General features: G+C 39.4%; 5 protein-coding genes and 1 pseudogene across 7 annotated transcripts; 5 read left to right on the plus strand and 1 right to left on the minus strand.

The window, feature by feature from the left end:
- Positions 1–21,410: 21,410 nt before the first annotated feature.
- LOC145557981 (subtilisin-like protease SBT1.5 pseudogene) lies at positions 21,411–23,819 on the plus strand (annotated as a pseudogene).
- Positions 23,820–24,868: 1,049 nt separating this feature from the next.
- Positions 24,869–27,186, plus strand: LOC145560191 (B3 domain-containing protein At5g57720-like). Its single transcript, XM_081621450.1, has 4 exons — positions 24,869–25,533; positions 25,824–26,178; positions 26,290–26,411; positions 26,723–27,186. Exons 1-4 carry the CDS (start codon positions 25,411–25,413, stop codon positions 26,990–26,992), a joined length of 870 nt encoding a protein of 289 aa, XP_081477576.1. The 5' UTR covers positions 24,869–25,410; the 3' UTR covers positions 26,993–27,186.
- A 1,606-nt stretch (positions 27,187–28,792) lies between these two features.
- Positions 28,793–31,415, plus strand: LOC145560193 (B3 domain-containing protein REM20-like). Of its 2 annotated transcripts, XM_081621452.1 has the most exons (4): positions 28,793–28,957; positions 29,268–29,661; positions 30,846–30,955; positions 31,034–31,415. In XM_081621452.1, the coding sequence occupies exons 1-3, from the start codon at positions 28,886–28,888 to the stop codon at positions 30,941–30,943; spliced, it is 564 nt and encodes a 187-aa protein (XP_081477578.1). In that variant the 5' UTR covers positions 28,793–28,885; the 3' UTR covers positions 30,944–30,955; positions 31,034–31,415. The 2 variants fall into 2 exon arrangements, with proteins under 2 accessions (XP_081477578.1, XP_081477577.1); XM_081621451.1 differs by lacking the exons at positions 30,846–30,955; positions 31,034–31,415 and adding an exon at positions 30,111–30,390 and having other exon boundaries at positions 28,816–28,957.
- Positions 31,416–32,029: 614 nt separating this feature from the next.
- On the plus strand, positions 32,030–36,501 carry LOC145558798 (putative membrane protein At3g27390). Of its 2 annotated transcripts, XM_081620135.1 has the most exons (11): positions 32,045–32,116; positions 32,196–32,367; positions 32,507–32,615; positions 33,117–33,318; positions 33,413–33,543; positions 34,285–34,573; positions 34,692–34,798; positions 35,011–35,152; positions 35,237–35,435; positions 35,541–35,784; positions 36,166–36,501. In XM_081620135.1, the coding sequence occupies exons 2-11, from the start codon at positions 32,274–32,276 to the stop codon at positions 36,290–36,292; spliced, it is 1,644 nt and encodes a 547-aa protein (XP_081476261.1). In that variant the 5' UTR covers positions 32,045–32,116; positions 32,196–32,273; the 3' UTR covers positions 36,293–36,501. The 2 variants fall into 2 exon arrangements, with proteins under 2 accessions (XP_081476260.1, XP_081476261.1); XM_081620134.1 differs by having other exon boundaries at positions 32,030–32,367.
- Positions 36,502–36,919: 418 nt separating this feature from the next.
- On the minus strand, positions 36,920–38,021 carry LOC145558800 (uncharacterized). Its single transcript, XM_081620136.1, has one exon. It carries the CDS (start codon positions 37,946–37,948, stop codon positions 37,052–37,054), a length of 897 nt encoding a protein of 298 aa, XP_081476262.1. The 5' UTR covers positions 37,949–38,021; the 3' UTR covers positions 36,920–37,051.
- A 1,680-nt stretch (positions 38,022–39,701) lies between these two features.
- On the plus strand, positions 39,702–42,447 carry LOC145560194 (uncharacterized). The gene has a single exon (XM_081621453.1). It carries the CDS (start codon positions 39,798–39,800, stop codon positions 41,667–41,669), a length of 1,872 nt encoding a protein of 623 aa, XP_081477579.1. The 5' UTR covers positions 39,702–39,797; the 3' UTR covers positions 41,670–42,447.
- The last annotated feature ends 9,206 nt before the right edge of the window (positions 42,448–51,653 follow it).

Raw genomic sequence — 51,653 nt, forward strand, 5'->3', positions numbered from 1 at the left:
TTGTTCAACAAAGTAGGAGTTAAGTTAGTTTTTGATGCTAATAAACTTGTGTTAACCCGTAATGGGGAGTATGTTGGAAAAGGGTTACCTTAGTGGGGGCCTATTTGTTCTTGAGATTGTAACTGTTCCTTCAATGAATAAGATTTCTACTTCTGCTTATATTGTTGAGTCCTTTGAATTATGGCATAGTAGATTGGGTCATGTTGGTGCAACAAAATTCAAACAAATGAAAAGTTTAAATTTGCTCCCAAATATGTCATTAGATGGATTTGAAAAATGTGAAGTGTGTGCGGAGTCTAAATTCGTGAAGAAACCCTGTTTCGGGTGTTTTTTTGGATTTCCTCGGATACTGGTCACGCTCTCCTGGCAACGAGACGGTCCCACCTGCAAAATAACGAATATTTCGGTAGACGAAATATTCGCCTCCGACGATCAAGTTAGTGATCAGAACGGAAAAGGCTAGAGAGAGAAAGTAGAGAGAAGTTGGAGCTATTTAATGTTCTGTTGTGTATTTCAATGTCTTGAAAGAATCCCCCTCCCATCATAAATGATTGGGGTATTTATAGGGGTGGGGCTCGTGCCCCTTTTTAGGGTTTGTACCCTAGATTGGCGTGGCGTGATTGGCTGCGCAATCAGTGAATGCCACGTGTTGCCCTGGGGGCGCCGTTTTACGGCTTTCATTGGTATCTCTCGGGATTTGGGCCTTGACGTTGTAAGGGCTTTTTGGTGTGCTGATTAAAGAGGGAACACATGCCCTAAACACATGGCATCTTCTCATGACGACACGTGTCACCCTCTGACTCGTGTCGCTACAAGATTGGCCTGAGACCTTAAGGGCTCTGAATTGCGTGGCATCTTCCCAAGGTGACACGTGTCACCCTATAACTGGGCCACGTGTCACTATGGGATTGGTCCACGTATACGAGGTATTTTTACCCTCAACATTTGCCCCTCAGAGGGGGTGGCTCGTACGCTTACAGGCCGACTCCTCTGATCTTAAATAGCCTTGGTGCGTACAGGTGTATTGGGGTTGTGTCAGTTTTCTGTCCGCCTGACAACTTCAGACGGAACGTCTATCTATACAGAGGACGCGGACAAAAGTAGGCCGTCTCACTTTTAGGAGATGCGGCCGTCTTGCCATTGCGAAGGGAGCTTTAGCTCTGCTAACTTCCCTTTGGACGCGCCGTTTATTAGGTCGTCATCTTTTCCGCCTAATTTAACGGAGTTGCTCCTTGTCCCTCCAAATTCTAGGTCACATTTTCAAATTATAACCGTTCAGCTTTGTTTAGGCGGGAAAGATGAATTTACTGTCTTACCCCCATAAATTTTGCCTATATATACAAGAGGTTTGGCCTCATTTTGGCACTTTGGAACTTTACATTCTCTAGAGAGAAGTCAGAGCTTCTAGAGAGAGAAAGTGAGTTTTTCTGTAAATCTTCGAGTGCTCCGCCGTGCGTTTGAGTTTTCCGGCCAACTTTCAAGGCTTCCAAGTTTTCAACACGTACAGAGGTAGGCCGCCTGGTTTCTTTTCTTTGTATTTTTATTTCTTTGTTTATTTAAAATCTGGCTCAACACTCGGCTTCGTCCGTTTCTCCTCATGAGGCCGGCCGTTCTTCTGGGACTGAGGAGTCTAGAGTGGACGGAGACGAGTTGTCTCCTTCATGGAGTGGGTCCATTTCTAGTGCGTACCAACTCACATCCACCCATTCTTCTCTGTCCCTGCAGTCGAACATGGCACGGACATGGCAGACGCATGATCTTTATGCGGCCAGAAATCCAGACGGAAGTCTGGTGAACCCTAGGCCTCCATATGACCCAAATAATGCCAACTTGGAGACCCCTTCTTCCACTCCTACGACCGCTTCCACGGGCACTCATTGCTCGGCCGTGGAAGTAACTTCCTCGTTCGAGGAGCGCTAAAGAACTCAAGGCGCTTCTGCTACGGGGGGAACATCCGGGCGAACTCCGGAGTTGAGGTTCCCCCAATATGCCAACTCGGTCATGGATGGGCCGAGTTGCTTCTCTGTGAAGGGCCTCCTTCCTCTTCTCGGGCGGACGCTGATACGTCCGTCCCAACTCCCTCAGAACTCTTTCTCCGATATGGCAGGTCGGACAGACCAAGAACAGGGGTGTCAATTAATGAACCGTCCGACTTGCCCCCTCGCAGAGCCCCTCCTACGGGAATTCAGGCGGCCGGTGCCAAAGATAAAGGCAAAAGGCCCCTTGAGGATATTGTTTCTCCTCGAGGCGGCCATAGTTCTAGGAGCCGCAGCTCAGCGGAGGCAGCCGATCTGGACAGAGTGTTGTCTTCCGAGTTTGGGAGCATTCCTCAGCGAGAAGAGGATGAGGTTGAGAATGCGGCCGAGGGCGAAGCGGCGGCCGCTGGAGGCGAAGAGGCGATCGAAGTGGATGTTGCCAATATTGACAACTTCAAGGATCCGTTCGCCTGTACGGTGGGTAGCACAGCCTTGGGCTACCTGAACTACAAATTCGAGGATTACAAGGCATTTCTCCACCTTGGGGAGGGATTCGAGATCCAGCCTCCAAGGAAATCCCGTGCTCTGGCCGCTTGGGAGGAAGAGAGGTCGCGCCAAAGATCATTTAGCGTCTACAGGGCGGCCTTAGACGTAGGACTCCGCTTCCCCCTCCATCCTTTCGTCCGCACGATTTTGGACGAGTATGACATAGCCCTCTTCCAGCTGATGCCAAACAGCTGGTTGAACATTTTTGGGTACTTGGTGACGTGCATCTGCAAAGGCTTCAAGCAAGACTTTGCAGTTTTCTGTGAGATGCACTCACTGACTAAGCTGGACGCGGATATGGACGGCTGGTTCATCTTGAGCACCACTAGAGACTACATGATGGTGGTGGACCGCGTCTCTAAGTGGCGTGACTGGAAGCACCGATTCTACCGCATCAAGACCAAAGATGTTGAAATTAACTTGCGGATGAATCGGTTCAATGCTGAGCCCATTCAACTTAGACGCGGGGACCTCAAGCCTGATAAGCCACCCGTCCACCCCAGCCAGGAGTACCAGCTTGAATATTTCAAAGTCAAGCGGGTGAGAAGGAACGGCAAAACTGAGCGCGTTCCAAGTAACTGGGTCCCTTTATCCAGCTGGCTGCAGGATCCCACATTTATGTCCGCCTATGGCCTGTACAAGAACCTGCCCCAAGGTGGGCGCACGGACACATATACATATACAGATTATTTCAGTTTGAAGAATTTTCTAACACTTTCCTTTTCTCTTTCAGCTGAGGCGTACAAGATGCTTGACTTAGAGCAGAAAGGGGAGGTTAACATGACGGAGATTGACTTGGCTCTATACAAGGCTCGCCAGAAGCTGTACGAGCAATCTAAAGAAGTAAGTATATCCATCTTGATTTCTTTCTTTTGATCGTGTATGTATTACGGAAGAGATCTTCTTCCTAACTTGGCACGTCCTATCAATTATATTATTTAGCTTCCTTTTTGCTAACCTTTGCCTCTACAGCTGGCCACTCCAACCCCTAGGTCCAAACGGAAGCAGTCCGGCCGGGTCATGTTAGGTCCGAGAAATCCGATGATAGGGGTAAGTCGACCCCGGCATAACCGACCGGGCCAGAATTGATTCCGCCCGTCCAAAGAGTCAATGAATCTGATTGGCTTGAAGCCAGTCAGTCGGCCGGCGATCAGCCTGGCCGGACGGGGGAAGAGGGTGACGAGCCTGCGCCGCCCCCGCCATTCACTTTCAACCTTCCTACCCCTCCAAGCTTCTCTGACGGTCAGTCCGAGTGATTTCGGATTTTATACTTCGTTTCTTCTCTCTTTTTTTTACTGAGCTTAAATTAAACTCTTTGCGTCCGCATACAGACATTGCAGAGGAGCTACAAATGAGGCTGCCCAGCCAGTCCCTTACTGGGGCGGACAGGAAGACTATGCGGGAAGCCATGGCCCGGGCCGTCCCTGCTGAGCAGCGAGATAAGCTGCGGGGGATACATGAGGGCTTCCTCGGCCCCATGATCAATTGCAGCGCTGAGGTAACTTTTACCCTCAAATGCACTTAGTCAATTTTTCACTCTTACTTTGCTAACACATTTACCCTGTACGCAGCTCTTCCTGCTGCTGAATGTCTTCCTGGAATGGAAGGGCAAGGAGAATGAGCGGCTGAAGCATGCCTGGGCCCAGATTCAGAAGACCCAGGATGCCATTACTGGGGAAGCGGTCGTCCAGCGCCGGTATTTCGAAACCCAAATCAACGCCCTGTCCGACAAGGCGGCGCGGCAAGCGGAAGATTTGGTGAAGCTGGGCGAGGCCCTTCAGCAAGAGTCCGTGGCCAGAGATGCCATGAGACAGGAGAGGGATCAGGCCTTGCTGGACGGCCAGCGCCGGAGGGAAGGGTTCGAGGCCTCCGAGAAGCTTCAAAGTGATGTGGACTTGGCCCGAAAACACTTGAAGGAGGCCTTGGACGAGGCGGACGCCCTGAGAGCCGAGGTGGAAAGTTTAAAGAAGTCCGTTGAGGACTTAACTCTCCAATTGCAAACACCTCGGGCCCCCAGTGCGGATGAAGTAGTCCGCATTGAGCAGAATGCTGAAGACAGGCTGAAGAGCCACTTCTTTGAGGCTTTTGAGCTTATGGTGGACGAGGGAGAGGAGGCCAGTTTCTACTCCGGCCGCCCCGTGATTTCAGCTTTTTTCTACCTTTGTTAATTATTTTATTTTTGCTCTATATCCGCCGCCTTTTTGAGCGATTTTTATATAAAGCACTTCGCCGCCCTTTGAGCGGTCTTTTATAAATTCAGCTTTCAGGTTTTGCTTCATACTTTGCAAATTTTACACTTAAGTTTTTTCATTTTCGTACGCATACTTTTTCACGTTTGAGCGATTTTATGTACGCGTATTTTTGTATCTTCGTACAATTGTGGGGTATGCCCCTTTATTCGGCGTTCGCCTAGTCCATATTTTGGGTGGTTTGATTGACTTGGTAGAGTTTATACCCTAGATGGTATGACTTCTAACAAGTTAACCAAATCATAATAATGATTGCCCTTGGACTAGGTGGTACGCCGAATCAACACATTAATTGGCCGTTCAATTGGCTTTATGTGAGTTTGTCCGTTGAAACTATCGCTCGGACGCACTCAGAAAATTCCAAGTATGATCTCAACTTAAAATTTTCATGTTCGGCTGAGCTGGAATGCCTAGGTATGCCCTTGCCCCATTATATGGGTTTCACAAGGTACCTTACCTTTTCCGTCCGCCTTAATTAAGGGCGGACGTATTCAAATGACTCGGGATCAAGTTGCCCGTTCTTATTTTATTTAATTTACTTTTGTTCTGCAACCGAGTTGCTATGTTGCAAGCAACCTACTCGCAAATTTCACGCGGCCTATCCGTATAAGTTATGACTGTGCAAATAAGCATAAATTAAATGGAAAAATAATTATAACAATGTTTGACTTTTCATTAATTTGTCAAAATTACATTGTTGTGGTCGTACGGCTTACATTGCTCGGTCAACAGACCTAGCTGTATACACAACTTTTGGCTAAGTACTTAAACATAATATCTCTTCAGATTGTCAGTGTTCCATGTACGCGGAATGGGTCGGCCGTTCATGGCATCAAGACGGTAAGTCCCATCTCGGACCTCTTCCCTGACTCGATACGGACCTTCCAAATTTGGGGTCAGCTTCCCATCCTCATTTGCTCGTCCCACAACCTCCATCTTCCTTAGGACCAGATCTCCCAACTTTATCGGCCGCATAGACACTCGGCTATTGTACGCCCTTGTCATCCGTAGACGATAGATTTCGTGTCTAAGTGCCGCGTTGCCCCTAGCTTCAGGAAGGAAATCTAGGGCGGTCTTCATGGCTTCCCAATTGGCTGCTTCATCATATAGCATCACCCTAAGGGTGGGCTCATACATTTCAATTGGAAGGACCGCCTCGGCACCATAGACTAAGAAGAAGGGAGTTTCTCCTGTGGAACTCTTGGCCGTGGTTCGTATGGACTACAGCACATTGACTAACTCATCAACCCATAAGCCGCCTGCTCTTTCAAGCTTGCGCTTAATTCCATTGGAGATCAATTTGTTGTATGCCTCTACCTGACCATTTGCTTGTGGTCGGCCGACTGAAGCAAAGCAGTGAGCTATGCCTTGGTCTTCCAACCATTCTTTTAGTTGAGGCGTTTCGAGCTGGGGTCCGTTGTCAAACACCATAGACTGAGGAACGCCAAAGCGTGTAATGATACTCTTCCATATGAAAGCGGAAACATCCGTCCATTTGATGCCCCGGACGGCCTCGGCCTCTACCCATTTTGTGAAGTAGTCTATTGCTACAAACACATACCGCCTTTGGCCGGACGCTGGTGTGTACGGTCCTAAAATGTCCATCCCCCATTTGGCAAAGGGGAGCGGACTACTGATGGCCGAAAGACTGTTGGCGGCTCGGTGAATTAATGTTGCGAACCTCTGGCACTTGTCACACTTCTTTACCATTTCCATTGCGTCCGACTTTAAGCTCGGCCAGTAGTAACCTAGGCGGGCAACCTTTTCAGCCAAAGCTCGTCCTCCAATGTGAGAAGCGCACTGCCCCTGGTGAAGATCATCCAAGACATCATGCCCTCTCTCAGGAGTGATGCATTTCAGGTACGGCTTTACAAATGCCTTTTTGAACAACTCTCCGTGCTTAATTTCAAACCAGGTCGCTCTCTTTTTCATCAGCCAGCTCTCTTTAGGATCGGCCGGGAGTAATCTGTCCTTTAGGTAAGATATGATCCCGTCCATCCAAGTGGAGCTTCTATCAATGGCGTGTACTGGTTCAGCGTCAATACTCCTCTTTTCTTTCACTTCCCAAAACACTGACCTGGGAGTATCACATGATGCTGAGGATGCTAACTTAGAGAGGGCGTCCGCCTGATGATTGGACGAACGAGGGACCTGCTGTAGAGTAAAATGATCTAGGCTCTCAGCCTCCTCTTTTACAATCTTCAAGTACTTTATCATGGCCGGCTCCCTCGCCTCGAAGTCTCCATTCACCTGGCCGACTACAAGTAAGGAGTCCGAGCATACATCAATTTTTGTCGCTCCTGCCGCCTTACACATTCTTAGGCCGGCCAAGAGGGCTTCGTACTCGGCCTCATTATTAGAGGCTTGAAACTGAAATCTCAGGGCGTACTCAAACTTATCTCCCTCAGGAGACAGGCATATAACACCTACACCGAAACCAGTAGCTGTCGCGCTACCATCCACGAACACTTTCCAGATTTGATCTCCGGCCGTCTGAAGATCCGGCCGAGTCATTTCAGCTAAAAAATCAGCAAAGGCTTGCCCCTTGATTGCTTTTCTTGGCTCAAATGTAATATCCAAGCCTCTCATTTCCAAGGCCCATTTAAGCATACGACCGCTTGCCTCTAGAGTTGTAAATGGCTTCTTCAAAGGTTGGTCTGTGTAGACCACAATTGAATGTGCCAAGAAGTATGGCCGCAGCTTTTTCGATGCCATGTATAATGCCAAGCCAAATTTTTCAATGGGGGGATACCTTAGCTCAGCGTTTTGTAGCACGTGGCTAATAAAGTAGACAGGGATCTGGCGGCCGTCCCGTTCAGCAAGTAGGACGGCACTTAAGGAATGTTCAGAGATGGCAAGATAGATGAATAGCTTCTCGCTCTTAAGTAGACTGACAAGCCGAGGCAATGTGTGTAGATGGCCTTTTAGCTGTACGAAGGCTTCCTCGGCCTCCTCTGTCCACTCAAACATGGCTTTCTTCTTTATGGTTTGAAAGAAATAGCAGCACTTATCCCCTGATCTTGACAGAAATCTACCAAGTGCGGCCAAACAACCGGTCAATCTTTGGACTTCTTTAATTGTCCTTGGTGACTTCATGTCCATGACGGCTTGGATTTTTTCAGGGTTGGTCTCAATTCCACGTTGATCAATTAAAAATCCGAGAAATTTACCGGACTCAACACCAAAGACACATTTCTTTGGATTTAACATCATCTTATGCCGCCTGAGTTCGGTGAAAGTTTCTCGTAGATCCTTCAAATGGTCGGCCGGCTCTTTTGACTTGACAATCATGTCATCAATGTACGCCTCCATATTCCGGCCGAGCTGATCTCTGAAGACTGTATTAACAAGTCGTTGAAAGGTAGCTGGGGCATTCTTAAGGCCGAATGACATAACTTTGTAACAATACAACCCCTGCTCAGTCACGAACGTTGTTTTCTTCTGGTCTTCTTCCCATAATGGAATTTGATGGAATCCGGAGTATGCGTCCATAAAACTCATCAGGGCATGCCCGGCCGTCGAATCAACTAGGCGGTCGATTTTGAGCAGGGGAAAGCTATCCTTAGGGCATGCCTTGTTTAGATCGGTGTAATCCACACACATTCTCCAAGTTCCATTCGGCTTCTTCACAAGGACCACATTGGCCACCCATTCTGGGTAATAACATTGCCGAAAGAAACCAGCGTCCAGAAGCTTCTTGACTTCTGAATCAACTAGGCGGTCGATTTTGAGCAGGGGAAAGCTATCCTTAGGGCATGCCTTGTTTAGATCGGTGTAATCCACACACATTCTCCAAGTTCCATTCGGCTTCTTCACAAGGACCACATTGGCCACCCATTCTGGGTAATAACATTGCCGAAAGAAACCAGCGTCCAGAAGCTTCTTGACTTCTGAATCAACTAGGCGGTCGATTTTGAGCAGGGGAAAGCTATCCTTAGGGCATGCCTTGTTTAGATCGGTGTAATCCACACACATTCTCCAAGTTCCATTCGGCTTCTTCACAAGGACCACATTGGCCACCCATTCTGGGTAATAACATTGCCGAAAGAAACCAGCGTCCAGAAGCTTCTTGACTTCTGCTGCGGCCCCCTGATTCCTCTCTTCTCCATTATTCCTTTTCTTCTGGCGGACAGGCTTAACGGCCGGGTTTACAGCCAATTTATGCACGGCCAGGTCAGGGCTTATACCTGGCATCTCGCCGACATCAAATGCAAATACATCCTTGAACTCTCTCAATAATTGAACTAACTCATCCCCAAGCACACCCAAAGCTATAGTGCCCACACTAACCGTCCGACCTGGTTGATCGGGGTCAAGCACTATATCTTGGTGGCTGTCGGCCGGCCGAGGTCAAAAATCCTCTGGCCGACCGACAATCATTAATTGCTATGCTTGCTCTATCTTGGCCTCCTTACGCTTCTGGCCGACCTGCTGTGTTGGGAGTGAGGTTCCTTCTTCTTTTGGCTCGGTTGATTTTGGTCCGCGCGTTGTAGGCTTAACTGCCAACTGATTACATTCTTTTGCCATCTTCTGACTTCCTTGGATTGTGCCTATTTTCCCGTCCGTCCTCTCAAACTTTAGCAGCATTAGGTGAGGCACAATGACTGCTTTTGCTGCATTCAGTGTAGGACGGCCGAGTATGACATTATATCCGGTCAGTTCTTTCACGACCAAGAAGCGGACAACCATATCTCTTCCTTCCCCTTTTTGCCTGAATCGGACAAGTAAGTCTATCCGCCCCACTGGGTGGATGACATTCCCCCCAAATCCAACCAACGGGTGAATGATGTCTTGGAGAGCATCCTCTGGGAAGATTAGATTCTTCAAGGCGGCCAGACTGATGATATCAGTCGCGCTACCCGTGTCGATCAATATTCGTCCAGCCTTTAAGTTGGCTATCTTCATAATGAATACCATGGGATCATTGTGCAAGGCTTTGACCTCCCCCCGATTGGCTTCACTGATGATTACTTCGGGGAAAGGTTCGGCCTTTACTGAGTCCATTTGCATCACCTTACCCAAGTTGCGGGCGTCCTACTTGATCCCTCTCATAGTGGGACCGCCTGAGGCAAATCCTCCTGATATCACAGCCACAAAACCTGAATCAGTGCTGTTGCCGTCATCTTCCTTATCTTTGCTCTTATCATTCTTCTGTCTTTGCTCGGACGTGTTATTTGTCCGTGTGTAAGTGAATTTGGACTTCATCACATACGAATTTAGCATGCCCTTCTCGGCTAGCTTGTCCAGCAGTCTCTTCAAATTGATGCAATCGTTCGTGTCATGTCCCACATCCTTGTGGTAATGACAATACTTGTTCTTGTTCCTATACTGAGCCGGGCCTCTCAGCGGCCGTGGCTTCTCAAATTCAAACTTATCCTTGATTTCCATCAGGATAGAATAGCAATCCTTGTTGAATTCAAACTGAGGCTCGTACGCCTTGACCTTCTTGGACTTTTGCGGCTGGGCATCAGCCACCCAGACTTCCTTTCTCTTTTTTCCTTCTTTCTTTTGGCCGGTCGAGTCTTGCTGAGAAGGTTTTTTCTCAGCCCCCTTGGCCGGCACTTCTGTTTTTGTGAGCGAACAAAAGTCCGTCGCCTCAATATAAGCTTCGGCTTCCCGCTGAACACCTGCATATGTCCGAATCTTTTTCCTTACCAAGTCAAATTTAAAACCATTGTGCCTTAATCCCCGGAGAAATTCAGAGTAAGCCATTTCGTCCGGCAGATTATGAATTTGGGCTTTTTCTTGGTTAAATCGCTGGACGTACGAGCGTAAGCCCTCATTTTTTCCCTGGACGATTGTCGCCAAGTTAAGGCTAGTCTTTCGAGGCGGTATGTTGTATGAAAAGTTTCCCACGAACAACAAACTAAGAGTAGTAAAACAATTGATACATCCGGCCGGCAAACTGTTGAACCAATCCTGCGCCACACCTTTCAGAGTGGCCGGGAAACATTTGCACCAAGTAGCGTCATCTACGCTTTGCAAGTACATCAGATTCCTGTACGAGGTGATGTGCTCTTCTGGGTTGCCCGTGCCATCATAGGCTCCCACAAGTACACTCTTCACCTTTGGTGGCTGAGAGGCATTTAAGATATCTTGCGAAAACGGGGGCGGCTTATCTCCCAGAGTAAGTAGGCGCTTCTGCCAATCGATGGGTTGCGGTTGCACGGACGGTCCAGCCAGATAGGGAGTCTGTCCGTACACCTGCCCGTATGGCCCATATTGTCCGTATGCCTGGGGGTTCGGCTGCATCAAACCATTGAACCCCTGAGGAGGCTGATATTGCAGTGATTGGGCTATAATAGGAGTTGGAGCATGAAATACTGGAATAGGAGTTGGGGTGCGGACCGCCTGACTTCCGCTGGTGATGACCGTGTTGGTATGTTGGGAAAGAGAATGATGTGAGAAATCATCCGGCATAGTTGGGGTTGAGGCCGTGTCTGAGTAGGCGGCGCGCTCCCGCTGCTTATGCCGAAGGTAATCTCTTGCGTCCTTCCATCGTCTGGACGGCTCAAGCTCCTCTCTTCGAGGCTGCCTACCCCTCCCCCCAGCCGACTGCGTTTTCGCTAGCAAGTCAGAGAAATTAGTCCGTGGCACTCTCGGGGACCTTCCAGTCGGCCTTCGAAAAGGTGTGTTTCCAGCGTCCGTTGCATGGACCGCTTTACTGTGCGTCTTCTTTGGAGCCCTCTGCTCCTCTCTCCTGGGCGGCTGCCTAGAGGTAGAGGATCCATTGTTTTCAATCTCTTTTCTGAGTTTGTTAAGCGCGGCCTTAAGAGAGGTTGCGGTAACAGGAGGGTCATCAGCTTCTTGAAATGTGGCTATCAGAGGATCGCTAGTACGGATTGTAGGGATTAAATCCTCTACATGTCCATCCTCGCCTGGATTAAGTGTCTGACCGTCTATCGTCATAGCGTACGAGTATCCCCACAGACGGCGCCAAATGTTTCGGGTGTTTTTTTGGATTTCCTCGGACATTGGTCACGCTCTCCTGGCAACGAGACGGTCCCACCTGCAAAATAACGAATATTCCGGTAGACGGAATATTCGCCTCCGACAATCAAGTTAGTGATCAGAACGGAAAAGGCTAGAGAGAGAAAGTAGAGAGAAGTTGGAGCTATTTAATGCTCTGTTGTGTATTTCAATGTCTTGAAAGAATCCCCCTCCCATCATAAATGATTGGGGTATTTATAGGGGTGGGGCTCGTGCCCCTTTTTAGGGTTTGTACCCTAGATTGGCGTGGCGTGATTGGCTGCGCAATCAGTGAATGCCACGTGTTGCCCTGGGGGCGCCGTTTTACGGCTTTCATTGGTATCTCTCGGGATTTGGGCCCTGACGTTGTAAGGGCTTTTTGGTGTGCTGATTAAAGAGGGAACACATGCCCTAAACACATGGCATCTTCTCATGACGACATGTGTCACCCTCTGACTCGTGTCGCTACAAGATTGGCCTGAGACCTTAAGGGCTCTGAATTGCGTGGCATCTTCCCAAGGTGACACGTGTCACCCTATAACTGGGCCACGTGTCACTATGGGATTGGTCCACGTATACGAGGTATTTTTACCCTCAACATTTGCCCCTCAGAGGGGGTGGCTCGTACGCTTACAGGCCGACTCCTCTGATCTTAAATAGCCTTGGTGCGTACAGGTGTATTGGGGTTGTGTCAGTTGAGGGTAAAAATACCTCGTATACCTCGTATACGTGGACCAATCCCATAGTGACACGTGGCCCAGTTATAAGGTGACACGTGTCGTCATGAAGGTCTATGTTGGAAATGGTTACCTTAGTGGGGGCCTATTTGTTCTTGAGATTGTAATTGTTCCTTCAATGAATAAGATTTCTACTTCTGCTTATATTGTTGAGTCCTTTGAATTATGGCATAGTAGATTGGGTCATGTTGGTGCAACAAAATTGAAACAAATGAAAAGTTTAAATTTGCTCCCAAATATGTCGTTAGATGGATTTGAAAAATGTGAAGTGTGTGCGGAGTCTAAATTCGTGAAGAAACCCTATAAATCTGTCACGAAGAGAGAGACCACACCACTTGAGCTAATTCATTCAGATTTAGCAGACTTTAAGAACTTGGAAAGTAGAGGCGGGAAACGCTACTATATCACCTTCGTTGATGATTGTTCTAGATATAGCAGGGTGTATCTTTTGAGGACGAAGGATGAAGCTGAGTCCAAGTTTCTTGTGTATAAGGCAGAGGTAGAAAATCAGTTGGAGCGGAAAATAAAGAGAGTTCGCTCAGATAGGGGTGGAGAGTATGGCTCCGATTTCCTCAAGGAATTATGTGAAAGTGAGGGTATCATTCACGAAGTTTCGGCCCCATATACTCCGCAACAAAATGGCGTGGCAGAGAGGAAAAATAGGACCTTGAAGGAAATGATGAATGCAATGCTCCTAAGTTTAGGGTTGCCAGACAATTTGTGGGGTGAAGCGGTTCTATCAGCTAATTATGTACAGAACAGAGTAACTCACAAGAAGTTAGACAAGACTCCATATGAAATATGGAAGGGTTATGCTCCAAACTTGAATCACATGAAAGTATGGGGGTGTCTAGCTAAGGTGGGCTATCCATCGTTCAAGCGCTCAACTATAGGTTCTAGGACCTATGATACAGTATTCATTGGCTACACTGAGAATAGTGTCGCATACAGGTTTATGAGTCTGGAAGATCGCTCTATATCTGAATCTCGTGATGCAGAGTTCTTTGAACAGGTATTTCCTTTGAAGAAAAATTTAGTTACTAACGATGTTTCTTCAGTTCCTTCATCTGCAGAGCCAGAAGATACTTCCCCTAGGATTGAAAGTGAGATTCAACCTAGGAGAAGTAAAAGGCAAAGAGTGGAGACAAGCTTTGGACCTGATTTCCTAACAGCCTTTATAGTAGAGTGCGGAAATCTAGGTGAGTTCGAAGATGATCTAGATGAGATCATGCTGTGTCTACAGGTTGTGGATGAAGATCCAAAATCGTTTGAAGAAGCTATGAGTTCAGTGGATGCAACCTTCTGGAAGGAAGCTGTAAACAGTGAGCTTGACTCAATCATGTCGAATGGAACCTGGGAGCTTAAGGACCTACCAAAAGGGAGCAGAGCTATTGGGTGCAAGTGGATTTTCAAGAGAAAAATGAGAACCGATGGCACCGTGGAAAGGTTCAAATCTAGATTGGTGATAAGAGGATTCACTCAAAAATTTGGCCTTGATTATTTTTATACTTATTCTCCGGTGACTAAAATTGCCACTATTCTGTTTTGTTTGCCTTAGCTTCGTCTTACAACTTGATTGTGCATCAGATGGATGTTAAGACAGCTTTTCTGAATGGCGATTTGGAGGAGGAGATCTACATGGAGCAACCTCCGGGTTTTGTAGTTCCTGAGATGGAGAATAAGGTGTGCAGACTAAAGAAATCTTTATATGGCTTGAAACAAGCTCCGAAGCAATGGTATGAAAAATTTCATAAAACTATTCTTAGTTTTGGTTTTGTTGTCAATGGTAGTGATGCATGTGTGTACTCTAAGATGTTTGGTGTGCAATGTGTGATATTATGCCTGTATGTTGACGACATGCTCCTGTTTAGCACAAACATGTATGTCATAAATGAAACTAAGAAATATTTAAATTCAAAGTTCAAGATGAAGGATTTGGGAGAGGTAGATGTGATCCTTGGTGTTAAAGTTACTAAAACCAAGAAAGGGTATTTTCTGTCTCAGTCTCATTATGTGGAGAAAATTCTGAAGAACTTTAATTGTTTTGATTTGCCTCCATTAAGAACTCCTTTTGATCCTTCTGGAACTTTGGTGAAAAATGTGGGGGACGGTGTGTCTCAAACTGAATATGCTAAGGTGCTTGGTAGTCTGATGTTTTTGATGAATTGCACTCGCCCTGATATTGCTTTTGCTGTTAGTAGACTTAGTCGCTATACTCATTGTCCTAGTGAGCAACATTGGGTTGCTTTGAGGCGTGTGCTCAGATATCTATGTGGAACCATGTCTTGGGGATTGAATTTTGTTGGTCATCCTTTGGTTCTTGAAGGGTATTGTGATGCAAATTGGGTAACGGATAGTGATGAAACAAGCTCTACAAGTGGCTATGTGTTTACCCTTAGTGGGGGTGCAGTTTCATGGAAGTCTGGTAAGCAGACATGCATAGCTAGATCAACTATGGAAGCTGAGTTCATTGCATTGGATCTTGCTACACAAGAGGCAGATTGGTTGAGAAATTTGCTGATTGATATTCCTTTGTGGGGGAAGCCGTCACCACCTGTTTCTATGCATTGTGATTCACAAGCCGTTATATGTGTTGCTAAAAATAGTGTTTACAACGGTAAGAAAAGGCACATAAGAGTCAGACACGAGTCTGTGAGGCAGTTTATTGTGAATGGGGTTATTTCGTTAGACTATGTTCGAACAGAGAAAAATCTGGCAGACCCTTTTACTAAGGGTTTGAGTCGTAGACTAGTGGTGGAGTCATCAACTGGTATGGGTTTAGGACCTTTGTTGTAATGACTTGAAATGGTAGCTATTCTAGCTATGTGACATGATACATTGGTTTTAATAAAGGAAAATTTGACTTTTGCTACCTCACAAACACATCGATTTCACTTTTGCTACCTCGGAAAATTTTTATTTTATTTTGCTACCTGACAGTTACTCTTTTTTTAAGTTTTGCTACCACTTAACGGAATCCGTTAAGGAATCCGTTAAGTGAATCCATAATGACACGTGTCGCGTTATTATTGGCCCAAAAAAATAAAAAATAAAATAAAAATAAAATAAAAATAAAATTTTAAAAAAAAAGTTCAAAAAAATAAAAAAAAACCTAAACTACCCAGCCACCACCCCCGCACCACCCCCGCGCCACCACCCCCTTCCCCCCACCTCACTGCACCCCTCCCCGAAACCACCAGCCGCGTCGCACCACCACCCCCTACCCACCGGAACCCTTCCCCTCCCTTTCCCGCAGCCGCCTCGCCCCAAAAACCACCAAACCCAAAAACCCTAGATCCCGAAATGACCCGAATTTGGCCACGAATTTGGCCACAAATGGCCGAAATTGGCCGATTTTGGGGCTCAGTGGCCTTGATCGGCCGATTTCGGCCTTTTAAGGCCAAATTCGTGGTCGTTTTTGGGTAGGGGGTGGTGGTGCGTTTTTGGCTTTGGTGGTTTTTGGGGGCGAGGCGGTTGCGGGAAAGGGAGGGGAAGGCTTCCGGTGGGTAGGGGGTGGTGGTGCGACGCGGCTGGTGGCTTCGGGGAGGGGTGCGGTGAGGTGGGGGAAGGGGGTGGTGGCGCGGGGGTGGTGCGGGGGTGGTGGCTGGGTAGTTTAGGTTTTTTTTTATTTTTTTTTTAAATTTTTTTTTTATTTTTTTTTTAATTTTTTTTTTTTTTTATTTTTTGGGCCAATAATAACATGACACGTGTCTTTATGGACCCACTTAACGGATTCCTTAACGGATTCCGTTCAGTGGTAGCAAAATTTAAAAAAAGGGCAAGTGTTAGGTAGCAAAATAAAATAAAATTTTTCCGAGGTAGCAAAAGTGAAATCGAGGTGTTTGTGAGGTAGCAAAAGTCAAAATTTCCTTTAATAAATCAGGAACCTGTTTTGGTTATTTTGTTTCATTGGAATGAATCATGTGGATTTGTTATATGTGTATCATGTGTTTGAATCTATTACTCTATAAGAGTGGTAAGTTTTACCAGTTAGATTCTATTAGGATGAGTTTATCTCTTAATGTCATTAGTCCAGTTGTTTTCTGAGCAGGGATAGGTGGAGGTTCTTAAAGAGTTAAGACCTTTGTCCCAGTGGCTCTTAAAACAGGATAGATAATGACACCGAAAGGTGAAGGGTTGAACTTATGTTCTTAATGTTCTAGTTCCATTGCATGGATTTCTTTGGTTTGCAAGGTGCTTAAACATGTTTAAGCCTGCAGGGAAAGACCTTTGAATTTGCTGGGAACGTGTGTGAGTAACACATAGGATGAACACCTACGTGAGTACGAGAGGTGGCCTCTCTCAAGGGAAGACTGAAGTATTGTTTTCCTGAAGTACTCATGAGAGCCCAAGTGTTGGCCAAGATTGGCGGAGTTGCTTAAGCTCTAAAGTCAAGGTATGTGCATTCAAGGTCCCTTCCTCGCTCCTAGGAGTTCAAATCTTAGGATACTCACTAGGGAAGTGTTGAAAACCTTGTGCACTAATGTGTTAGTTCAAACCTTTGGATACTAGCATTTAAGTACTAAGACTTTCATTTACTGTTCAGGTTTCATGTTAAAGATCCGCTCGCATTAGTGGGGGATTGTTGGAAATAGTAATGCAAACGGATGACTCGCGCCCGATCGGGCGGCTCTCGCCCGATCGGGCGAAGGTGGTCAAGGAAAATAGGGAACTCTCGCGCCCGATCGGGCGGCTCTCGCCCGATCGGGCGAAGGTGGTCAAGGAAAATAGGGAACTCTCGCGCCCGATCGGGCGGGCTTCACCCGACTGGGCGACGGACAAGAGTTTTTTTACGAGATCTCTCGCGCCCGATCGGGCGGGTTTCGCCCGACCGGGCGGCGGATTCAAGTTTTTGACGAGCCCGATCGGGCGGCTTCGCCCGATGGCTCGCCCGGAATGGGGATTTCAGATCGCCCGACCGGGCGGTGTCCGCCCGACCGGACGCGACACTGCGTCTGGAAAAACCTGATCTCGCGCCCGATCGGGCCCGCCTTTTTTCCTAGGTCGGTTTGATTACGTGTTTCCTTTTCTAGGACTCATATAAATACGAGTCTTACTTTTTCGTGACATTATTCACTCTTCTAGCCGAAAACATAAACCTACCTTTTGAGATTTGAACAGTTCTTGAGCAATTCCACTCTTCGAGTTCGGGTGCACGGATTACGGAGAGAGTTGCGTTAAACTTGGGGGGCGTGCGTCACTAGGAAACTTGTACCGGTGGTGGCGTATTTCGCTTCTAAGGCAGTGGATTATTGTTCCACGGCGCGACTGTGAGTTTGGGATCTTCAATCCAGGAAAGTTTTAATCTTTTATTGTTTGTTATTGATTTCAACAGTTATTTTTTCAACAATATAAGTAGGTAAAAAAATTAATTGAAAAAAAATATAGAAAATTGATCAACAATAAAAATGGCAATAATGATCAGGGGGAGGGTGTGATGAAAATTTGCAAAAGCCTCCTTAAGAGCAACTCCAATGGTTGTACCTTGGGGACTTGCTAATTTTCAAAAGTTTCAAGCTAGTTAGGCCAAGCAAATTAGCTTACCTAAGCCAATTTGTTTGAGAAAAGAGTTTTCAAATTTTTTGAAGATTAATGTATTAAAATATTAAATTTATAAAGCTAATTGAGAAAGTCAAGTTTATTTAATTAGCAAGCTAGTAGCTAATCATTAGGGCACAAAATAGCTACAAAGAGGATTATAGTTTAAAATCATATGTGACATACCAAACTAATTTAATGATTAGCATACCATTGAAGATGTTATAAGAGGAAGATTTGCTATGACAAATCAAAATGATGTAAGATTAATATTTAATATAATAATATTTTTATTTTATTATAAATTGAATGTCAAGACTTTCTTGTAGGATAAGCCATTACATAAGATGAATGTTAAAGCATGGAAGTTTCTTATTTTTATAATTATTTGTGAAACTATAGAATATATAGATCAACAATAACAATGGCAAAAATGGTTAGGAGGAGAGCGTGATAGAACTTTGCAGAAGCCTCCTTTACCACAAGAACTGCTACATAAACTGATGCATTTGGTTTCACTTGCAGATCCTGGAATACATTGTCCTATATGATTGTCTTTACAACATGTTACTTTTGCATCTCCAAAATCATCAGCTGCATGCCAATATCATATTATTGTATACATCAAACAAAATAATCTATGCTATAGTTGTTAAATGCAGTGTAATTACATTACATATATAGATTAATTTCATAGACCAAAATAATCAACACGTACATACAATTTATTATTCTACATATCGAAATTATTAGATAAGTAAGGTACAAACCTGATCAAACCACAAGGGCAACAAAGAGTAGAGCTACAATCATACTGATTTTCTTCATGTCTTCCGAAGTTTTATCGAGATCCTAAAAAATAACCGAACTTTAAGTATGCGCGTTGTATATAATAAATTGTAAATATATTTCAATAATATGCTATATGTAGGGAAAAAATAGTTATACATGTAATAACACTAATGAGTTGAATACAAGTAGGGGAAAAAATTGATCTAATATACCCTAGAATTTTGTTGACAATAGTAATTATATTACCTTCAAATTTTCAATATACAAGTGTAGAAATATTTATTGATTGACAAGAATTCTTAGATTGATTATGATCATATATATAGTGTTGTATTTTACCAAAAATAAAAAGTATATATAGTTGTTGGATCAATTTTAATTTGGTAAATATTTTTATATGCCAAAAAATATATAGAAGATTTCCTAAATATGGAATTTCGGTCATTTGAATCAATTTTACTAATAATTTAAAAGATGTAATAAAAGCAATTTTTTTTTTTTGAAGGCTATCTAATATAAGCAATTTGACAATATGTATTTACTAATTTATGTTAAGGTAATGAAAAGAGTTTCAAGTTGTTTAGGCAGTAATCAGGATACTAAATAATAATTTCCCTCATAAAAAATAAAAATAAATAAAAACACCTCCCTTAATCATTTTGCCTATAATTAATGGAAAATTTTGCATCATTGTCATAAATAAGAACGAAATACAGTGCTCCGTATAACATTGTCACAAAAAGATATGACAAAGATTTTGAAGGAAAATGACATTTCCAAAAATCTAGATAATTACGGCATATTTCTAAATTACTACTACTCTAAAAAACTAAAATAATTGACAAATTAATTTAATCAATTTAAACTATAAAAATCAATTTAAACTATTTTTAAAGTTTAAAATTATTTACGGAGTAATAAATTGATTTATTGTACAATAGTTCTTAGTTTAATGATTTTACAATGATCTTCTTTAAAGTTGTGAATGTTGTATGTCAATTGTGAGTAGCTAATTGGTGAATCCATAATCTACATCTCCAAGGGTTCCTAAATAAGAATTCGTACTTCGTAATTTGTACTATGTACGATAATAACTAAGGAGTATATGCAAACAATGTACAAAGTGATACGAACATGAAGGTAGTATACCATCAAACTAAGCTTGGTGGTAAGGATTGTATCAACTAACCTTAAACTTAAAAATTCAATCTTCATCTACTAACCTTAAACTTAAAAATTCAATTTTCATCGGAAACACTTTGAGATGAGGATCCCTTACCCTTTTTTATCTGATCCGTAAATACCGAATTAAAAAAATAAACCGTGAGGTTAAGATACGGTTAGAGTTACTCCCCATTGATATATTTTTACTGACAGTCAACTCAAAATCGGAATATTTAAGAATTAAGAGAGAGTACAGTAATATTTTTATTGTTTGAACTTTAGAAATATTGAAACACCGACATAAAAACGAGCTTGAAAATTGAAATTCATAGTTAAATATGGGGCCAAATCATTGCATCTTAACCATGTTCATCATCTTCGAGTTTGATTGCTTCTTCCCAGCAAATAATCTGTTGATTGTAAGTTTTTTCAGAATTTTAATTTCTTCCCTCCAATATTTATATTTGATAATTTGCAACTCCATTTTAATTTCTATACCCTTATTATTGAATTGAAAAATTATATACTTTAATTGAGTTATGTTGCTCAAATTTGCCACTTTTTTTCTGGGTTGTCTCTCAATTTCTATTTTATGAAACATTATTCAGTTGAGCAGATTTTATCGAGCTATTGCAATTTCAGATTTTTTTCCCTTTATTCTCGGGTTCCAATAAATGATAAGGAGTACTCCCTTTGTCCGGAATTAATAGTTACATTGATGGTGTAATTTGAACTCGTTACGTGACAACTAAATACAGAGATGGGATTTGAAATACTGTGGTGCATTTTAATGGAGATGGGTACTCTTAATTTCCCTTTAAAATTAAATGACTTCCTGTAATTGGATTTATTTAGGTTCTAAGTTTGTTCATGTATCTGAATGTTCACACCTCTCTTCATGCATGTTCATTCAAATTCTTTATTTTCTCGTGTTGTGGAAAACAATACTATCTTTTTCCGGAATTAATAATCATGTTAATGTAATTTGGACTCGTAATGTAACGACTAAACACGGATGGAGTTTGTGAATTGCATCATTGTATGGGAATTGGAATACTGTAATGCACTGAAATGGAGATAATACTCAGTATTTCCCTTTAAATTTAAATTACCTTTCTTAATTATAATTCTTTAGGATCTGATTTTGTTCATGTATCTGAATGTCCACACCTCCTTCCATGTTTGATTAGCCATATTTGGGCCAAAATTTCTGTTTCTGTGAACATGTAAAGTAACAGCTTAAATATTAAATGAACTGTTTGTTTTCATCAACTTATTATTATGCGGGATGTTACATTTTTCAATGTTTCACCTTTAATTCTGTATGTTTACCATTTGTTTTTGTGAAGATTATATAAATGGTCATGTTGAAGAATCCATTGCAATGTAATTCATAAGCATTATATTTAGAATTCACTTAGAAAGTTAGAAGTTAAAGGATGCCTCTCTTTTGTACCATTTTCATTGTATTGTTGGTCACCTCATCACCATTCTTTGGGGTAGGGGAAAATGCTGTTAATCCGAGGATTCAAAACTATATTGTTAGGATTGAAAATGACTATAAACCTGCTGCATATTTTGATGTTGTGGAGTGGTATAGCTCCATTCTTAATAGCATTGGATTCAATGTTGTCCAAGAGGAAGGAGGGAAAGGCAGTAGTAATTTCCTTCATGTTTATGGAACTGTCTTTCATGGATTCTCTGCTCGATTGACCTTTGAGCAAGCCCAGTTGCTTAAAACCCAACCTGGTGTACTTGGACTCTTCTCAGACCAAGTTTACCACCTTCATACGACAAGAACACCATATTTCCTTGGGCTCGATTCCTACCATGAACCGGTGGGTTTGTTGAAGGAGTCTGACTTAGGCTCTGATGTTGTGATTGGTTTTCTTGATTCTGGGATTTCACCTGAGAGCCCAAGTTTCAGCGATGAGGGGCTAAGCTCAGTCCCTACCCACTTCAAGGGGGTTTGTGATGGAGGCTTAGACTTTCCTTCCTCATTGTGTGATAAGAAAATAGTTGGGGCCAGGTACTTTTCTAGAGGGATACTAACAATGAAGGGCACTAATGAGGAAGAGCCTCAGTCAGCTAGAGACTATGAAGGGCATGGGACTCACACAGCTTCAACGGCAGCAGGTAGAGGCCTTAATGCCTCTTTCTTCGGCTATGCTGAAGGAAGGGCCACTGGGATTGCACCCAAGGCAAGACTGGCCATATACAAGGTTTGTTGGACAAATGGGTGTGTGGCATCCGACATATTGGCTGCATTGGACAAGGCGGTCCAAGATGGGGTTGATATTATTTCCCTCTCTCTTGGTGGTTCTCCAACACGGTATTCTACTGACCCCATTGCAATAGGGTGTTTTGCAGCTGTTGAGAAGGGGATCTTTGTCTCAGCTTCAGGAGGAAATACTGGGCCTGAATTCAGAACAGTATCAAACATAGCTCCATGGATTACCACTGTTGGGGCGAGTTCTATTGACCGGACCTTCCCTGCTGATCTTGTCCTTGGAAATGGCATCATATTGACTGGAGCTTCTCTATATACTGGTGAACCGATGAAGGATAAACAGTTCTTCCCTATCACTGATTTGGGGGGCTCAACTTGTGAAGCAGATTATTTAGATCATGACTTGGTCAAAGGTAAAATAGTTGTCTGTTTACGTGGTTTTATCAGCTCAATACAGAAAGGCTTGAATGTTAAGGATGCAGGAGGATTGGGCGTTGTTATTGCCAATGATGAAGTTCAAGGAGAGAGTCTAAAAAGTGATCCACATTTGGTCCCTGGATTATCCATTACCAAATCTTCCTATGATAAACTTGTTGGCTACTTGAATTCAACTCGAAATCCCAAGGCCACAATGGTGTTCCATGGGACTAAGGTTGGCAGCAGTCTAGCCCCAGCGGTGGCTGCATTTTCATCTCGGGGTCCTCACTTTGAGTCTATTTACCTTCTCAAGCCTGATGTAATTGCTCCTGGTGTTGACATCCTTGCTGCTTGGCCCAATAAGGTTCCACCGTCTGGATTGGGACTCACAGAGGATTCACGAAATTCCTGGTTTAATATCATATCTGGAACCTCCATGTCTTGCCCTCACGTGTCAGGCATTGCAACCCTTCTCAAGGGAGCTCACTCAGACTGGTCACCAGCCATGATTCGTTCAGCGTTAATGACAACCTCGTATAATTATTACTCTGATGGTAAGCCTTTAGTAGACCAAAAATCTTACACTGAAGCATCAATCTGGGCCACTGGTGCAGGCCATGTACATCCTGTAATGGCAAATGATCCAGGTTTGACTTATGACATAGATATGGACTCTTATGTTGATTTCCTTTGTGCCTCTAAATATACTGAGGATGAAATAAGGACCATTGCTAGGAGGGTTGTTAGCTGTGACAAGAAGGCTCTTAAGCAATGGGAACTGAATTATCCAGCCATCATTGTCGCATTCAATCAAACCCAAGAGTCTAGTGCAATTGAGTTTATTGTCACAAGGACTTTAACCAATGTGGGTGTGATAGCGTCTAAATATACAGCTATAATTTCCAGCCCTAAAGGGACACTTGTGACTGTTAATCCTCCCAAATTAAGTTTCAAGGTGAAGGGTGAGAAGCAAAACTTCAGAGTCAAAGTCTCAACCACGAAAATTCCTTTCAAGGATGAAGAGTTGGGTTGGCTGACTTGGACAGACGGTCAGCACAATGTTACAATTCCTCTGGTTGTGGTTTTTAAGAACAATCACTAGATTTGCATGATGAAAATTACATTATTAATATTTTTTAGTAATAGTTCGTTTTGAAATTTGTAATGTTAGCAATGTCCTATTGTTTATGCTTAAGGCAATTCAGAGATTAAATGATTCCATATGCAATATGATTTATTATATTCTGTTTAACTATTTTCAGCATTTTCTAAGGCTAATTTCTGAGTTGCAAATGTTTATTTTTGCTTAAAGACCGTGAACATAGTTAAATATAACCATGAATGTGAAAAAGGGGAGGAAGACCTAAACTTTGAGAGTTGATGGCAGTGAAGATTGAGCGTGGTGGGAGAATCTACAGTATGTTGAGTGAAAAAACGTGTTAACAGGATTTGAACTCCGAAGTTTGATAAGCTAATACCCCTTTTAGTCTGTCAATATATAGTTTTTTTTTTTTTTTTTTTTTTGAGATATATTCACAGGTGAAGGAACATCTATGGCACCTTTCTTGAAGTTTCTTCCATCAATTCAGAGTAATGATGCCTTGAAGAGGTCAACAACTACTACAAATTTGACAGCAAGACATAGAAATTCACTTCGCGTACTTTATGTAGCTGACTTGTTGCTTACATGCACGGTACTACTATGCTGACAAAAATTATTGGCAGAGATCATCCATGTCGCTTGGAGGCCGCCTCTTCTATAAGAGAGCTGTAAGTCTTCTCAATGAATTTTGCTATGATATTAATGAATTTAATATTATTGCTCGCCTGTAGTGCTTGAAATGTCATTGAGGTAAAAAACCTGCTGTCTTCAGCTGTAATCTGTTCTATCACAATTATATACAGAAATTCATAGGACTTCAGATATCCATAGCTTATTTATTTTATCGGTTTTATCTAAAGCTACCTTTTGTTCCAAGTCTTCATAGTTCATAGTAGTACAAATTTGTGCTTGCTTATGTGGACTCAGTTTACGCCATGTGATGCAATGAAGCACTGAATTTGTTGATTCATATGGTAATGAAATTGACTAATAATGCATTATATCATACTTATTAAAAATAAATCAAATGCATATAGTGGGCAATATGATGATGTATTAGGAAATGGTCCCTCCCTCCAACCCCATCATAATGCTAGCATTTTAGATACTGCAATTACTGTAGAACAGCTTAGTTGATAATACTTAATTTAGCCATCTGATTGAGACTTTGTGGTTCAGCTTTAGTAATAGCTGGATGTGTTTAGAACCTCTGATAACCCAAAAAAGTAAGCTTGTACTTCTCTACAAAGACTAGTTTTTATGAGATGTAGATATGTTGACTTAATGAACAACCTTGGATGCTTTGATAGAGTGAACTGATCTTTAAAAACATTGATGCACATTTTCTCCTCTTTACTTTTCATTCTATCTCCCTGAAAGCCTCTTTGATTTTGTATATTGATTTATCAGGTATAAATTTCGGTGCAAGTATTTTTTGATCTATGAGTTATTGTTGGTTTATATAGATATTTATTTGAGAAAAACTATTTGATTTTTTTGGTGAAGAGAAAAACTATTTGATGTCTTCTTATATGTTATATTTAATTTTATTTTGTGGATTTCTTATGTGAAATGGTGTTTAAAATCTTTGTAATCCTTTGTTAGACAGCTTTGTTTGACTGTTCTGCTGTTAAGCCGATCTGTGTCTTATAGAGTCCAGACTCCAGAGAACTGTGAACTGAAGCAAATAATGAGTAACAGAACATACTTAAGGAGGAAAAGGCCTGTGGAGACATCTGACGACCCGGGTGAAGTAAAAGCATGGAGATTCTTGAGAGTTATGCCAACTTCCATTCTTCAAGAAAGCATGAAGGTAAACCTAATTTTTTTTTTCCCTTTTTCTTAATGCTTTAAATCATTGGTAGTTTACCTGATAGATGGTTGTTAAGATGGGTTTCCTGAGGAAATACAGATTTCTTTCGCTTAAAAACGTCTTGAATTAGTGTTTCTGCAAACTATTCTGGCTTCTCCTCTGCACCATAATGGTTTTAAATTGATTTCAAACAGTTTTAAAAGAGTCAATCATGTGCCTATGTAATTTGAAGTGAAATTTTCGGTGTATATTGTTGGAGATTAAATTAAATTTTCTAATGAATTTCACAGAGGACCCCTGGTGAATTTGCCAGCAAATTTCGGTCCAAGTCATATGTATCTGTCTCACTCAGTGGTGCAAACAACTCCTGGATTGTCAAAGTATCTAAGAAGAAAAACAAGCTCCAGTTCTGTACCGGGTGGGACAAATTTATAAAGGATAATTCCGTAGATGATGGAAGTATGATCTTATTCAAATATAAAGGAGATTGTAGATTTAAATTTTGCATGTTTGATCCTGCTGGCTGTGAAACTCTACCATGTCATATCCATGATGGAAAACAAAAGATTAACTCTTGCAATGAGGAAAGGCGAGAAGTATATGAGGAAAACTTTGAGGAAAAACCTTTGCTGAATCCTCCTATGAGTAAGATAATGTACATTTGACCTCTTTATATTTTTTTTAAAGAATCGCCCATTTTGAACTTTGTTAGGAAGTAATATATCTTTGGGTACGGTGTCTATCAAATTATTTCAGGCTCGAGCAAGGAGGACGTCAATCATGCCGTCAATTACGAGGACAACACCAAACTTGAGGAATTTTTGGTCTCCTTGAAGAATCCCTTCTTTTTTGCTAAGAATAGCTCTAGAAGCGAACTGGTAATATTAGCACCACCCTTGCCCTTTCCCCCTTTCCTTTATACCAGAAAAAAGAACACTAAGAATAGTACATATACATGCTCTAAAATTTAACATGAAGGTCATGAACTACTCTACAGTCATAATTACGATCAATTAGCTCATTAACTTTTGTGGTTACGAGGCTTCCATGTGAAGATGAAATTTCATCATGTCATCATGTTACCAATACTTAAACATCATTCTTTGTCGTGTTCATTCTTACATCGTATAGATCAAGTCTGTAATCATGAAATGATGAAAATAATGTAACTTCTTGCTTCCATCTGCAGGTAATTCCTAAAGAAATCATATATACTTTCGGAATCCAATTTGATGAGGCATTTTCACTCAAAGATCCAAAGAAAAGGAATTGGGAAGTACGAGTAGTAACCTGGAAGGATGGTAGGGTAAGGCTCACTGGTTGGAACAAAGTCCGCAAATATAACTTGATTACAGACAAGGATGCCTGTGTCTGTGAGCTCATTCCTAGCAATGTGCCAACTTACAGTTCCATCAAGGTGCATATATTCCGGAATCAGAAAAAACCGGATACATTTTGATAGATTAGAACATAGGTCATATAAGTGATTTCTCATTCTAATGACTGAAGGAAAGCTCCTGTCATGAATTAGCTGTTAGTTTATAACATACTCTGTACTGGATTTGTAAGTTAGATGTCAAAACTTGATGTTGAACTTCCTGCTTATTAAGAGTAGTATTAATTATCATCTTTAACTCTTTGCCAGGACCTTCTAGCAGGTTTTAGATTTTACTCATATTATCTTGTATCTTTGGCTGGCTCATAACTAGGGATGACAACGGGTCGGATCTGGACCGGGTCCGGATGGACCCGGATCCAGATCCGTTTTTGTATATTGGATTCAGATCCGACCCGGATCCGTCGGGTCTAGAAAATAAAGATCCAGATCCGTCGGATCCAACGGATCTGGGTCCGGATTCGGGTCCAATATATTTTGCCTAATTTTTTGCAATAAATGTAATGTTCGGGTCAAAAAAAATTATTTCAAACTTACATTATTGGTTATTAAGTTCAACCCCAAGTTAACCAACTTATACACTCATATTTTGAATTAAAATTATAAAAAAAAAAAAAAAAAAAATACGATGTTACATATGAGCTAGTGAAAAAACAACGATGATGTATATAATATGAGCATCCAAAATTCATCTCTTGAAAGCGTTAATCTTTATCATTATTAACATTATCAATATTTTTAATAAAGAAACAAACAATTTTAGTTTTTTTTAATAGGAAAAATAAAAAAAATGGGTCCACGGATCTGGATCCGGGTCTAGGGCCCAGACCCAGATCCAGATCCGTTTTTTATCAGCAGGACCCGGATCCGTCGGGTCCAAACTTTGAAGACCCAGATCCGTGAAAAACGGATCTGGATCCACGGATCCGGGTCGGGTCCAAATCCATTGTCATCCCTACTCATAACCTCAAACTATGATAAATGCGACTAAGGTTGTTCAAGTTTAATCTAGTCAAGTTCGGACTGTTTATCGTGTTGGGCTAAAAAGGACAACACTATGTCTATATCTAATCTAAAGCAATTCAGTGTTTCCTTTGATCAAATATAGTTTGATCATGCTTTCCGATCATGAGTAGCTCAACAATTTTTTCAGACTTGGTTATTAAATAGATTATCTGATGGGTAAATGGTTAAAGTCAAATTAATATGGTGTTTATTGGGCGAAGTTCTAATATACACAATTTCTATAAAAGAACATCTATGGTAAGGAAACAAAAAATCATATACTTGAATAACCTCTACCCGAGTAACTCGAATAACCTCTCAACTCCTCAAGTAACCCTTAACTGAGTAACATAACCCTTTAAGTGACCTTTGACTAAACCGCCAATAACACTTGACTTAGTAATTCGGGTAACTCCTGTCACATGGTGTGACCAGCTACATAAATAACAACTTACCTGATCAACCCAATTCGAAGACTTAAAAAAGCTTAATCCAAATTACCGAATCCAATCCACGTAGTGAATTGAGTCAATTGACACCTCTAGTACGACCAACCCAATTTGAGCCAATTTGGACAAACTCATTTTGATTCGTTACAATACAACCCCGACTTGCTATTGATCAATGCTTTTGACCAACCCTATATATTCGGGCTGATCAAACACAATTGGCCCTTACTTTTGATTCTAGTTATGACTGTTTGACACAGAACTGTAATAAAACAGTACAACTCTGCAATGTTCTTGATTTGACTTTGATGTTTTATTATCTTTTACTAAAATCAACCTTTCAAAAAAAATAAAATTAAATCAACATTTTTTCTTTCCCCCATTTATAACTAGGAGAAACCCACCCCCATCCCAAATTCATCCTCACCCCAAAAAAAAAAAAAAAAATCACTCCTCTGTATTTTCTAAAACCCTAGATTTCTCAAAGATTGGAACTTTGAAGATGGGTCCTTCAGATAAAAAGCTCCCACAATTTTTCAAAGTGTTTCAACCTCAGCAATCTTCTGAAAATTTGGTACGTTTTTCATATGATACTTTTACCAAAGTTTTTTGTTATTTCCCCTGTTTTTATCCCTTAAATTTCCATGATTTCTTTTTCTTTATGTTAAGTCGGTTGATTAAGCAAGATTGTTTCTTTCGTTTACATTAATAATTTTTGTTTCAATGTTTATTTTGTTCACTTTAATTCATGCATTATGTAAAATTGTCAATAAATTTTATATCTTTTTTCACGTTTCCTTGTGATTTTGATAATTACATCATAATGTAGAAATTCAATGTTATCCAAAACTATAGATTATGATTTAAAATTGAATAATTTGCAGAAGCTTCCACCTGCATTTGAAGAGAAGATACCAGGAGAAATATCCAGTAGGGTGTTCTTAAGAAATAGAAATAGTACGAGTGGTAAGCCTTGGCTGGTAGATGTGGGCAGAATTGATGGTAGATTATGTTTTCAAGGGGGTTGGTCTAAGTTTGTCTTGGAAAATTCCTTGAATTTTGGAGAGTTTTTAGTTTTCAAGTATAATGGACAACGGATTTTCGATGTTTTGATTCTTGGGAGACATGGTATCGAAAAAGAATTCATGGCTGAGGGGACTAAAGAACTAGTAAACGGGGACGGGGACGAGGACGAGGACAAGGACGAGGACGAAGATGAAGATGAAGATGAAGAGATGCGCTACACAATGTCTAGGAATATTTCATCTATGAAAAATTGTAAGATACTTTAACCCTTTTATTTGATCTTAATAAGTCTTTCTTTGGTTTGTTTATAGGAGGGTTAATAATGAATTGTCTTAATATGATTGTATTTAATTTTATGAGTACTCTTTAGGTCCCACAATGATTGTCTACCTTTTTTTATAAGGTTTGTCTCTCTTTGTGCTTTGTTGTCCTCTTTGGCTAATGTGTAATTATTTTCACAATACCAAGGCACAATTTGTTGTCATGTAATATGTACTATACATATATTAATAAGGCGGTCATTTTGGAACGAAGGGAGTAGTTTACTTAATTCGAATATATTCTTATATGTTGTTGGTGAATTGGTTGAGTGTAAACCAAAGCTGAATTTGAGATTTCTAGGCACCCTATAGGTATAACAACAATGAGATTGAACCTAGCTTTCTTTTTTGGTCACTAATGTGTGAAATTGTGCAAGGCAGAATCGATGCAGTTAGAATGAAAAAGTCGAGGAGCATGAAATGTTTGTGGAAATTCTGAGATGTTTTGAAGTACTTAAGCAGTATAAATGTATGGTCTCAGCTTAAATTAGGCCTCTTGTAGGGTACTTCAATCGAGCATTAGGATGTATTCCCGGCTTTGGAAGCTGAATAAATTGTTGAAGCACTCATAGGAGTATAGGACTGAAGCATTGGCTGAAAGATTTGAGCTGCAAATTGTATTATGTATTCTTACTGTCATTTCATATTTCCTTGTTTATCTGTATTTTAATTTGTGGCTTGTATAAGAGGTATGTTTAATGACATAAAGAGCCTATGCTTCTGCAGTTTAAGGCAAATTTGGTTAATGAGAATTCTGGAGTGAAGATGTAAACTCACTTTTTTTATTGCAAAATCTGTTTTTGTTGTCTTTGAAAGTAGAACAAATCTCCTTTTATTGGGCATGCTTAATCTTGCTGGTTTGGGATCACATGTTTGATGTTTCTATCACTGTCTTTCTTGAACATAAAACTAAAAACCCGCCTTTTCTCACCCTGAGTCTTAAATTCAGTCTCTTTAAGCATTGAATGGTTGTCTTCATACATCAAGTTCAGTTTATCTCTCAAAGTTGGTATGGAGGATCCAGAACTCTTTATGATGGGGGCTTTCACTAGGATCATTGTATGATACTACATACATGAAGTTTTATAACTTTTTTCACTTATCTTCCTGCTTCAGTGTCCGAGCACATTACAAACAGCAATGAAGATGACAGTGATGAAGATGACAGTGAGGATGAAGATTTTAAGCCCACTAGAAAATTCCGGAAATTCTAAGGGAGAAATTTGGTAAGTCGTGTCCACTTACTTAACATGAAATATGTATAGTTGATACCAAACTAATACTCTTTGATATTCCCATCTCAGGTTAAGCAAGAGTGTTATTGTCCTCCAAGACGCAAAGGAAGAAGCTGGTGCAGATTAGACTATATATACAAGCCGGTGGACCTGGATCATGGGATGGTGGCTAAACTTGTGCAACTAAAACTAAGTTAGGAAAATTGCCTGGCACCATTATTTGTGAGTTCCTGTCTCAAAAGAAAAGATACTTGTGAAATCATCATCTCGTGATACTGTCCAAAGGCAACTAATTTAATTAACAAATCAACTGTATCAAATGATCTAGTTGTTTTAATAATGTTCTTTCAGATTTAGTAATGAAATACAACTTCTTTTTTATTTTTACAAAATATTTGTCAGATATGTTTGGTCAAATAAATGGATATCATTATTGTTCTTTCCATTTTAAGGATTTGGATCTAGATTCTTAATATGATTCTATTTATGGGTTATCTTTATGATACCAGAAATGTCTAGTAAGTGGCAAGCACAACGGACACTGAAAAAAAAGCTTCTAATGAGCGTGAAGGGGGTCGATCTCTAGACCTCCGGAGCATTTTTAAGTACTAGCGATATCACTATTCCACAACCTTAATCTCCACTCAATCCAAGTATAGGGTCAGACAAATTGATATAATGCAGCATTAGAATTCTGCAATTATGCTAATTATTTCAGAGCTAAAAACCACCAATAACAACTATTTGCAACCTGTTTAAATGCACAATAGACAAAACCAATTTGCTAATAAAATATCTCCTATAGTAAAATCCAAAAATAGATGGGCACTTTTTAATGTAGTTGGGATTTGCCAAATTAAGTATGAAAATGTCTAAAATACCCTTGCTAATTTCTAATTTCTAATCATGTAGCATATTATTAATATTTTATATAAGGGTAGTTATTATTTATGATGATGAAAAATGTGCTGTTGTAGTCTCGTGGAGCATTTGGTCACCAAAATGGGACCCACATGGTACAGATTCACTATATGTACAGCTCTTCTTCACACATATTAAGAGTAGAATAAATGGGGCATATCTCCAAAAGATCAATATATATAAATTAATGCTTCAAATTGTAAAACTATCCAATATAGAAGATATAATACAGTAAGATTCCTCTGGATCTTAGTCTTTTTTTTGTCAATAATTTACTCCTTGTTATTATGTGGGTGAAGATTTCTTGCAGAAATTGTTTTTCAGCTTTTTTAGGAATACAGTTTGAAGCAAAACTGAAATCTTGCAGTCTGAAATAGTGGTGGAGAAAATGGCAGAAGCAAAGGTCATCATATTGTACATTGCTTATGCCATCTTCTTTCTCCCTATCTTTCTCTTACTCTTTCTGCTTGGATTTGTCAAAAGTAAGCTTTCTTTCTATCCTCTTTTTGTTTTTTGTGTGAGCCGTAAAGGATAGTGATGTAGACGGGATTTGTTCGCAATGTCTGTTTGCTGTTGTTTTTCTGCAGATTTGATTGACATGTCAAATGCTTGAACTTGCAGGTGCAATATTCAGCCCCTTTGTGTTTCTAGTGATTGCTATTGGGGACACTGGTATTGTAATAGGGCTATGGCCTTGCCATCTTTTTTACAGCATCTATTGCATTATCAGGTAATTTCTTTGGTAGCTTAGATTAATTTATTCGCTAGTTCAATTTGCAAGATCCAAACTTTATTTGGTTGATCTATTAGAGAAGCTTAATTAAACTTGTATACAATAGGTTGTACTGTAAACATGCTAAGTCACCTCGGTTCAGTTACATGGCAACTTTGTTGAGGGATAATTTTTATACTTACTATCTCCGTTTCAAATTAGTTGCACGAGTTGTTTTTTCATAGCTCAAAATGAAGTTTAACCATAATGTTTTAATTTGTATTGGCAAAAATAATAAATAGTTAAATTTTTGAAAATAGACATTGAGGCGCTTCTAGCATTCACTTGACTAAGTTACAGTCAATATTTTTAACGCCTGACCTTCAAATGAGAAATGGTGCAACTGTTATGAAACATAGGAAGTACTCGTCTATGACCTGGGGCGATTATGCTTGCTGTATACATGGCTCTATACTGATAATTGAAAGATAATTCATACTGGGATTTTATGGTTTGCAGGACCAAGAAATTTGGCCCATTTATGAAGGGTGCATTGATCCTGCTATCACCCCTACCAATTGCAGTTTGGACAGTAGTTGGGGTAGTAGGCAGTGTTATAATGGCAATATATTATGCATTTGTTTGGCCTGTTATGGAAACTTGTAAGGCAATCAGTGAGGAAGGTTTATCAGTTCCTCAGAAGTTGGTAAAATGCTTAACGGTATGCTTACCAATTCAAAGCTCGTATATGACATTTTTGGTTTTTATTTTGGCTGAGGCTATATGTTAATTGATATGAGCATGTTTATAATTAGGATGGTACTTGGAGCAATGTATGGGGAGCATGCACTATTGTGCGCGATTTTGCAGATTTCTCCTTCCATTCTTATTTCTCTGTGATGGATGGATTACTCGAATCAAAGGGAGAGAAGCCAATTGAACTCAAGTATGTTTCTGTTTCCTAGAACTCATGTATCCTTTTAGCATTTGATGGAATACACAGAATTTTGTTTGTAGATTTTGAAGGACTAGTTTTTATAATTTTTTCTAAATCTTTACCAATTTTAACACAAATGTTGAACATCTTTCTTATACAATTTATCATCTGCCAAACTAGAATATTGAGTTCAGAGCAAAACTTGAAGATGTTTGTTTGCTAAACCAAAGCAATAGAATCTAAACCATGTCCATTTCGTTTTCATAATCTGAAAATCCTTTTTCTTTGATATGAGAGGTTATTTATTCATGAATTCAAGGTTAAAATTTCAAACATTAGCATTTTCTGAAGCAATTGCAAAGAGAAGTGACTCAAATTTATGTATTGCAAAAACTAAAGCCAGAATTATGCATTAAAAAACATCTGAATGGGTATCCATATCCACAATCTGTAGTCCAACTCATGTCTTCTGATTTTGTAGCTGTATGAATGAATCATAACTCGCTCCATGAGTATCTGGTTTCAAAAATGTGATTAATTATGCAATGCAATTAAGGCCAACAACATTTGTAAATAAATTGGGTTTGAAAGCAACCAAAACCATGAAGGTTTTCTCCAGTGTCAGCCTTTCTTATTCTGACTATGATACTTTATATGTTTGTAAATGTTGTATCATACTGTACAGATTTGACCTCCTTGAACTATTAATTCTAGAAGACTAAACCTTTTTTTTTCTCCTTCTCTTTATAGGGTTCTGCAGATTCCTGGGTGTGTTTTATGTGCTGCTCTAGGAATATTGGTGGATGTGATATTTATTTCACTGATAACACTTTACAAAGCTCCGATTTTACTATTTAAAGGATGGCATCGGCTGGTACAAGATCTTGTGGGAAGAGAAGGACCCTTCCTTGAAACTGTTTGCGTGCCCTTTGCAGGGCTTCTAATCGTCCTGTGGCCAGTTGCTGTCCTTGTAGCTATTATTTGTGGCATCCTTTCAAGCATTGGATTCGGTTGTTATGCTGCTTTGGTTGCATATCAGGTAGCCTTTTTTCTATTGTGACCCTCCATAAATGTGTCAACAGGGCACAATATTGATCTCTTCATGTGTCACAATTTATTTGACCCTTTACTGTTTCTGGATTGGCGATGATGTGTAGGAAGAGTCTACAAAGAAAGGATTGCTCTATGTCATAGCATCTGTATCCATTTTCGACGAGTACACTAATGACCTTCTTTATTTGAGAGAAGGTTCTTGCTTTCCAAGGTATAATTTGATTTTAGCAGACTAAAAACAAAATGATGCTTCTCTTTGGGCCTTTTCTTTTCAAAATTTCAAGGGTACAATATCCAGTAAAAATCAATCTATCAGTAAACATAATTCAGTTTTAATAAATATCTGCTGAAATGATTAGCCTTACTCTTGAAAGTGTATGAGTAATTTCAGAATTTTGACCATTATCCATTTTGGGCAGCCAGACCTATATATCGAGCAGGAGCAAGCTCTAGTTTCTCATTGCTTCCCGTGAAGGGGCTGCATGAACAATTCAATGGTGGGCACCATAAGGATCCTCTTCTGAGAACACCTTCACAGAAAAAGAGAGCATTGCATTCCATGCTGGTAGGTGTTAAATATATATGACATTTGATTGAACAAAGGAAAAGTTGGAAAGTTTAATATTATGCCCACTGATGTATAAAACAGATATGGGACAGTTTTTTCAAAGCGTGTGAACATGATGGAAAAGAGCTTCTCAGAAAGGGGGCTATCACAATTGCAGACCTTGATGCGTGGCAACAGTCAAACAACAACAACAAGATAATCAATGTAGGAGTTCCTGCTTATGTATTTATAGATTGCATCATCCGCTCTATTAAGAGTGGCTCGACTGGATTTCTTTTGAGTAAGAGCTTTTCGCCATTCCTATACTCCTCACCTCCATATCTGATTTCTGTAAATCAAATTTAATCTTTAAGTCTTAACCCCTGTCCACATAATGTGTCTTCAGGTAACAATGTTGAATTGACAAGCCTGAACAGGCCTGAGGGAAGGGTATTTGATTGGTTATTTGAGCCAATGAGCATCATGAAAGAGCAGCTCAGAAGCCTGAAATTGGTGGAGTCCGAAGAGTTGTATCTCTACAAACTGTGTCTTTATAACGAAGATGCAAGAAGGATGGAAGCGTGGAACAATGGTGGTGCACCCCCACATGAAGAGATCAGAAGAGCTCAATTGGAGGGTATCAGTAGAAGGTATTTACAAATTCACTGTCTTTTATAAAGTATTATGTTCAGCATTAGATTTTTCACAAGTTTTGGACTAGAACATAGGTGAGGTTTGGTACTTTGACAGGTAGTAGTTGATAATGATGGATATTAGGAATGCAGCATTCATAAGATGGGGGTTGCAGGAGAGGGAAAAAAACATCAATTGATATACGTGCCCATTAGGGTGTTTGAACAAATGAATTCTTGCTCAGATTGGAACCATGTAGTGTAAAAAATATTTAGATGAGGAGTGAGTATTAGTATTACCAATCCAAACTGTAAGACAATTGGATTCGTTGTTGGTTGTACAAGGTTAGAATAATAATATGAAGCTCAACTCTTGATATTATGGTCTGGAATTTTCAGGCTGCATGGCTTCTGTCTGACAATCTCAAGATTTCCAACATCTCGGCGAAAATTTATTCAAGTTCACAAGGATATAGCACAAGAATCAAACCGAAGGTCATTATCTTTAGGATCAGGAGCAGTATGAGATCATTTTGGCATTTGACAGATACTGATATTAAAGCTTGAACGGATCAGTCATTTTTTACAACACATTCTTTTTCTTTGCATGTATTGCAGTGTAATTACAATCACTCTGAACTTAAGAAAAATCTCGCTATATCACTGTCACAATACTCATTATAGCAACAACCCATGTAGCCAACATCCCCCCTTAAATGTTAGAAATTCTTTATACATGGAATTTGCACTTTAACAGCTATCCTGATGTGCTTGAGTTCAACAACTGTTTTGAATACTACATAAATCCTAAGAATACATTTCCTTGACCTGTATATTCTAAGTTATCATATTTATCAAAAAGTAAACAGTGATAACTTATGTGCAAAGTGATTGATTAAATTCAGTGCTCATATAGAAATTTGTATATGAAGCTACATAATGCTGTAAGATGAGCTTTTTGGATCTCAAGATTGTACAATCACATTTTCCTAGTATACTACCTCCGTTGAATGTTATGTGCAATTTTGGGGTATTATATGTGAAATATAAAATATTTCAAAGTTGCACATAACCTTTAACGGAGGTAGTATTTCAATTATTTGTTATCCAAGTAGCATTTAAGAACCTATGAACATTAAAATCCTTCTGAGTGTCAGGATTGATCGAGTTTATCAGGATCTATAAAATTTAGATTGCAGTCCATGTTGCACTAATGCTTAGAAACATTTTACATAACCCGGGTTATATAATACACTGATCTGAGAAAAAAGACTGGTCGAGACATCTAATGATCAAGAGGTTGCTTGAAGCATTCAATAGTTACAGGAGATTCAGATTTCCTATTCTGAAGCTGTTCATAAGCTGTCAGTTGCCGGATTCTTGGAATGCCTTTTCTAGCCAGAATCATGGAAGAAACTCCTGTGAACATCAGAATTCCGGCGAGTATCCAACTGAACTGCAAATTAGCCAAGGCTCTTGCTCTGAAATCTGCCTCAGGGGATCCACAGGTGACTGCGCCATGCATCATCCCACTACTGCCAGCTTTGTCCATCTGCGGAAAGCAACCTTTAGGGATTAACTTGGGAATCCATAGCATAAATCCCATGTTAACAAACCAACACCCTTGAAATACTACAGAAACTGAAAGCACAAGCGCTGCAGGGAAACTAGCAGGGAAGACTGTCATTGCTACAGCTGCAAGAAAAGAAACCAACACGATGAGCTGCAACAGCCCATGGTACTGGCCTTCAAGGCCAACATGGTCAGTCGAGTGGAAATGAAGCAGGAAGAGCTCTTGACCAAAAACAGATGCAGCCATGATTCCAACAACACTAGAGACTGATTCAGATATCTGATTCGACTCAGCATAGTAGGCAAAACCTGTGAAGATCGCGAGATGGATGAACATGGTTGCATGCTCAAAGTTGTCAAGCTTGAAACTAAGATGAAAAGCAGGGTAATCAAGGACTTGGAGGATGATTGCAAGGACCGAAAAAGACAGGATAAGGATGAGCTCCAACTCCTTGAGCTTCAAGAGAGAATTATTGAAGGGGTACCAAAATTTCGAGATGAAATTACAAGGACCTTTGAGATAATATGATCTGATGGTATTGATAATGTGCCATAGACCAAGAATTGTTAAAGCCAAACCAGGTACAAAATGCCCTACAAAAGTCCCCATAATTCTCTATTTTGGTAATTTTTGAGTAATTTGTTATTTTTCCATATATGTTCATTCAATATACATCAATAATGCTGCTTTTATATATAAACTTGAATCTAACCAAAGTTTAGTAATTGTTTTTATGTAACACACGTAAGTTGGTGCATGGTGCATAGATCTTCCATAAAGTATGAAAAGATTCCTCCCATTAGATTATCCACCTTTATAATCAAGTGGTCCTTTCAATAATAACTGTGTTAAAAGAGGAAGATTAATCAGAAACAATTAAAATTATGATCAAGTTATCTGTATTATAAAGTAAGTAATCACATAATGATTATGAAAATGTAATTATTTGCAAGTAAATTAACTAGCTTGTTTAATTGGTGATTATTTGTTTGGTTTATAAGTAGTGTTATTAAGGTGGGTTATTAATAGGTTGATGAAAGTCATGTCAGCTCCCCACTTTGTTGTGATTTGTGATGGAAGATGACATGCTAAATATAGAGAGTGGTTTATATAAAGAGTAACCCACTCCATGAGGCCCACAATCTCTTAGTGCATTAACAAGAGATAAAGAAATCTTGGGAAAAGTTTGGTATGAGAGTTTCTTTCAAAGTTTCAATAACTTTTTCTGGATCATAGTGATTGATTTGTAATTTGAGAGGGAGGGAGGAAGGAAAGGTTTTTTTCATAGGGGTAATGGCTTATGAATGTCGTCGTCCATGTAATTTTTTTTTTACATTATTATGGAGAAAAGAAACCTCATTGCATTACGTGTGAGTTTCGTCATGTATATTGAATAAAGAAAATTGAGCCTCATCACATAACACGTATGTTTTGTCATCAAATATATTGGAAACTTGTTAGGCCTCAAAATACGAATTAATTTTTTATTTTTATAATTGACGGTCATAAAGTTCAAAATATTTTTTTAAAAAAAGATACGAAAATTAATTGGTAATATATGAATTGAATTGCAAATGAACTCTTATAATAAGGAAACTCAACCAAAGAAAATAAATGCCAATATGAATCGCAAAGTTGTAAAGATTTCTATCATGGTCAAATCGGTTGTATTCAAGACCAAAACTATAGGAAAAGATTAATGGACTAAGGGACTAGCTAGGTGGAAAGAAGAAATTGAAATAGAAAAAGAAGAGACAACGATTTTTATTATAAAACCGGTTGTGCCTTATATGTTATAACCTTGCATTGTATAAATGTGAATCTGTAATTGCTCTAAAAGAACAAATTTGTTTCCCTATCATTTCCTTACATGCACATTCAAAAGAAAACCGATTTGTTCATTTATGATAATGAGCAAAACCAATCTACTTTCATATGTGCAAATGAGCAAACTAAACAGCCGATTGTAACTTGCAAGGTACAACCGATTGTATGGTGCAAATGTTAAGAAGAAGCATAAGGTTTTATCATCAAATACAAGTATTAAGTATTACATATTACTTTGTACTTACTAAAGATGAGAGTTGAGATGACAGAGACTTAACTAGTTTATTAATAATAAAAACGCAAAGAGTTTCAAAATCATTAACGTTGTTTTCTTAATAACTTTCTAATCCCTAAATTTCTCACCCTCCTTATATTACAAGAAACCAAACACTTTCCTAGAAATAAACCAAATCAACACCAAGGTCACCAACTATACCCTAAGTCGGTCAATTTTTAAAGTTACTTTGAACCAGCGAGTACAATAGTTTTCTTAACTAGAACAAAAAAGGGGTGCAATACGAGAATTTTTCCGAGGTTCACTAGTTAGTTATTCTTGCCACCTTGGTTTCCCTTGTTTTCTACTCCTCACTTTTGTCCTATCAACTCACTCTCTACTTCTCTAGTCTCTACCATGAAGCTCCGCCATTTTCGCCACCGCCACAACTTCTCCTCTCTCTCCGCCGCCTTCACAACCCCCCGGAAATCTCCGCCGCCACCACCTCCACCGGTGGCCCAATCAACCCAACAACAGTTACAAACCTCAATCTTAAACTCTCAGTGGCATTTCATCGAACACCTTGCGCCCACTCTCACCCCCGCCGAAATCTCCACTACCCTCTTCAATCTCCGATCAAAACCCACCCTCATTTCCAAATTTCTCGAAAAAATCAATCATACCCACCTCAAAATCGACTCCAATTCCCTTGCTTTTGTCATAATCTCTCTCCTTTCCTCGCCAAACCCTGCTGTGCAGCTAGCAAAACGCATAATCAGTAGCAGGTTAGTAAGTAGCTCTGATTTTTTTACTAAATTGAGGGAATCCCGTGAAAAATTGAATGTTGATTCTAGCATTTGTTATGATTATTGGATTAGGGGTTTGTGTCAATTGAAAAAAGCTGAAGAGGGTTTAAAGTGTTTTAAGATGATGAATAAATTGGGGTTTTTGCCTAAGGTTGAAACTTGTAATGATATGTTGAGCTTGTTTCTTAGATTAAATTTTACTCAAATGGCTTGGGTTTTGTATGCTGAAATGTTTAATTTAAGGATTAGTTCTAATACTCATACTTTTAATATTATGATTAATGTGCTTTGTAAAGAAGGGAAATTTAAAAAAGCAATGGAATTTGTGGGGTTTATGGAAATTGTAGGGTTTAAGCCTAATGTTGTGACATATAATACCATTGTTAATGGATATTGTTCAAAAGGTAGGATCGAAAGTGCTAGGAAGATTTTTGGTGAGATGAAGGTTAGGGGGATTTATCCGGATTCGTACACGTATGGTTCGATTATAAATGGGTTGTGTAAGGAAGGGAGGCTTGATGAAGGTGTGGAATTCTTTGATAAAATGGTGGAAAATGGGTTGGTGCCTACAGCTGTGAATTACAATGCTTTGATTGATGGGTTTTGCAATAAAGGGGATTTGGAGAAGGCGTTCTGTTATAGGGATGAGATGATTAAGAAGGGTGTGGCACCAACTTTGTCGACGTATAATGTGCTTATACATTCGTTGTTTATGGAGGGTAAGGATGGTACTGCTGATAGCTTGATAAAGGAGATGGAAGGGAAGGGTATGAAGAAGGATGATGTTACTTATAACATTCTGATTAATGGGTACTGTCAAAGTGGAAATGTAAAGAAGGCTTTTGAACTTCTTGATGAGATGTTAGTTGAAGGGATTCAACCTACGAGGGTTACTTACACATCTCTTATTTATGTCCTGAGCAAATCGAAGAGAATGAAGGAGGCGGCTGATCTGTTTGAGAAGGTAACACGCAATGGTGTGACTCCGGACCTTGTGATGTTCAATGCTTTGATAAATGGTCATTGTGTCAATGGGAACATGGAGCAGGCTTTATTAGTCTTGAGGAAGATGGAGAGAAGGAAAGTTCGTCCTGATGAAGTCACATACAATACGCTAATGCAGGGCCTTTGTCGGGATGGTAAGGTTGAAGAAGCTCGAAAACTTCTTGATGAGATGAAAGAGAGGGGGATTTCTCCGGATTATATTAGCTATAACACACTTATTAGTGGGTACAGCAAGAGAGGTGATATGAAGGATGCCTTCAAGGTTCGAGATGAAATGTTTGATATAGGATTTAATCCCACTCTTCTTACTTACAATGCCTTAATTCAAGGGTTTTGCAAGAAAAAAGAAGGTGCTCTTGCTCAAGAGCTCCTGAAAGAAATGGTTGATAGAGGCATTACTCCTGATGACAACACCTATATCTCTTTGGTCGAGGGAATTGAGGATATTGAAAACTTTATTGAAAAAGGCACGCCATAACAAGTTACCAACGGTATCTTGGGAATCTGTTTCTGGTCCAAAAATCCTATGTTTTGATGAAGGTCTACAATTGGTATCACTGAATATGATGTTTCTTATTTGGCATCTAAAGGTTTGAGGAGAAACCGTTTAGATTTCTTCTTCTAAGGGGGCCAGGCATGATTGCCTTAAATCTGGGCAACAAAGAATATAGCCTTGCCGTGGAGGCTTGGATCATTGGATGGCGACAAATAATATAGCCTTGCCTCGGAGGCTTGGATCATTGGATGGCGGTGGTCTATCTGCAATGGATCAACCTGTGGCAAACAACGACCAAGCAGTGCAAGCGGTCAAGCGGTGTGTACTGGTTATGTTAAATCTTTAACTGGCTAGGTAGTCCTGATACATTGGTTTGTTATCACTCAACCTCACCACATTGGAGCATATATTCTATGGATGGTAAATGTTTTTCGTACTATTTATAGTTGTGTTGAAATTAATAGGTGAACGAATATTGTCATGCCAAGTTCTTGTCGAATAATCTATTGTGTAATACTAAGCCCTTTAACAGAACAGATCTATGCATAAATCAGAAACGTAACAAACATATTGATTACTTATTTGAAAATGCTATTAAATACTTCTATAACTTATTATACTATTCTGCTGGGGGTATGATAACTAAAGTAACCCCTTGTTTATCCCATTACTCTTCTAACTAAATAATCATTACGTAGTCGAACTAGCCGTAGTTCTTATAAACCTAGCATCAATTTGATCAAGGTTGCTGAAGTTGCCTCTTACAGCTTATACCTGCTTGTTTAATAGTGTTTATTACATGCCAAAAAGAAAAATCCCCAGTAACAACCCCCACCTCGGAAGGCAGATTGACCGTACCGGCGAGCAAGATCGAGATCACCAGGTGATAGAGCATGTGGTGGCAAAGCAGGTAAGGAATTTGCATTAGGAGCACCAGCAGCAGGGGTATTTCCAGGGATAGAAGTACTAACCCTACTAGTCACCCCCTCGGCCATAAAAATCAGTACAATAATTACTATAAATAAGCTTTTTGAATATGCCAACTTCATCTTCTTCCCTTTCGTTGTTCAGAGCTTAATTTGCTGCCCAGAGTTAGGCTGGATGCAAGAATACTACAGAGTTGCAGCCCTATTATCTGATGAGCTTTTGACGTCGGAAATATGCTTTTCTTAGATGGGTGTGATAGGATGGTGGTGTAAAATTCATTCATTCATAATGCTACAACCAAGATTGTGATCGTAATGTGCAATGTTCATAAAGAAGGATGTCGCATTGTTGATTGCTTGTGTTGGTGTTATATAATTTAAAGTAGAATTTGGTTGGTGTTGGAGTTAAATCCTCCTAATTTGGAATAGAGAAATTCAAGGAGAAGAACAAGGAGATGAGAGAACATTAGAACAATGCAAAAAAATAACATTTTGCGTCATTAATTTTTGGGGTAAAGGATTATTCTTGTGATTAGCCATTCAATATTTTAGGCATGCTTATTTCATTCTCATTCTCTAGTTTTATAGAGATGTGAATCCATATGATCATCCTATATTTTTTTTTTCTGCTTTAAATTTTTTGCAATCGTTGCGGTTTTTGCTTTTGTGTATATTAATGGCTCAATTTATACATTAGCAAAATAGAGTATGGCGTATTTTTGTTGAATATTAGCTGAATGAAATACGACATACTCTAATTTTTGCGATCTTACAAAAATCAGAATATGGCATATTTGTTGATTAATGAACTTGACTCAATGACCCGAATCAACACCTCTTACTAATACTGTAACACGTAATAATAATTTACTACAGTTTCAATAAACTTAGCGTTAATTTGTTTACGGTGGTGGTTTATTATGCATGATCTAACAAGTCACAAGCTTACATATTCGTATAGCTGCATTATTAATCATGAATACAATACACAGAAACAATAAGCCAAATACATCTTTGATGAAATGCCCTATACTTGGCGCCGTTGGCGGATTGAGTGGACGGGCCAGCAGCAAATCGGCGGCCTAAACCGCCTCGTACTGGAGTTTGTTCGCCAACCATTGGAGGAACGGCAGTGGCAGTGGACATGTCCACGGTAGAAGTACCAGTCGCCGCCACTATCAAAATTAGTGCAGCAGTGCAAATCACTGAACTTGCAAGCTTCATTTTTTTCAATTTCTTCAAATCTTAATTCACTGCCAAAAATAAATGGATGAAAAAATATGAAAGGGTTGTTACTCTTTATATAGTAAGCATTGGCACAAGAGAGTACACTTTCTTGATTGAGTGTGATAGGGAGCTGGTCATGTTCATGATGCCAAAACCAAGATTGTGATTTGCATGTGCGCTGTTAGTCAAGCTAGGAGAATGTGGATTGTTTGCCGCATGCATGGGTTTGATGTAGACCTCATCAAAGTGAGCCCGACCTGATTTTAGGCGGGTTTTGGACAAATTTTCCCGCCCCGAATCGGGTCGAAATGTCCTACCTAATTCGAATTTTTACATTTTTTGAGTGGGCTTGGAAATGAATGGTATTTTATGCATTTTTAATTGATTTTTTTTTTGGCCAGGTCTAAAAAGCCCACATGGCCCAGCTAGTTTGGGCGGGTTTGAACAAATAACTTTTGGCCCGATCCGGTCTATCCTGAGGAATGAGCTGGTTTTCTCGGCCCAACCCGCCCAATAATCACCTCCAGTTTAATGCATTGCAAATTTGTAATATACAATTAAGGACATGAGAGAGAAATAACTTGATTTCTCATGTTATGAGGAGAGAGATACAAATAGTAGCAGAACTAGAAATTTTTAATATTGAAATGTCTAAAAAAAAAAGGTGTTAGAGGAGAGATTCAAACTTGGGAGCAGGAAAATGAACTCAAATTTCACCCAAAATCAACTCAACTACAATACAATAAGTCAATAACATAATGTAATGACAATATTTAATAGATAACCAAACTAAGGGGGAGGCTACGGCCAACACCAGCGCCCCTTGAAAGAAACATTTCCAAACATAGTAAAGTTGTACCAAGAGCTGTCAATTCGGGTAGACCTGTTCAATGGGTTAGGGGCACATTGAAAGCCCCGGTCCAGCCCTTTTATAAAAGGGTTTTACCCATCCAACATTTAAATGGAGTGGGCTTTTAAAGGGCTATTAAATAATGGGTTTTTAAAGGGTTTGGTCTAAGTTAAAAAGGGCTGAAATTGGGTAACACTTAAAAGACTTTTTTATCCTAATTTTTTTTGTTTGTTTCTAAAACTTTCTAACGACAATTTTAAAAATTCCCAATTTCCCCAAATTATGAACCCTAAAAAAATCCCCAAATTCTAAATCTTCAATTTATCACCTTCTTGCTTGCCGCTCTCAATCGATTACCAAGGTGTGTTGTTCGATTTCGCTCAATTCTGCTTGATCAGTTTGCTTGTTTAGTTTGTTTGTTCGATTTCGCTCAATTCTGCTCTTTTTTTATCACCTTCTTGTTTGTATGATTTTGTGAGAACATGCGAACATGCTAATGTTTTGAGATAGTGACCACCTCTATGTACACTAATGCCACTAAATCTACAATCAATAGAATGAAAACTCCGTACTTAACCATTGACTTTTTCTATGTGATCAAACCAATTAAACCAATGTACCAAATTGATATAGTATTCCGTACTTAGCTCAAAAATAGAATACAAATATGGAGGTTTTGGTAGGTTGAATATTAGCATATACTTCTACTACTGTACTTTGTTTATACATTTTTAAATGGGCTTGGCCGGACCAGGCTTAATGGCCCATGGACAAGTTTAGCCCATTTTAGATTAGGCTTGGCCCGGCCCGTCCCGGCCCATCTCATATAAAGCCCTGTCCAGCCCGGGCCGGCCTGTTGAACAGGTCTAAATTCGGGTAAACGGATCGGGTTTGGGTCGGTAAGAGTGGGTCGGGTCAACTCGGGTTGGGTCAATTCGGATTAATTCCATAACCTATGCGGATCGGGTTTGGGTTGGGTCATGCTTGAGTCAGGTCACGTCGGGTCATACTTCTTATCGGGTTTAGGTCGGGTTACATTCGGGTCGGGTGAACAATAGGTCGGGTTTAATTCGGGTTTTCACGGGTTAAAACAGGTTAGGGTAATTCTTAGGTTCCAGTCGGGTTCGGCTCAAGTCAATAATTTGTGGGTTAGAACCAGGTCGGGTCATTCTCGGGTTCGAGTCGGGTTTGGTTCAAGTCAATAATTTGCGGGTTATAATCAAATCAGGTCGGGTCATTCTCGGGTTCAAGTCGGGTTCGATTCTAGTCAATAATTTGCGGGTTATAATCAGGTTGGGTCATTTCCAAGTCGGGTCATTCTCGGAGTCAAGTCGGGTTATGTTCAAGGTAATAATTTGCAGGTTACAATCAGGTGGGGTCATTTCCAAGTCAGGTCATATTTGGGTTCAACTAACTATGAATAGATAATTATCATTTTTATCAAGCTAATTATTTCCTTTGACTATAATTATATATATGACAATATACTAGGGAACTATAGTTCATCATTTAGGAAGATAATTATCTCCTTTGACCATACAACAAATATATACTATATTTAACTCTTAAATTTGAGGATGATGCTCCTTTCTTTTGTTGGCCTGAACTGACTTGGTCTCCCTAGACAAAATTCTTTGATAAACAATAATAAGGTGGTCTAAATTTCATTTAAGGTGATTTAAAATCTGGTCAGGAACAATTTGGGTTGAATTTAGGCCGAGACAATAACAAGTTGTGTTTGATTTTGAGTCGAGTTAGTAACAGATCGGGTTGAATTTTTGGGTTGGGTTAGTAATAGGTCTGGTAAAATTCGGGTCGGGTCAATAACAATTCAGGTTGAATTTGGTCAGGTTAATAACAAGTCGGGTTGATTGCGGGTCGAGTTTGGGTTAAATTCGGGTCGGGTTAGAAACGGGTCGGGTTGAATTCAGGTCAGGTTAGTAACAAGCCGGGTTAAATTCGGGTTTTGAAGGGTTAAAACGGGTTTGGGTCAATTTCGGTTCAAGTCGGGTTCGGTGCAAGTTAATTAAATTGGTCGTTGTAAACCGGTAAATCGATGCAAGTTGTAAACTGGTAAATTGGCCGTTTAAAGCAAATTGAATGGTTCCACACACCCAATTGGATACTCGGAGGATATTAGGGACCATGGTTAACATTTCGGCAATTTTTATTTCCAGGCGAAAAAAAGTCAAAAAATTCCAAAATTGAAGGCTAATTATCTACGCTTTTTGAGAAATTTTAGCGGTTTCGGGGACCGGTCTTGAAAAGTCTTGAAATTCTATGGGATACATCTCGGGGTCATATAATGCCGTTTGGAACGATATACGATCATTATTTGTTGTCATAAATGTTCGTGATGATAGGCTTGAATTAATGAAATCAGTACAAGTTGTAAACCGATAAATTGGTCGTTTAAAGGCAAATTAGATGGTTTCACCCACCCAATTGGACTCCCGGAGGATATTAGGGACCATGGTAAAGATTTCGCCAATTTTTATTTTCAAACGAAAAAAAAATCAAAAATTTTTAAAATTGAAGGCTAATATCCACGCTTTTTAAGAAATTTTGCAGGTTTCGGGGCCCGGTGTAGAAGAGTATTAATATTTTAGGGGATACATCTCGGGGTCATATAATGACGTTTGGAACCATATCTGATCATTATATGTTGTCATAAATGTTTGTATTAGACTTGATCTGAGTTAATGAAATGTGTGCAAGTTGTAAACCGGTAATTAAATTGGCCGTTTAAAGGAAAATTGGATGGTTCCACCAAGCCAATTGAACAACGGAGGGTATTAGGGACCATGGTAATCATTTCAGCAATTTTTATTTTCGGACGAAAAAAGTCAAAAAAATTCCAAAATTAAAGACTATCCACACTTTTTAATTGAGAAATTTTGGAGGTTTCAAGGCCCGGTGTAAAAAACTCTTGAAATTTTAGGGGATACATCTCGAACTCATATAATGTTGTTTAGAACCATATATGATCATTATTTGTTGTCATAAATGTTCGTGGTAGGCTTGAGTTAATGAAATCGATGCAAGCTATAAACCGATAAATTGACCGTTTAAAGTCAAATTGGATGGTTCAACCCACCCAATTGGACTCCCGAAGGATATTAAGGACCATGGTAAAAATTTCGGCAATTATTATTTTCAGGCAAAAAAAGTCTAAAAATTTCAAAATTAAAGGCTAATATCCACGCTTTTTGAGAAATTTTGGAGGTTTCAGGGCCCGGCATCAAAAAGATTTGAGATTCTAGGGAATATATCCCGGGGTCATATAATGTTGTTTGGAACCATATATGATCATTATGTGTTGTCATAAATGTTCGTAGTAAGCTTGACTTAATGAAATCCGTGCAAGTTGTAAACCGGTAATTAAATTGGCCGTTTAAAGGCAAATTGGATGGTTCTACCAATCCAATTGGACCCTCGGAGGATATCAGGGAGTATGGTAACATTTTGGCAATTTTTATTTCCAGGCGAAAAAAAGTCAAAAAATTCCAAAATTGAAGACTAATATCCACGCTTTTTTAGAAATTTTGGAGGTTTCGGGGCCCGGTGTCGAAAAGTCTTGAAATTTTAGGGGATACATCTCGGGGTCATATAATGCTATTTGGAACCATATATGATCATTATTTGTTGTCATAAATGTTCGTGGTAGACTTGAGTTAATGAAATTGGTGCAAGTTGTAAACCGGTAAATTGGTCGTTTAAAGGCAAATTGGTTGATTCCACCCACCCAATGGGACTCTCGGACAGTATTAGGGACCATGGTACACATTTCGGCAATTTTTATTTTCGGGCAAAAAAACAGTAAAAATTTCAAAATTGAAGGGTAATATCCACACTTTTTCAGAAATTTTGTAGGATTCGGGGCTTGGTGTCGAAAAGTCTTGAAATTTTAGGGGATATATCTCGGGGTCATTTAATGTCGTTTGGAACCATATATGATCATTACATGTTGTCATAAATGTTCGCGGTAGGCTTGAGTTAATGAAATCAGTGTAAGTTGTAAACCGGTAAATTGGTCGTTTAAAGGCAAATTGGATGGTTCCACCCACCCAATTGGACACTCGGAAGGTATTTGGGACCTTGGTAAACATTTTGGAAATTTTTATATTTGAGCGAAAAAAAGTCAAAAAATTCCAAAATTGAATGCTTTTTGAGAAATTTTGGAGATTTCGGGGTCCGGTGTCGAAAAGTCTTGAAATTATAGGGGATATATCTCGGGGTCATATAATTCCGTTTGGAACCATATATGATCTTTATTTGTTGTTATAAATGTTTGTGGCAGGCTTGAGGATGATGCTCCTTTCTTTTGTTGGCTTGAACCGAGGGAAACATTATTTTAATTTTAAGCATGAAGTGATGAGATTTAGGTTTGACTCTTACCAAGCTCCATAATTTTATTTTAATTTTTAAGGCTAGAATTGGCAATGCATGTATGTTAAATGGCTGCATTTGATAAACTTTCCTTTTATATTAGGAAAAAGTTAACGAACGCCCTCGGGACATTGGATAAGATAACTACTAGTAGAAATATTAGATTAAAATGAACATTAATTACGCCGATCGGCATATGATTTTGACACGCATTCCTAAATTAATACCACTTTAGAAAAAGTATTAAATGTTTATCTAACGCCCATGAGGATGTTTGTTAGCTTAAGGTTATACCAAAACGATGTTTAGGGCTTGAGGGCCATCATATTTGCAACACTTTCTTACAATAGAAATGTCATAATAGATACAACACACTTTATTGTTTTATGGTGCAAATTCTGTTATTACCTTTATTTAAAAACTCATGACCCACTTGATTAAATTGCTAACAATCGCGTAACCCCGTTTTAAGTGTATTATATCATATGAGGTCCACTTTTTCTTAAATATCGTGATAAAAGTGTTTGTTGCAACTATAAAGAAACAAAGGAAGTATATTTTTTCTTTTTTAAAGGTACTGATTTTTACTGAACTAAACTTATTTTTGTTAAACTGAAATTATGAAATTATTTTAACTTAATACTTCATCCGTTCTTTTAATATTGCACAACTTGGTTTTTAAGAAAGTTTCGCAAATATTGCATCACTTCCATTTTAAGACAAAAAATTATCTTTTTTCACACTATAAATGCTCAACATACCGATATTTTTTCACACTTATTTTTTAGTTTATGTTTATATCACATGACAACTATTGTAATTTTACCTTTCTCTCTCTTCCTTTTTTCCACCATCAAAATTATTGTGCCCAACTTGTATGGTTCAATAAAAAAAAAAACAGAGAAAGTATTCACCCTCCGTTTTTATATATTTGTTCCACGTTTCTTTTTCGGCCGTTTTTAAATGATACTCCGTAGCTTTATGGCCTCCATTTTCCTTATTTATGAAGCATTTACAATATCTGATTCATTTCTCTCACCCTAGTGGACCCAATATTATTATATTTATTAATTTCATACTCTCTCTCTCCTCCAGTTTTGTCCATTACTTTTGCTTTTTTTTTTTTATACTCCGTAACTTTTTTACAGAGCTTTTTTGGTGCAGCAGGTCACACCGTGTGGTCTGCTGCCAAATCAGTAAAAATAACGGATTACGCAGTATAACAGGGTTATTATTCACTCGCATAACGGGGTTACCGGTTTTGTCAGGGTTACTTGTATTGTTTTTTTCAGGGGTTACTTGTATTTTTTTTTTTTCAGGACTTGTATTTTTTTTCAGGGGTTACTTGTATTTTTTCTTTCAGGGGTTACTTGTATGGATTATTTATTCAGGGATTACTTGTATTTTTTTTTTCAGGGGTTACTTGTATGGATTACTTATTCAAGGGTTACTTGTATGGATTACTTATTCAAGGGTTACTTGTATTTTTTTTTTTCAGGGGTTATTTGTATTTTTTTTTTCAGGGGTTACTTGTATTATTTTTTTCAGATGTTACTTGTATGGATTACTTATTCAGGGGTTACTTGTGTATTTTTTTTCAGGGGTTACTTGTATGGATTACTTATTCAGGGGTTACTTGTATTTTTTTTCAAGAGTTACTTGTATTTTTTTTTTCAGGGGTTACTTGTATTTTTTTTTCAAGATTTAGTTGTATTTTTTCAGGGGTTACTTGTATTTTTTTTTCAGGGGTTACTTGTATGGGTTAATTCAAGGGTTACTTGTATGAGTTATTTATTCAAGGGTTACTTGAATGAATTACTTATTCAGGGGTTACTTATATGAGTTATTTCAAAGGTTACTTGTATGAATTACTTATTCAAAGGTTACTTGTTACTTATTCAACGGTTACTTGTAAGCCCCATACCAAACCAGTAACACCCTACAAGTAACCTTGAGCAAAACTAATTATAACATCACTCTACAAGCAATCCCTAACCAAACCAGTAACACCCTACAAGTAACTCTTGAGCAAAACTAGTAACACCCTACAAGTAACCCCTAACCAAACTAGTAACACCCTACAAGTAACCCCTGACCAAAACCAGTAACACCCTACAAGTAACCTGACCAAACCAGTAACACTCTCACCAAACCGGTAACACCCTACAAGTAACCCCTGACCAAACCAGTAACACCCTACATGTAACCCCTGACCAAACCAGTAACACCTACAAGTTCTCATAACCAAACTAGTAACACCTTACAATTTTTGACGTAGAATGTTTGATCTAAGATTCCATGAAGAAAACGAGCTCACATTTCTTTGGTTCTCATCAATTTCACTACTTTAAATGCTGTTGATGATTTTAAGGATAATTAATCACAAATTTTCACAGCAATTTAACACCCAATTTCTACAATTTCGGGCTTTAATTGCAGCAATTTGGCAAAGACGAGAGAAAAAAATGGGTGGAGTAGAGATATGGTTGTTGGTGATGTGTGGTTTGGCTTGAAGAAGAAACTAAGAAAAGAGGAGAGAGAAAATGGGTATAGTAGAGATATGATTGTTGGTGA

This window comes from Chenopodium album, chromosome 9 (genome assembly GCF_948465745.1).
Source record: "Chenopodium album chromosome 9, dcCheAlbu1.1, whole genome shotgun sequence".
Lineage (NCBI taxonomy): Eukaryota > Viridiplantae > Streptophyta > Magnoliopsida > Caryophyllales > Amaranthaceae > Chenopodium > Chenopodium album.

What these genes read in the sequence shown, in the direction of transcription:
- LOC145560191 (XM_081621450.1), top strand. Translation starts at nt 25,411, where the DNA reads ATGAGTAACAGAACATACTTAAGGAGGAAAAGGCCTGTGGAGACATCT. An exon ending in TTCTTCAAGAAAGCATGAAG is followed by an intron (nt 25,534 to 25,823) that starts GTAAACCTAATT and finishes TGAATTTCACAG; the next exon opens with AGGACCCCTGGTGAATTTGC. An exon ending in ATAGCTCTAGAAGCGAACTG is followed by an intron (nt 26,412 to 26,722) that starts GTAATATTAGCA and finishes TTCCATCTGCAG; the next exon opens with GTAATTCCTAAAGAAATCAT.
- LOC145560193 (XM_081621452.1), top strand. Translation starts at nt 28,886, where the DNA reads ATGGGTCCTTCAGATAAAAAGCTCCCACAATTTTTCAAAGTGTTTCAA. An exon ending in AGCAATCTTCTGAAAATTTG is followed by an intron (nt 28,958 to 29,267) that starts GTACGTTTTTCA and finishes AATAATTTGCAG; the next exon opens with AAGCTTCCACCTGCATTTGA. An exon ending in TATTTCATCTATGAAAAATT is followed by an intron (nt 29,662 to 30,845) that starts GTAAGATACTTT and finishes TTCCTGCTTCAG; the next exon opens with TGTCCGAGCACATTACAAAC.
- LOC145560194 (XM_081621453.1), top strand. Translation starts at nt 39,798, where the DNA reads ATGAAGCTCCGCCATTTTCGCCACCGCCACAACTTCTCCTCTCTCTCC.
- LOC145558798 (XM_081620134.1), top strand. Translation starts at nt 32,274, where the DNA reads ATGGCAGAAGCAAAGGTCATCATATTGTACATTGCTTATGCCATCTTC. An exon ending in GAAGGTTCTTGCTTTCCAAG is followed by an intron (nt 34,799 to 35,010) that starts GTATAATTTGAT and finishes TTGGGCAGCCAG; the next exon opens with ACCTATATATCGAGCAGGAG. An exon ending in TTGGAGGGTATCAGTAGAAG is followed by an intron (nt 35,785 to 36,165) that starts GTATTTACAAAT and finishes TGGAATTTTCAG; the next exon opens with GCTGCATGGCTTCTGTCTGA.
- LOC145558800 (XM_081620136.1), bottom strand. Translation starts at nt 37,948, where the DNA reads ATGGGGACTTTTGTAGGGCATTTTGTACCTGGTTTGGCTTTAACAATT.